Source organism: Neodiprion fabricii, chromosome 6, assembly GCF_021155785.1.
Source record: "Neodiprion fabricii isolate iyNeoFabr1 chromosome 6, iyNeoFabr1.1, whole genome shotgun sequence".
Lineage (NCBI taxonomy): Eukaryota > Metazoa > Arthropoda > Insecta > Hymenoptera > Diprionidae > Neodiprion > Neodiprion fabricii.
In genome coordinates, this window is record NC_060244.1 from 15,028,127 (window position 1) to 15,100,215 (window position 72,089).

Consider the following 72,089-nt stretch of genomic DNA (forward strand, 5'->3'; position numbering starts at 1 on the left):
CTTTCTCAAGTAATCTATTCAAGGTTCGCTTCGAAGGTAGTGAGCCAACTGAACTCCGCAAATGCTTGTAACCAAAATTACCATGTTTTGCCAACGAAAGTGCAAATATTTTTTGATCCATCGAATAACGATTACCTTGTGGCTTACTGTGGTTATTATTTTGTTCCATTTGTAACATATGTCTCAATGCTGGAGACTTTGTATTGTTTACTACAGAAGATGCGGCACTATTGCTGCTGCACTGCAAACGGTTGATAACTTCCTGTTGTTGAATAATAATTTTCTCCAGCTTACTAACACTTCTTTTTTCTTTCTGAATCTCTCTTAAGGGAGCTTTCCAGTGTGAAATTTTCAAAAAATCGATTTTTTTTTTTTTGGCTTTATCGAATAGTATACACTCTTCCGAATATTCCCTGAAATTTTCATGCCGAAATTCAGATTATTTCGGTTACTGTACAGCACTTTTTGGAAGAAGGCAACGGAGCGCTACAGCTGCCGCGTCGGCCGTCTGCCCGTGCGACTGTTATTTTTATTGTCTCGTTCCTACCTGCACGTACATGAACTTGGCTCGCCAATTGTCGAAAATGTGAATTCGGAATATTGCATAATTTGCTGTTAATTAGCCGTAAATTAGTCGCGCGACTTATTTCTTTGTCGCACTCAATTTTCAAAAAAAAAAAGCGGATGGCGTGCTAAATTCTTGAAAATCAATCAATCACTGTGTGTGGCAACTAGCCCCAAAGCACGTATTCTGCGGCAAGCAGATAGTAGAAATCGCTACGCAGTGTGCTGTGTGCACCTTCAATGAAGGGTACGACCCAATTTCAAAAATTTTGGAGACGATGGGATGCACGATAGGGCCGAGCGCCGCACATTTCGCCGCTAAGTACAAGAATGCGCGCATCATCCAAGCAAACCGCCGGGCGTCCCTGGATAGCAAAGAGGCGAGGACAGCTCGTCGGACTGAACAATCCATTGAGCACGATCTTTTCGAAGAAGCAGAAGGGATATTGTATGGACCTGGCATCGCTGATTGACCGTAAGTAAACGATTTACCTAAAATTTCCTCACTTGAAACTTTGAACGCGTTTTTCTCGAAACAGCATTTTTCAAAACGGTGTCCAACTTGGAGGGCAGAGTTTTAAAGCTATCAAGTTGAATTTTTTACACAATATTCTTAACGTCATTGTTTATCGTGCTATAGAAGCTTTTTTTTTGACATCTTCCTATTTTTTTGTAAAAAAAACTGCCAAAAAAAATGCTAAAATCGATACTTTTTGTTCAAACCGGCGCCATTTTTGCAAAAAAAAAAAAAAGAAAAAAGCCTCCATAGCACGAAAGCCAATTATATACCGATCAATAATCTTTTTGTGTTTTTTGTTTCAGATCAAAATTGTGACCCCCAACGTGGACACCACATCCAAGTGCATTTTCTGCAACAATTGTTTCATCATTTTTATAGATATTAATTGATAAATAAATCGATATTTAAAAAATTGTTTTGTATCCTTCAATACCCAATTAATATACAAAAAAAACCAGACCGATTAGATTATTTTTTCTTTAAAAAAAAAAATCGCGAAAAACTGCGATTTTTCGGGCTGTCACACTGGAAAGCTCCCTTAACTATACTTCCTTTTTGGGACTTATTGTTTCTCCTTTCAGACCGACTTGATTCATAATAAGTTTTTTTGTATTACGCTCAACAGCACCTACGTATAAAAGATTATTAAAAAAAGAAAATGATATATTTAAGTTATAAGCGTGACTCTTATAACTTAAAAAGGGTTGCGGAAATAATAATTCCTGAGTCTCAACGACTTGGGTTGATGTAGAAACGATACTAAAACATTATATTAACACCAATTACAAATAATTACATAAATAATAAATAAAATAATTATAACACTTATAGTCACCTAAATCAACAACAATGTCGGTTTTGACGATCGGGATTATAGGCTTAGTTGACAATGAAAAGAATAAGTTTACAATATAATTTACAATATATTTTACTGAGTATCCACTATAACACTAGTGGATGTCTCGAGCGCCTGTCAATCACTCCCCTCTCTCCCGAGGCGATGATTCCGCGATGGTCACTCTTGGTTATCCTTTCCGTAACCCGTTCAGCGTGTTTGTTGTTTTTCAGAGATAAGTTTGGGTAAACAGGCCGCAAACTTACATATGCATATATATATATATATATATATATATATTAATAATTTAAACAATAATTAAAGTAACTTATAAATGAAAGTGAGTTAGTTTATAGCATTTTATTGTTATATAATCAGGACGTTAATAAGTCATTGTATATGTGTATGTCAACGTTGGTATAATTTATTTACAATTCATTTATGCCAGTTTCCTGACATCTTATTAATACTACTTATGAAATCATTTGTAAAATATATACGATAGAAAAAAAAAAAAAAATTGAAGTTTCAGCTACGCGTAGTTCATTATGTAGCTTGGTTTTTTAATGTATATCAATCTATAAGATTATTTAACTTTAAAAAAACTTCTTTCACTACAGACCATTGTACCTTAGAAATGCATTCTTTCAACTTCATATTGAATAGAACGTTGTAACCAATATTTTCATATATTTGAGGGTAAAACGATATAACGATAATTGGTTACCCTACGGCGCAGTCGCTAACCTAAATAATTAGATAGAGAGAGATACTAAGGGAGAAAGATACGATTGTTGGGCGCCAGACGCACATGCGTCAAAAATAGATAATTAGAGAAAAAGACAAAGGTAAAGGTAAAGGTAATAGATAAAGGTAAGGTCAGGTTCTACGACGGTTTTGCACAGTTCGCTCAGAGAGACAAGATAATGGTAGAGGGGCGGAGTCGAATCCAATAGATAAAATAAGAAACAGGTGAAGCAGGAATAATATCAAATATATTAAACAAGAAGCGATAAGTTTACTGACAAGCAAGTAGCTGAAGAGTTGGCGATACAAGTACGATAAATGCGATAATTAACAATAGTTACAGCCAGAGAAAGGTTAAGCGAGAGAGTTAACAATTAACGGAACGTTTTCCGAATAAGCGGGAAATATGCGCAAGCTCGCGGTATTAAAGGTAATGAGTAACACGGTTTTAAGATAGATAGGCAGAACAGAAAAGATATACTGTACTTAAATTAAGCGGTAAGCAAATAAATCATAAAATCAGAGAAGCGATTATAAACACATGCGAAATACAACAATTGTAATAGTTATCACATTACCAGAATAATCAGAAATAGGCAGACAGGGAATTATGAATTACAAGGTAGATTCAAGCGACAGGTCAAATAGAAAATTATTATAAAATATAGAGAATAAAAGATAATACGTAGTCTATAGTTTGCGGTAAGTGCGAGAGAAAGATAGATAATATTCGGTACGATAAAAGGCAATTCAAGATAAGACAAACAATATTTAAGATAATTAATAGGCAACGTACGGCAAACCAAATAGACTACGGACAACTACGATCAGCGATATTAGCGAAGAAAATAGTGAAAAAGATGTTATGCGATACGGCACAATACTCCAATGTCAAATGAACGACGAACGGGACCGCGCAGCGATATAAGATCGCTCCCGCGGTACTCTCACCAAGATACGATAATCAACGATAATAGGTAAAGAGACAGATAGAAACTAATCAGAGAAAATATAACAAAATAGAAATGCTCAATAGCTAAGATAAAAATTGATCCTTCAACGGAACGCGCTGCTAGACAGCGATATTAGACATTCAAATATTCTAAAAGAGAAAGATAATAAGATAAACAATAGTCACTACAATGCGTAAGTAATAGTCAACTAGTCGCGAAGTTACTTGCAATAAGACAGAGAGAGGGACAAGATAAGAGATAAGAGAGAATAAGGTACGAGCCCAGGTGGCTCAAGCAGACCAACTGCAAGATAAAGAGAAAAGATACGAGCCCAATTGGCTCAAGCAGACCAACTGCAAGGTAAAGAATGAATGAATGAATGAATGAATAAGTTTTATTATGCCCTGGAGAAAAAACTCCGTGGGCAATGGGTACATGAAAACAGATTGAATATAAAGTAATAAGACTCAACCTAGGCTTAAAACTGAGAAAACTAAGAAAACTAAGAAGAAGCATACAGAGTATAGAGTCAAGACGCGGAGTAACCGCGAGCGAATATAAACACAAATAAAGCATATATAGCACAAATAAAGCATACAAAGAGTGCAAAGAAAAAGAAATAATAATAAAAAGAAAGAAAAGAAAAGAAAAGGAGAGTGGCAAGCAGGCCGATTAACCACATGCAATGAAAGAAACCAAATATATTAAAGCTGGGAAGCCAGCAAATGCGTCCGCAGATCTCTTTTAAAGGTGGGGAGACACTGCAGAGTTGTGATGCTAGGAGGAAGGGAATGCCAGAAATAGGAAGCAGAGAGAACGAAAGAATTGCGTAGTGTGGAGGTACGATGTAGGGGGATAGAAAATGTTGGTGTAGAGCGGAGACGAGTTGGACGAGTTGATGTGGGAGCAAGAGAGAAGAGGTCATGGATGTAGGAAGGGACATCTAATTTGAGGAGCTTGAAAATAAGGATGCCCATAAAATAATTTCTGCGATTTGAAACCGTAAGCCAAGATAAGCTATTGCGATATGGGGAGATATGGATGTCCCGACGTATGTTAAAAATGAAGCGAATGCAGTTATTGATTAATCGTTCCAATATCAGGTTCTGTTCACCGGTTAAATCGATATAGGCAAGGCAACAATAATCGATAAGTGGAAAAACAAGTGCAGTTATAAGCATGATGCGCAATTTCTTCGATAGAAGGTTCTTATTATATTTTAGGCGAAAAAGAGTAAAGTTCACCTTGGACGAAATGTGCATAATGTGCTTGTGCCACGAAAGATTTGACTGCATAATGATGCCCAGGTTACGAGCGTGCGAGACATAAGGAAGCTCATTTTCCCTGACTCGAATGCGAGGGAGAGTCGAAAAATCAATTTGATTTATGTAAGCACCACTGCCCAAAATCATAACCTTTGACTTCGCAAGGTTTAACCTGAGTCCATTCACCACAGCATAATCAAAGATATAATTCACGTCGAGAGTCAGATCCGATAGAGCACGAGCCAGGTCACTGGGGTAGCAGGTGAGATAAATCTGTGTATCATCCGCATAAGTGAGGTATTGGGTATAGTTCAGACCAATGCCAATATCACGGATGAAGATTGAAAAAAGAAGAGGACTAAGAACTGATCCCTGTGGAACACCCATATTAGTGGGGCACCAGGAGGAAACAGTTCCCCTGTCATCAACAACTGCTTGCGATCGTTTAGATAAATATGAGAAAAACCATGCAAGCACCCCATCCGAGCAACCCAAGAGACGAAGTTTTCGTAGAAGTAGGTGATGTGGAACCATGTCAAACGCTTTGCTAAAGTCAAAGAGAACAAGCACCGTTATTTTTCTGTCATCAACTGCCTGTCTGATGTCTTGAATAAGCTTAAGCAGAGTAGTTAACGTGCTATAACCCTTCCTGAAGCCAGATTGAAAGGGATCAGCAAGATCATTGGCATGGAGAAAGTCTGTAATCTGACCGAAAACAATTCGCTCCAGGGCCTTAGAGAGCTCACAGAGGTTTGCGACTGGTCTTGTGTCAGATGGAGACGACGGAGGAACAGTTTTAAGTATTGGGCGAATGAAGGCACGTTTGCATGAGGACGGGAAATGTGACAGACGGAGGCTTGCATTGAACAAATCCAGAAGGCTGTTAAACAGAAGCGGGACAGCATTACTAATCGCATAGTTAGAGAGTAAGTCGGGGCCCTGGGATAATGAGGAAGAGTGGGGAACACTCAAAACTGATGACAACGAATCAGCGGTTATCTCAGCAAACTCGAACACAGGTTGAGAGGGAGACAGTGGGGGTAGACATAGGGAAGATAGAGAGTCTGGATAGGGAATATCAGAGGTTGAGACAGCGGAATAAAACTGAATTAGGCTATCAGGAGAAAAAAAGGAAAAAGGAGAAGATCCCCTAGCTTTAGTAAGACCGAGAGACGACAACTCCCTCCAAATTCCAGACGGATCAGAGATCGACGAGATGCGGGAGCAGTAGAAATTATCTCTAGCGATGCGTAATTCACTACAAAGGGCATTGCGATATTGACGGTAGACGGCCATGGACAGTAAATCATCCGTACGCCTAGCTCGGTTATAAAGCGAGTTTCTATACTTAATTTTCAATCGTAGTGAATCAGTTAGCCATGGCGCCATCCTTCTGGTTGTGGTCCATTGCTTCAGCGGAGCATAGGTATCAAAAGCCTGAGCGATGGCAGACGAAACACCACGAACCATATTATCAAAGTGATTAGGTGAGGAAAGAGTGGAGAAGGACGGAGCATTTAGTCGGGACAGAGAAGATGACAGCGATGCCAGATAATCTGTCACAACAAAGTGTTTTAGGTCTCTGCGGGCAATCATATGTGCTGGGCGAGGATCGGGTTGAAAATTGTAAGTGAGCTCAAGCAAATCGTGACCAGCGATGAAAGGAGCCGAGGATTTATTAAAAGAAAGGACCTTAGAGGAAGAATCAACTAGGAAAAGATCAAGTAGAGAGTGAGAGGTACTTGTATGAAAGGTCGCTCCAGCCTCAACAATATGAAGAGCTTGTGTGCTGGCAAATTCACGAAGTGAGCTTGATTCGAAATTATTCTGTAGTAGATTACAGTTAAAGTCGCCAGTTAAGATAATGTTTTGGTAGTTTATGGCAATAGAAGAGAATATGTGCTCAAAATTGTGAAATAAAAAGCCTTTTGGGCGTCGATATATAGTGGCAAACAGAACTGAGCGGTCCTGGGTATTGCGAGTCTCGAAGATCAGATATTCTAGAGCATTAGAGAAATCAGGGGTTGAGAGCGCCAGTAATTTAAAGCGTAACGATTTGTGAATGTAGCAGGCAACCCCACCACCCCTCTTGCCAACTCGATCATTGCGTAAGAGAAAATAATTTGGCAGTTGTACGAGATCGTCTGAAATATTGTCATGAAGCCACGTTTCCGAAATAGAGATGATGTGATGAAAGTTAAGAGCAACATGCGCAATAAAGAACGGAAAATGGCCAAGGAGCGAATTAGCATTAAAGGACGCAACCTTGAGAGGTGACATAGATGGTTGCATTATCATATTCGGCAAAGTCGGCTTAGTACATCGCGGTAGTCAGGTTAGTCGATTGAGATCCGACTCGGACTGGAGAATTATAATATCAGGACAGCCTTCTTTTCGAACCTTGACAACACCCCGATTAGCCCACACATGGCTTTGGTGAAGTTCACGAGCTTTGGATTTGGCTAACAGTAGAAGCTTATGGATATTTGTTGGAAGCAATTCACTAATGTAGATGCGGTCATCACGGTTCATAGAGAAGATATCACGGACGGTAAGGACCCTTTTAGCTGACACTTTTTCTAGGACGAAGTCGCGAGTTACCGATGATTTCAGGCGAACCACCAGCGATCTCTTGGACACAGCGCTCGAAGTGGAGTTACGAACGTGAGGATCATTAGGCTGGCCCGTTTTGGGTTTCATGACGCGTGAATCAAGAACGTCACCTAAGAGCTGAGAGACACCCAGAGTGGAGAAGATGGCACTCACAATCTCAGAGTCGGATAGGGAGAGCTCCAATGGTAGATCACGAACAACAAATTCGGTTGTCGTAGATGAAGCTGGTGCAACAGATGCCCGTGACAAAGATGCATTCGAGGCAATAAAGGAGGCCAAATCTTGCTTAATTGCAGATGTTTCTTCGACTTGTCGTTGTTTTATTGAGGAGATCTCCTCAGCCGACACGAGAGCTTGGCATTCAACACCCGCAACTCTCGACAAGATGGTGCTCTGACCAGCAGATAGGCCAGCAACATCCTCACGAATGGTGGAAATCGTTTGGATAACTCCGGCCACTGTGCCTTGAATATCGTCATACCGCTGCATCATGTCATGTTTCAAGGTTTCAATTTTTTGGTCGAGTTTGGCATCAAAGGCAGTAGTGAGGTCCATTTTGAGCTTATCGATTTTTTTATCGAGTTTAGTGTCTAGGGCCGCCGCGTTAGCCTGTAGCTGGAACATCACATCGTCAATAGTGAAGCGAGGTGCAGCAGTAGACGCTGCAGTCGCAGTGGTGGCCATTTCGGTTGCAGTAGTTGGCGTTGCAGCTGTTTGCATCGAGATGGGAAGCTCCAAGTTCAGATGATCAGGTGATGATGTGGGCGAATGTTCGAGTAATGTTGACCGACGTCGCATGCATTGTTCACATTTAAATGATGAAGAGCCAAATTCCGTGGGGTCGAAATTATGTGCAGATTTAATGCATGAGAGGTGAAAGTCGCGTGAACAAACACCCGTACAGGAGGCAAAAGGCTCTTTGCGTTTGACAGGGACATCACAGATCGCACAGGTTGGAGCCATGGTGATGCAAAGGAGAAGTACTTAATCGATCGATCAGCGTGTTCGCAGGTAGATAATTTGAGTCTTTGAAATCCCAGATGATAAGTGAATGATCCGATTATCGACAGAGCTCGTATCGATAATTGCTCATGAAATGAAATGAAAAATGAATCCCGACAGATGGCGCCACCAGTACACAACGGAGAAAAGGCGGGATTGATAGGTGAGCAGAAAGCGTGCCAATGAGTAACCCGAATATTGAGGTTAGGAAAATGAAGATTGATGCCAGTTACAGTGTATTGTTTCCGAGAGATTCCCTAGCGTTCGTCCAATGGGAAGAGGGAAGATAGCGTAGGTATTGTAAACAGCAAATCGTCCGTCCGTCAACTGCCAAGTCGTTCCAGTCGAGAATGTTAGGTTATAGGATACCAGTCTTCAGTTTATTGCCTCAACCCGTAGCTCAAAAGAGAGAGCAACGACGATTTTTAGCTCAAATTTTGCGTGAGCGACGGGGGAGGAAAAAAACCTGGAAGCAGAGCCCGAAAAACGGGCAGGGAAGAGCAGAAAATGGGCAGAACAGGAGAGCGACAGAAAGTTAAACTGACAGGTACTTACCAATCCAAGAGAGAGAGAAAGAGGTAAAGGTGAAGGTACGATATATTGCAAGTAATCTCGTGGCTTCACAAAATAGAAAAGGAGCCTCACTTACGTAAAAGAAGGTATAACAGGTGCGAGAGAATGCGATAAGGTACAATAGCGGTACGACGAACTTTGGTAGCGATAACAAGAACACGTCTGTGAATATCAGTAACTGAACGTAGAGTGACGAGATGAGCGATGATCCTGATTTTCATCGAGCTGCTGTCACGTGATTCTTCCCAAAATTTGCGGTATCTTAATTGGACCAGCAGGTCGCGTGGCCTGGTCCACGGATAGGCGGCGATAATCCCTCGCCGCTTGATGTTCTTTTCCCTCGACGACAGGTATCGAGGTATCAGGACGTCGGAAGGTGGTTAGAGATGTTTTCCTGCAGCTATGCGGTATCGTTGGTGAGAAGGGGGTGGGGTCGTACTGCTCAGGTATTGCGATATTGAGGTGTGCGGCAATGTTACGTCACCGGTCCCCTGGACTTGCGACAGACTGTAACTCACTCCTTGCTTTACTGGTACTCCCCGTTGTAGCTATTTCGTCGGCGCTGCATCCCGGCCCTCGCTCATCGAAGCCCTCATGCCGGAACGATCTGGTGGTGATGGCCCTCAACCCGGATCCCCACACTAGATCCACCAGATCCACGTGGTCAGCATATCATTAGCCTATTCCATGCCGCAGTCCTTCGATAAGACGGTTCGTGAAGAGAAAACCGTCTTCTATTGGATAGTCAACGACTTAGTAGATGTTAGGGTCGGTTCAGCTCCAGGCTGATAAGTATCGTCGACGGGAGGCTTTGTTGTGTTTTTGACGCACAGCCCTGTACACCGCCTGACGATGCATCCGAGCGGTAGAAGCATTCGTTCGTGGTTCGGCTCCTGGCCGATAAGTCTCAAATAGTTGGAGGTGCTGTTGTGCATCACGCACGACCCTTTTCGACAACTAGATAGGCATCCATCGGGAGTGGTTTCAGCGGTATTCGTTCGTCTGTAATCGGTGGTGTTGATGTTGAGCTGGTACGTGACCCCTGTCAGGCAGTGTCCTGGTATCTTGACGTGAAGGTCTCGCGGATGGTTCTCGAAGAGCATTACAGAATTAGAAAATAGCATACAATTAGCTTAGTAAAGAGAAATCAACTTAAAGATAATTAGTCGTTCATTTTTGGAGTATTGGCCTCAGACGTGCTTTCGTTATTTTTAGCGATATCTGTACCTAGGGGAATGCGATAATTAAACAAAGTGACGGGGTACGAAATACCACGTCACAACGTGCATTCTGTTAAGATCTCTCCAGTCATTATTCCCAGTTTCAGTGGGTATATTATAATTGTTTATTAGCCATTTATCATCACGAACTTGGGTAAACAGGTCTAAAAAAATTTTAACTTAGGTTTTTATTTGTGTATTTTCTAATATGAGCAATATTAAATGCTTCAAAAATTTTAATGTCATCCAAAGTATTTCATTACTTTATGAATTTTGTGATATGAAGCTTCCGAATAAAGTCTCTAAACTTTGAACTTGGGTAAGCTTAACATTAATAGATTCACCAACTTATTCCAGCTGCTATTTGAGATATAAAATTTCGGAAAATACAGATAATATTGCTCAACTTTAAAGGTCATATTAATAGATTAAAAAAAAAGTAGATTTCTTTTATAAGGAAGCCATTCGACGTGCTTTTTTAAAACTTCCATCTCAACAAATAAAAAAAATAATTAAAAGTATTCTTTTCTATGGTATCTTTTAAAGAATTTATAGTAAAAAAAAAAGAATACAAGCAAAGACAGCTAAAGATATCAAAATTATTTGATTCCAGAAACAATGAATATCACCTGAACTTTGGACTATTCGTTTTTTTTTTAGCTGATGGCGAACTCGAGATGATTAATGAGTCATTAAAATTTTCAATATCCTGAAAATAAAAAAAAAAATTTTATTAATTTTTCCATTCAATTTCACAAATACTTTTCTGTTGAATATGACATTTTCCTAAATTTATGTTCTTTGCTACTACTGAAAGAAGTCAAAGATGAAGCCTGGTTGTCTGTGATACAACATAATTCGTTAGTAGGTGTTGTCATTAAAACGGGCAAGTTATTTCGACTGTTTGATTCCTATTAATAATAAAATGTGTTTATAAATTTTTTGGATATTTCTTTAGTGTTCATTGAAAATATTGTGGAAAATTACCTTTGATTCTCTGATCGTAACATCGAGGTGTCCCTGTTGACATACGACTGCATCTTCTAGAACGACTTCATTCCTTTCATGGATATAACTATTTATTGATTTTGAAAATCTTACAGGATTTGTAGTTTTGGGTCCGTTAAACGCATTATGGAAAGCATACTGGTTAGAATCTTTAATGGTGTCCACTTTTACCTGCAAAGCTATAAATATAACAGGATATTAGTCAAATCAAACTAATACAAACATATTTTTTTTCAAGGTTTAAATGTATTAACAACTTATAGAAATGTCGGACAATACATTTGGCTCAAACTCATCAAGGTCTTCTTCTGTTAATGGTATTGTACTTTCACTGAAAATTGATGGGATTGCATTTTCATGCAATCGTTGCCCATTTTTTATCGATTTATAGTCGTCTGCTTTGAAATGACAACTACAGATGAATCTGATAGTGGAAAGTTTACTTATTGGTAGACCAACAAAGTCCTTCACTCCAACAACTTTTAACCACTTTTTACACCTGTAGATTAAAAAAATATATAATTAAGAGGTGACATTTTTAATCGCTAAGTAATTATTAACAGTTTTTTTTCATATTTGTATTACCTGTCCACATTTCTTGGGAAGGCTGATAAAACACAGTGGTTTTTATCTTTCCGATGTCCGCAATCTTTTGCCCAGCACTTTTTTTGGCCGAATATTTTTGTCTTGACACTACTTTCACTCATTTTTCTTTTACTATTTTCCGTCTACTTTTAATTATGTCATTTTACAATAATGTCAGTCACAATCAATTACAATCTAAAAATGCCTCACATCTCACATGCACGGTACAGATTTTTGTTATGATTTTTTTAAGGTTATATAAAAATCACTAGTGTTTTGGTTTATTATTGTTATTATTTGAAGTGTTACCAGCCTTACCACTCGATTAAAATTAAAAATTTTTCGTTATTATTTTGGTATTGCTATCTTTCGGATGCTCAAATAAGAAAGTGGAGGGGGCAAAAAGTGGCAACCCGCTGGTCGTACTGCTTGCTGGCGCTCGGCTCCGCCGAGCGTCGGTGGGCTTCGGTTACCTTCGGGTGTTTCCCGACGGGACGGGACTCACCCGTTCGGCTCTTCCCCGCGGGTTTGAGGTTTGTTGTGACTTGCACTCTTGGTGCAGAGATGAGTAGGGAGATCTCCATCGCTCGGCTTTTCGTGATACCAGCTAGATTGGAGCGTCGACGTGACACCTAGGCGGCCACGCACCGAAGGTGGCCCATTTCCGACCTGACACCTAGGCGGCAATGCACCGAAGGTGGCCCACAATCGTGTATATATAGATTAGGGTGGTCGTTAAAAATTAAAATCTTTGCGGCGCCCGAAAAAATCCTTCCTTCTGATGAGAAACTACGGGGAAAATTTTGCTTTTGCGATTTAAACAAAAATAACATGTGCCGACGGCCAATTGAAGTCAATTTTTCGATAAAATTATGGTTTTTTTTTTTAATTTGTCTCAGTAGTTAAGTTTGGGTAAAAATCATCAAAAACAAATTGTAGAAAATTAAATTCTCTACAAAAATTTTTTTTTATCACCATATTTAGAGCTAAAAATTCTGTTTTTCCTAAAATATGAACAATTTTCTAACTTCTATTCGCAAATATTGATTTAAATAGATTTAGTTAATGATTACAAAGTTATATTTGATATCATTTATTTATTTAAAGAACGAAAAAGTACAATATCATTTTCTATGGATTAATTTATCAATCCCAAGGTTTAATTTAAGCTTTCTGTTGTATTTTTTGTGTTTCGAGCTCTGTAATCATCCAAAATTTGAATTATAAACTGCTTCTGATCTTCATCTTTTGTAAATAAATCGTTATATTCTTGCATTAACTTTACACCACGTTCAGCAACATCGTTTACAACTGATAAATTGTTTACAACTTTCAAACAGCTCTGGTAATTTTCATTTTCTTGCCATTTTTCGCAATCTTCTTTTAACCAACTTGTGTTCAAACCCAGCTTAAGAAAGAAATTAATTGAAGAAGGGTTAATAAACTGTTCCAATCCTTGTACGAAGAATGTTGGTACATCTTTTTCAGCAATAACTAATTTCTTCGGATTGTAGATTTGACTTTCATCTAAAGAATCATGTGTTTTATTTGAACTATCGAACAAATCTTGAACCATTTTTTTTTTCGTTCCTTTGTCAACGTTGTCATCAAACAATGCCATTAAACAGTTTTCTGGAGCTAGGTACCATAAATGATTTAAAATTTTTTTCAAAGCAGCAGAGGACGTTTTTTTGTCAATTAATTGGAAATTGTGAATCGATTGTATCAATTTAAAATCAGTATTGGGAGCTTTGACCGATGATGATGCGATAAACCATATTTTTATATAAATTTTTACAATGAAAACGCAAATTATACCCAGGCTTTTTTTTTCATTTGAATTCAGCTTAAACGTAGATCTTAAAAGATAAATTTTCAGAGAGTAAATAGCCTTTGCCATCCATCTTGCTTGATGCATAGCTCCAGGAACATGAAACGTAAAATTATCGGGTACTACTCCTATGAATATCAATGTCAACTTTAGAAATTCTAAATAATCGTCTCTATCATGATTCAAAGTTAATTGAATCTCTACAAACTCACGAATGCCGAGAATATCATTTTGCAACATATCAAAAATCATTGGATCATTTATTCCAAATTCAAATTTTGTAAGGTCTAATTTATCCCATTCTTTCTTGAATCTTACAAATAAAGGTACGTTCGGCCCAGATGAATTGAAACTTTGACAATCGAATACAGCTTTCAGTATTACTTCAAATATATGGTGTCGACATGGTAATAGAATGAGATTTCGTTCCAATGATTGTTCAATCAACACTGCTGCACCGTTGAATTGTCCCGTGTTTGAAGCTGTCGTATCACAACACAAACCAACTACGAATTCACTAATTCCGTATTCTTGCAAAGCATCGAAAACTGCATCGGCCATTGCACGACCGGTGGAATTGTCAAGTTTGGGTATCGATAATATTTTAGTTTCTTTTTCTGCTGAAATTATAATAGGAAGACGCTCTACGAAATTTCTACCAGTAATGTCAGGTAAATGTTTGCCGTCCCAATGAATAATTAATCTGCTGAGTTCTGAATTTTTAAATCTCTGCTGAATTTCTGCAGCTCTTCTTTCCCGAAACTTTTCACGCTTCTGTTTTATTGAAGTTCTATTAACAACGTATTGGCTAGCATCGAGATCAACAGCTTGAAGAAAACTTATCATTAAACCAGTCGCATTACGATCGCTGATTTTACATTTATCCAACATTGTGCATAATTTTGGAGTGAAAATATCGATTGTTCCTCGGGATTTCTTCAATGGTGGTGATTCATCCAATTCTATTACAAAACTTGGATCTCTCTGAAGACTTCGTTGACTGAAAGAACTTGTTTCTGATGACACGATTTGTGAACCAGGTTCAGAACTCTCTAAAGTGAAAATAAAAAAAATTGTAATTTCTAAATATAATCCATAGAATACATCAATTATTTCAATATTTATCAGTAATTGAATCTTCGACCTCTTCGATAAACCCAACACGACAAGGCTTACGTTGATTTAATAAAAAAATTTTAGTCTTATCATCAACCATCGTCAAAGCATCATTATGAGCAATGTCAAATAAGTTGTTAAGGTGTGATGAAAAAGGTTCCTCGTTTCTTTTTTGGGCAATTCCTTTCAATGAAGAGCTTTTTTGCAAATTGCGCCACTCATTATATAATTTGTCAATTTTTGTAATGCATCGAGATTTTTGCTGTGTTGGTATTTTCACTTTTTGCCAAAAGTTAATCACTTGTTCATAAATTAAATTCTTACTATCAATTAAAGTATGCTTTAATACTCGAAGGTTATGAAATAAAAATTGTAAAACTTGTAAATTAGATGGTAATTGATTTCCGTCAATCTGAGAAAGTGTGTCCCCAATTAAAAATATATTTTCTTTTACGTCTTGCAACGCCATGATGGTTTTAAAGAGAAACAAATATTTATCTTATCGATTATATTAAAATATATAAATGATCAAATTAATGAAAAAAATTTTAATGTTTGATGTGCAACTTTTATAACAGATGATCAGCAGATTTTAATCGAATTGTTGAACTTTAGTTCAGTTTATAACCTCACGAATGCAAATGACGTTACACTGCAGCAATCACATTTTACAATGTATTCATTATGATAGATACAATTCGATAATTCAATACCTCGATTAAGGGCTTAAATTTGAAATACAGAAATAAATTACACGTCACCACATTAAAGTCAATGATGTGATGAGTACAGTCACAATAAATGAATCACGCAACGTCTACTGTGAACAGTTTTTTAGAAGTGTCGATAACATAGAAAAATATCGATATCGACGTCATTACAGATTAATCATAGATAACTTACCGATAGAGGTTCCTTTTGAAAATCATTTACACATAACGAAATATCTAAAATTCAAGATAGTTTTAGAACATTATTTATATTTTAGCAAAAACAAAATCTTCAGCAGTAATTTTGATAATAAGTTAGAATTTATAAATTTGATATTGAGATTATTGCGATGGATATGAACGTTATCAGAAACTTAAAGGAACATTTTTATAGAGAATTTAATTTTCTATTAGCCGTATTTAATGATTTTTACCCAAACTTGAATACTGTGACGAATTTAAAAAAAACTATAATTTGATCGAAAAATTAACTTCAACTGGAGGTCGGCACGTGTTATTTTTGTTTAAATCGCAAAAGCAAAATTTTTCCCGTGGTTTCTCATCAGAAGGAAGGATTTTTTCGGGCGCCGCAAAGATTTTAATTTTTAACGACCACCCTAATATAGATATACTCGGTCGCTCGAGCAAGTGGTTGCCAATCGCATCCTTGTCCCCGCTCGCACAGGTGTTTCCTGGAATGCAAGAATTGGGATTTTTCTTGTTTCAATTATGATTGTCAGTGAATAAAAGTATCTCCAGATTTGATAAATTTTGGATTCAATTAGCGGACGCTGAACCAAAATAATTAACCATTCCCAGCCCGAATACTTATTTTTTTTTTTTAATAAATATTATTTTTTTATTGATATGAAAATATGTGACGCCTGGTGTTCTCCAATATTTGTACACGCAGTCTATGTAAAACTATACGAAGCCAGCTCGATAACATTTATGCAAAATGTGCAATGGGCAAGTGGTTGGGCGAAATTATTTTTTTCTCGAAATGAATCTTCCAAAGAATCATCAGCGAATTCCGAGCAAGCTCCGTAAACATATCAAGCAAACACACGTACACGGACGTAGCTGTAGCGCAGCTGAGTGGATACCACATGAGGGTGGGGTATTGCGGGACACGGGTTCGATCCTGGGTCGCTTTTTATTTTTTTCTTTTGTTTTTTATTCACTTATTTTTTTCTTTTAGAAGAGAACAAATAATTGAAACAATAAAATACCGAGAGTGAATCGATTTGTTCCCCGTTTTTGGCGCCTCTTTTTTTTACTTAATCCCCGCCCCTTTTTCATTACGGGTAACTCAGAAGAGAGAAAATAAATGGAAGTGAGAGTGGACCGATTTTCTTTTTCCTTACATTTTTTCTTATTTCATATTCTTGCTTAATCCCGCTTTCTTTTTTGTGTTTTTGATAACCGAGAAGAGAAAAAAAGAATGAAAAAAAAAACAATTCCGAGAGTGTGTAGATTTTTTTCCATTTTTTTTTCCGTTTCGTTATTTGGTAACCCGGATCAGAAAAATTTCAGCTATCTTTCTCGCAATCATGTGTCGGCTGATCAATCCTCGCGTGCTCTTAGAAGAGAATATATATGTCGGGGTGAAGCCACGGAAAGGCGGAGAGGATGTAGGATTTCCAATTTGTGGATTGTTCATTATAGAAAGCGCGATGATCTCAACACGTCCGGTCAATTCGCTTGCTTTTCCGTGACTGTCGATTTCATCCAAGCGTTGTTATAAACAATTCATTTGTTTGTTCTATATTCAAAGCATGTTGAATAACGCTTGACGCTTGATACGGCGGACTCATTCAAAGTTCAAGTTTCCAATTCACTTGATGATGCGTCCTCTTTATTCTTCTCCGACATATATATATATATTGTGACGTGGATTTTTCTGCACCTCGATCACTCGGAGAAAATGACCGAGAACTTACCTCGTACACAATAAATCGGCGTCCACGATGTACCCTGGACCTAAAACAATACCGCGAGATTTGTTGGGCGCCTGGCGTGATTAACACGCCTCGAAATCGGTAATGCGAAATATCGCGACCATATACTCGATAGCTCAGTACCGCGGAGAGGGGAGGGGTAAATTTTGGACAGAGAGAGATGTAACACAAGTAAGCCAATGCGTGGTCTGGCCAAATCACTATAAAATTCAAATAATATATTTACCGTCAGCAATGTTACAAAAAAAATTAAAAATAAAAATAATCATACGACTGCGCAAGTCGTCCTTCGCGATTCCAAATACAACGGGTTAAATTTAATCCAAAAGAAATAAGAAAGGGAGAAACAAACAAAATAAAAAAAAAATGAACAAATCTAGGAGACCTCTACGGCCTTCTTGCGCTAGTCGCCGTCTTAACAATACCTTAACTCGCAAAAACCAAAAACAAAATCGGACTCGACGCGCTGCCCGCGATCGGCCTCAACTACGACGCTAATCGTCACTTAATTATAAACTGCTAAACAAAAACGTAATCTAGATCGTACTCGACGCACTAATCGCAGTTCTGATCAAATCTAGCTGGTATCTTATTTCTACGGGCGCTAGTCGCCACTTTGCTGATGCACAATAATTCATAAACTAAATCGAAAAGGACGTGCCTCGACGCGCTAATCGCGACCAAATTAATCGCTCTAGAAAGCTTTTCTAATCGCGCGAGTGTATAGCGTATTATGACGCATCCGAGCTCAAGTCGAAGTCTCTATTCCCTCTAAGTTCACCACCCTTTTTACGTACGCAGACTCGACGAGACCCTGTGCAGCGGAATTTGGCCACACTCAATTTCACTCCGAAATTGTTCCCCACGCGAAACCGTGACTCTACGCGTTATCGCGAAAACTCAGGCTACGGTCATCCTCAAGGAGATCGGCAAACAGATTTCGAGCGCTACTCTAACTCTTAGATTGCGTGGGCCGACCGTTTATCGGTGTGCCAATTTAACTTGCGCTCGAAATATGCCCGCAAAGAATTATAAGCGCTTACCGCTCCTCAGCCACACCAGAAACTCCCCTACGCCTGTCTCAGCCATCCCAAACACAATAACTTTACTTTTTCTACACTTTCTCGCCACGCCATTAACGCTATCGGTCGCCAGGACTCAAGTGCCGGGTCCTGCAAATCGGAGCCGGAATTCGAACATGCCCCGAACATAGGCGTCATCCCTAGTCAAAATTTTTCCGCTCGCATTGGGGTTCTCGTTACGCAATTCTTACAATCTAGCGTATCGCTATCGTTGGATTCCGCTGTCGCGGGGTGTTGATTGGCTGACCAGTCTCGTGTACCCCGTAGCTTGGCAGTGGCGTGGTGATGACTTCGCGAGGGCACCTGTCGTCAGTTGGGCGACGGAGGGGGGGGGGGGGGGGGGGGCTACGGCTCGCCGGCCACCAACGGGAATCTCGTCCGCCTTGGATTCCCTCGCGGCAGAGCTCTCCGTTGACGCTCTCTCCGTAGCCTCGTGCGAGGCCCTCCTTTCGTCGCGATCCGCCGCGATTGCCATCCAGTAACATCGTTCGAATTTGCTGCCGATCCCCTGTCCGAAGCCGCATTTACTCGCCACCCAAAAAAAAATAAACAAAAATCCTCAAAAGTCTTATTCGCTAAACCGGCGATGGTCCCCTCTTAGAGTCTCGGATGCGTGACTATTGTCCTGGCGCTCTTTTTCGAAATGAGCCGCGGTCTACTTCGCGTGCTCCCTAAGTCGGTGGTCCGTCCAGAGTTCGGGGAGCCGTGTGGAACGCGCAGTAAAACTGCCACGTTACAACTCCCCCCCCCCCCCCCCCTAGACGGATCGCGGGGTGACAGAGCGCCAGCGCCAATTCCCGCGAACCGAACTCCTCGAGTGACCGGAACCTAGGGCCCTTGACGTCAATGGGTCAGGGTGCTCTCTCTCTATCGACGGCATTCACAACCCCAACCCCCACAAAAAAAAATGCAATATAATCTGTCCTTATTCATTTATTATTAGTTATTACGTACACCCCTTCCACAATTATACACACCGAAAACCAAAAAAAAAAAGAGAGAAAGAAAAAAAGAACAGGAAATCAAAACAAGAAAAACAAAAAAAAAAACAAACGAGAGTGGAGGGAAAAGAAACAGAATAGAGAAAAAAAAAAAAAAAAAAAACTAGGTCCATCGGCGGACCGGTAATTATTCCCAGCGGCGGGCTCGCTGGGTCGCCCCGTTGCGCGGTACTCCGCGTCCTCTCCCGCGGTCTTCCAGCGCGATCACCAGTGGCTGGATCGCCGGCCATTGGGCCCGCAGCCTCTCATCATCCAGCGTCGGCTCTAACGCGGCGCGGGCTCGCGGGGGTAAGTCCCGGATGCGGGGGACAGGTTCCTGGACTAGCCGCGGTCGCGGCTCGCCCCTCTCATACGCGGCTATGGCAGCGGGGGTGTTATTTACCCACGGCCCGCTGGGCCGCCTCCAGCACTCTGGGCACGTGAATGTAGTCATTCCTGGCCAGCCACACTGGCGGCAGAAGAACCCCAGCGGGGCATAACATCGGGGGTACCCATGCCCCCTCTCCCAACGGTTAAAGCAGCCGCCGGGCGGCAGCCACCTCCTCCATGTCGCCTGTGGGGCCCCCTGTGGCCACGGTCCCCGTGCGGGCGGAAGGGGGGGAGTGACGGCCCCCGGCCCGGGCAGTAACGCGAGCCGCGGTACATCGCGAAATGCGCGGAGTACCTCCGGGTCCTCCGCGGCGGTGTGGTCCACTGTTGGGAAAGCAATAGCGGAGGTAAAGTATACCGCACCTCCCACCTCTGGGTAACACGCCTCCCGTCTCATTCCCTAATCTCTTTAGACTCTACGTACGGCTTCAGATCCTTAATGTGCTGTTTTCCAAAACACTTTCCCTCGCTATCTTCCAACTCATACACGACGGGCGAGATTACATTTACGACACGAAACGGACCGGTGAATTTTGGCGCCAATTTTGCGGCGACCTGTTGGGCCGCTGACGACAGGACTCGGTTTCGCTTCCAAACCCAATCCCCTACCTCGAAGCGGACATCCCGGTGCCCTCGATTATAGTAGTGCGCCTGTCGCTCGTGGGCCTCCTCGAGATGCTTCGTCACTAAGTCACGTAATTCACATAACTTCGCCATTCGGTCTTCCCAGACCTCGGGACGGGGAACGGGGATTTCCGCGGGACCTTCTACTAGCCGTCGCAATTGCAGCCGTGGTTTGGGATCGCGACCCAGGTTTAAAAACGCGGGACTGACTCTTAGTGAACTATGCACAGCGGTATTATACGCAAATCGAAATTCGTGAAGGTGCACATCTCAGTCCCGGTGATCTGCCTCGATGTAGGCCACGATCATTGTCTTTAATACGCGATTCTCCCTTTCCACGGGGTTAGCTTGCGCGTGGTACGGCGGTACTTTTGCGTGGGTAATATGATACGCAGCGCACAGTTCGTCGACGGCCTTATTCGCGAATTCCGTGCCGTTATCCGTCAGGAGCACCTCGGGGGTACCCCATCGGGACAGCACGAGGTCTTCCAGCGCGGCAAGAATGTTTTTCGCGTTGGATTTCCGCAACGGCGCTACCTCCACCCACCGGGTAAATAGATCTTCAAAAACCAACAAGTACTCGAACCCGGCGCGACTTCGGGGAAATGGACCCATAACGTCCGCCGCAACCACCGTCCAGGGCGTGTCGACGACCCGTCGACCCATAAGGCCCGCTGGTGGCACCTGCTGTACCTTGCACTCCTGGCAACGCTCGCACGCTCGGACCATTAAAACTATATCGCGATACATTCCGGGCCAGTAATAGTCGGCCCTCGCTCGCGCGTAGGTCTTTTTGACGCCAAGATGCCCTGCCTGGGGGTCCTCGTGGACTTCCGCAAAAATCCGCGATCGCTGCTCCCTCGGGAGCACCAATTTCCACGGCGCCAAGTCCGCTAGTATTGGCTCGACTAAAGGTCGAAGCACATAAAATTACAGAGGCCATGGGCAGAATGCAGAAGCCGTAGCGCATGCGCAATTGCGAAAGTCCAGTAGAGCCATATGGCTTCTGCATTCTGCCCATGGCTTATGGATTTTTAATCTACATAAAAATCCATAAGCCATATTCCATGGCATAACAAACACAGAAGCGTGCGTGATTGTACCACTGTTGATTACCTGCAACTCAAAAGAATAGGATATACATTTTAACAGACAGGTAGGCTCTTTTATTGTTCAATAATTAATGTAGGTAAAATTACATACTGGACATGGGTGTCAATATTTCGTCTTTTGTAGATACAACTTTGAATCCTGGGCAGTGTAACATTTTAAGGTTAGGCGGATTTACGCACATGATTTCTCCAACTCATTTTTTGGTCAATTATTAAGAACAATATCTTCGTTAATGTTTTGTTCGATATATTAATCTCAGTATTTTATCTTGGACATTCTACAGTTTAAGTGATTTTTACAATTCAAATTTTTAATATAATTATATTTTTTATTTAGATTGAATTTCGAATCATAATGAATTTTTATTATAGGAATGGATGACTCTGATTTATTGTTAATTTCCTCGGTTTATCTGGGAGCAATTTTGGTAAATCGCCGAAGAGAGAGAATACGTCGGCGGCGCAGACGTTTGTGGGTCCGACCAATTAACATGCGCAGACGGCAGCAGGGTGCTTTCCACAATCTCTTTCAAGAGTTGAAAACTGATCCGCAGATGTTCTGGAAATATGCTCGTATGACACTTCCATCATTCCAGAACTTATTGGATATTGCAAATCCAAGTTTGTTAAAAAGAAGTCCACGTGCTATTAATCCTGAACAACGACTCGCTTTGACGCTACGGTATTAATTTGTATAAGTCAAGATGTAATTCTACGTAGATAAATAAGTATAATACAATACGTATCCATTCAATATCGTCATATGTATTTTTACCTTTCAGATTTTTAAGTGGAGACAAAGTTCCTGCCATAGCGTTTGCTTATCGTGTTGGTCTGTCAACAGTGCATAAGATAATCAAAGAGACCAGCGACGCATTGGGGAGAGTTCTTGGCCACAGATATCTTCAAGCGCCTTCGAAAGAAGAATATTTACAAATTGCTGAAGGCTTTTGGCAACTATGGAATTTTCCACATTGCTTGGGGGCGATCGATGGTAAACATGTCGATGTACAATGTCCGCCCAACTCTGGCACTCTGTACTTCAATTATCACAAGAGATACAGCGTAGTACTGATGGCTGTATGTGATCATAATTACAAATTCACACTAGTTGATATCGGCTCCGCTGGTAAGAACAGTGATGGTGGAATTTTCGCAATTAGCGACTTGAATCCTGAAAACCGGCAGCTAAATATCCCTGAAGGAGCCAGCAAATTGAGCGGAAGCGACATTCAAATGCCTTATTTTTTCATCGGAGACGAAGCATTTCCTATCGGTAAACATTTGATGAGGCCTTTCACAGGAAATTATCTTGGCGAACGTAAAAATATCTTCAATTATCGACTGTCTCGAGCACGGTGTATAATAGAAAATTCGTTTGGGATCTTAGCTAAAAAATGGGCAATTTACAATCGACCCATTGTTGCGATTCCAGAAAATATAAATAAATATATTTTAACAACTGTGTGTTTACACAATTACATCCGCCACCAAGAAGGTGACAATATTCAGTTTCAAAACAACGATGAAGTTATCGAGAATATCGAAAATGGGATTGCATATGCAGTAAACGTAAGAGAAACTTTGAGCAATTATTTCTTAACACCACCGGGAATGGTAAATTGGCAGTACGATTATGTGACTAAGGGGCAAAATCTAGACTAAAAAAATTAATCGACGTACGACTCACTTGTATATTATATTGTAATATTTATTGCTGGTCCCGTTTCACTAATAATATATACCATCAACAATAACATATTATGCGATACTTAATCTTATTAAAAGGATTATTCTTACATCAGTTTGTAAGTTATTTCCACTATTCATAAAATCACTGTTTTTTTTTAAGTTTGAACACTGCAGGTAAGTTTGGTGGTTAACTGACTTAAATAAAAATATAAAATTAAGAATAGAATCTCTTATACATATGTAGAAATTATCGTAATGAGAAATTTTCAACAGGTCTCGCCTTTATATGATAATGAATTAATGAAGAAAAATATTATATTTATATGATATGACTTAACATGATAATGCCTTTGACTAGACATGATAATTTTCAGTTTTTAATGTTTTTATAATCTAATAGTCACTCACACAGCCAATTAAACAACGTTTAATCCCACCTGACCACTTTGTAGACAAACTCATCCAAAAGTTCTTTCTCCATAGCAAAAAAATATATTGGAGAAAAACTATCTAATCTTTTTTGGGGCTACTATTCTGCCATAAAATTTTCAGGATTTCTCGTTTTTTATTGATTTTTTCATCCTCCTTCATTCTATTCAATTCTGTCACAATTAAATTGCCGAAAGAATGGTCGTGATGGTTACATGTTTGTTCAGGTTTTTTCTTATTTACCAAATGCGCTGTAACTACCTTATTAAAATTAATGAAAGATGCTTCAAATTCATCATTCTCTGCTTCTTTTTTTTTAAAGTCTTTTTTTATCGTTATATATGGATTAAATCTGCCCTTCGTATATGATGGTGGTTTCTTGAAAGTGTTGGGAGTTTCATGTATTGTGGGTGACGCTAGTGGAGACTGATATGATGATTCATTCGACGTGGACGCTGATCGATTTTCAAACTCGTTCACAGTGAAATCTGTTGAAAAAGACGATGATGATGACGCTTCCTCAAAATTCATCACTTCGGGTGTCGTGCATGGAGTCGGTCGATTTGTTGATTCCGATACATTGATGATATCTTGTTGCGATGAACTGCTGTGGATTTCCGAAGTGAAATCGCCTTGCTGCTGCACCCATTTTGAGATTGCCTGATTTCGACTCTCGCTTTGCTGATGAGTTGAACTGAATGGTTGTGTCATCTTGACATTGCTGACCGATCTGAGGAGATATTTAATTCAATTTGTAGATCCACAAGAGTACAATTTTTTACTAATATGATGTAAGAGTCTGCAAAATATAAAGTTGAGAAATCTCACGATCGAGTTTTTACGAATTTATCTATAAATCGCATGGCTTCGAAGTGTACGAATCCTCGCCGTTGAGCCGCTCCACTTCCGCTCTTATTCTCAGTATTTTTTTTTTTTTTCTTTCGAGTAAGATTCCCTTAATCGAGTCCAACGAGTGGAGCAAATTTGAGCTGTAATTGAATTTATGAGAAATTTGTTTAAAAACATTTATTGCACAATAGCATAGCAGTTTTTCAGTATTTGATCTATTTTTTACACATCGAGTTATTTTTGATAAAGGATCAACTTAAAAATGATGAATTGTGTGCTTTTGTGGAAGTTCATGAAGTGATGTGAGTGTAGTACGCATTGATAAGAATTATATATTACAAAGAAAGTGATAGAGATGCAAATCACATTGCAAATGTCTGCAAGAGAAATCTGTCATTCGAATTCAATCATCGACCTTAATTTAGAGTGAGCAAGGTTGCTCATATAAGAATACTTCATTGGCAAACAAAAATAATACTGACGAGTCGCATTCAAAACTCCGGCTATCTCCACCCAGGAGTTCTCTTTTTTAATGGCATCGCGGTAGTCTTTGCAGCTTGTATCGTACAGATGCGGATAGCTTTTAACCGCATCTATCAAGATTTCATCAAAACCTCGCTCTTCTTGATTTTGCAGTACCACTTGAGGATCCAAATTTTCTTGCATTCCACAGTCTTCGAAATTCCTTGAATTATTGCTTCGTCGACAGTAATCCGTATGATCGTTGTCCATGTCTATAACGGCAAGATCTGAATATTCATATGGAATATAAAGAAAATCATCATACAACCGATGTATTGTAATAATTAAATAATAAATTATTCATGTGGTAAATTTGAGTTGGAGAAATCATGCACGTAAATCCGCCTAACCTCAAAATGTTACACTGCCCAGGATTCAAAGTTGTATTTACAAAAGACGAAATATTGACACCCATGTCCAGTATGTGATTTTACCTACATTAATTATTGAACAATAAAAGTGCCTACCTGTCTGTTAAAATGTATATCCTATTCTTTTAAGTTGCAGGTAATCAACAGTGGTACAATCACGCACGCTTCTGTGTTTGTTATGCCATGGAATATGGCTTATGGATTTTTATGTAGATTGAAAATCCATAAGCCATGGGCAGAATGCAGAAGCCATATGGCTCTACTGGACTTTCGCAATTGCGCATGCGCTACGGCTTCTGCATTCTGCCCATGGCCTCTGTAATTTTATGTGCTTCGACCTTAAGGGGTCCGCCCGGAAATGGTATAGACGCCCCTCGACCACCGACCAAGTTCGGAACTTGTGTGGGTAGTCCAGGACGTCCTTCACGCGATGCTGGTACCAGGGGTCGACGACGACATCCCAGACGGCCTTACGCTCCGTCCCTGGTCTGCCGTCCCCCGCCACGTCGAGGGCGGCTAGCTGCTCCGTCCCCTCGTTTTCGCCCTCGTACATCCGCGATAGGGCATCGGACACATGGTGCATCGCCCCTTTTCGGTGTCTAATTTCGCAATCATACTCGAGTAAGTCGAGCGCCCACCTAGCTAACCGACCCGTCGGATTTCGCAATTCCCGCAACCACTTTAAACTCGCGTGGTCGGTTATCACCGTGAAGTGATATCCTTCTAGGTATGCTCTAAACTTTTTAACGGCCCAAATCACCGCGAGACATTCCTGTTCGGTTGTAGAATACTTCCGTTCCGCATCCGACATTGTCCGGCTCGCGTACGCGATCACACGCTCAATACCGCCAACAGTCTGTGTCAAGACTGCGCCAATGCCAAAGCTACTCGCATCGGTCTGTACTACGAACTCGTGCTCAAAATCGGGACACGTTAGAACCGGAGCCGACGTTAACGCGGCTTTTATGCGTTTGAACGCCGCTTCCTGTTCGCTACCCCAGTCCCATCTCTTATCCTTACGCAATAGCCGGGTAAGGGGTTCCGCCACACTCGCGAATTCAGGGATGAATTTTCGATACCACGACGCCATACCCAAAAATCGCCGCAATTGCCGTAGGTTTTTCGGTGCTGGATACGCTAGAATAGGTTCCACCTTGTCAGCATCGACTTGTAGGCCATCCTGGTTTACCTTGAACCCGAGATACCGAACTTCGCTACGACAAAACTCACACTTTTCCGGGTTGATGGTAAGCCCGGCCAACATTATCCGCTCGATCACGCGAGATAGCCATTTCAAGTGCGAACGAAAATCGGTGGTCACTGCAATAATGTCGTCGAGATACGCGAAGGCATGCGGCTCCATCTCGGGAGTAATTAATTTGTCTATTAACCGCTGAAAGGTGGCCGGGGCTCCGGTAAGCCCGTATGGCATCCGCACAAACTGAAATAATCCGCGACCTGGGACCGTCAACGCCGTTATTTCGCGACTCTCGCGTGTCAAGGGAATCTGGTGGTAAGCTTGACTCAAGTCTATATAGAGATGTACTTGGCCGACCGCAATTTATTCAATATACCGTTCATAAACGGGATCGGGTACGCATCCTTTTTCGAAACGCTATTTACTTTTCTAAAATCCAAACAGAACCGATATTTCCCGTTTGGCTTCTTGACCATCACGATTGGCGTCGACCACGAACTTTGGGAGGGTTCGATCACTCCGTCCGCGAGCATACGGTCTACCTCCTCGTTAATAGCTTCCTGCACTTTCGGGGATACGAGATAGTACCGCTGCTTGATCGGGGCGCTTCCCTGCACGTCTATTTTGTGCTCCGCGAGATGAGTGAGACACAAGTCTCCCGAGACTTTCGGTAATTCCTTCGCTAAGAATTCCTGTAATTCGCGATTCTCGGTATCCCCTAGCTCTACGATACCGCTACAACTTGACACCTCGGTAACGGGGATCGGGCGACCCTCCTCAAATTTTCTCTCGTATTCCGGAATATTCGCGATTCTCCATGATTCGCGCGCGCCGTCAATCGAAAAGCCAAATTTTCGCACGAAATCCATGCCCAGAACGCAATCTCCAACTAAGGTGGGGATAATCCGCAACGAAAACTTATGCGCGACACCCAGCAACGTTATCGGCAGCTCTACTTTTCCGGTTATTGACTCTACCGATCCATTCGCCAATACGACACTCGAACAGCTGGGTGATTTTACTGGTCGCCCGTACTCTAACGCAATTTGGTGTCCGATCGTACCGAGAAATGTTCGCGATGAGCCGGTGTCTAACAACGCACTGACCCATGTGCCCCCGATACACACCCGCAAAAACCAGCGTTGACCGAACTCCATGGTCTGCATCGGAAAACACGTCGCGATTTCCTCCTCGACGCCACGCAATGCCGTGGTGTCTTCCACTCGGGGCGCCGCGCCGACACTTAGCGAGGCTGCCCTCCCTGGTTTCCCGAACACCGCGGACAATTCGTCGAATAGACGGTCCGGGCAGCGGCTGAATCGGTGACCGGGACGATGACAATTCATACATAACTTTTCGTCCCACACCTTGTCGCCACGAAATTGGTCGGCCCGGGACACGCCAGGGGCCGGCTGGTTAACCGAGGGGGCCGCTCCCCTCCTTGGTCCTCGCGCGGGTCGCTTCGGCGAGGTCGGCCTCGTTGGAGCCGGGCTTCCGCCACTTGGCTGTGCGCCGCTAGATTTGCCCCTCTGGGTCGCCACCGCCATCGCCTTCAACAATTTCTCCTCGAGCCCTTTCACCTGGGCCGCGAGTAGCTTCTCGATCGTCTGCGCTACGGTTGACTCGACCCCTGCTTCGGTAATCGCGGCTAATCCAGGTTCGCCTCGAGCCGCCGCGGTTTTGGTCCGGCACGCTAACTCGCTAATAAAGGACTCTTTCGGCGTGGGCGGGGGGCGGTATTCGCGAGATAACGCGAGGTTTCTTTCCCGCTCCGTGGCGAGATAGATCAATTCGCTCCACGTACGAATTTCCCTTCGACGGAGGACTTCGCGAATTTCGGGATGCAGGTTCTTAAAAGCCAGGTCTAGTTGCTGTTCCATAGTGTACGGACGCGGCATCCGTCTCAACAACCCTCGAGCACAGGAAAGATATTCCGTAACTGACTCTACTGGTCCCTGAGTTCGTGACCTAGCCTGGTCCTCCACGCGACTTCCGACTGTCCCGTCCCCGAACCACAAACGTAAGGCCGCGCGAAACTCGTCGTACGTGACCCAGCTATCTCGTTCGCAACGCAACCATTCCAGGGCCACGCCCGAGAAGATCATCGTGAGCGAACTCAACACTTCGTTCTCGCTCAACTCCGACAAACTACGCCACTCCTCTAATCGCGTCAAGAAATCCTCGACACTCGGCTCGCCAATCCCAGAGAACTTGAGGTTCCACCCTCGTAGGGCCCTCGGGATGTCACGGATTGTTTCCCGGGTACGCGATTCGATGTTTGAATCCCGGGCCCAGGTCGGCCGGGCAGCGGTCGCCATATCGCGAGGGATTGTGGCGGGATCGACCGGTAGCGACCGGAACTCGACCCGCGGAGCTGGTGCCCCCGCCACTAACCGGGTGGAATCCACGATGGGTTCCTCGAGCCCATGTCGGTGTCCCTGGAGTGGGGAGGCCTCTCCCCAGTGCCCCTGGGCTCCGCTAGCCATTGAAAACGGAATCGCGTGGAAGGGTATTTGCGTCGGAACCTGATACGCGGTCGGTCGCGAGGTGCTACCATACACCGCCGAGGTGGTGATAGCCGCCGAGGCGACGGCTACGCTCACCACCGTACTCGTCGTTGCTACCGTGGTTAGTCGAGTCGCGATGGTAATATTCACGGGTTCTAACAGCCGCGAATCGCTAGCCCTTCGGGGCTGTTCCCGCACCGGTTCCGTAACGGTCGCTAATTCGGCCAACCCCGCGAAGACATCCTCGTCCTCTGGTTCCCAGGTGACCGTCAAATCCCCGCGCTCACGCAAGAGGTGTCGTACGTACCGGTCACGACGCACCAGTAGGCTACCGGTGGAATTTACCCTCGCGGTCACTAACGCCAACTCGAGCTCATCGCTCGTCATGTCATACAACCACGCGCCAATGGGTACTTCCGCCATGTTGACTTTACCCGCGAAAATGAAGAGCAGAAATGAAGGTAAAAGCACGCACAAAAAAAAAGAACGGGACAGTTATGAAAGTACAAGCACGCCAAATCAAACTGTTCGATTCAAAAGACAAAAGCCGTAGGTAGAGTCTGAACGCAAGCCAGGGTCTCCAATATGGACCCCTCGTATTAGTGAAATCACCGCTAATATTTTAATGATAGCATTACTTGCGAAACAAAAGCGCCAGCAAAGGAAATATTGCACACGAAATGAAAAAAAACCACAAAAGAAAACAACAAACCAAAAACAAAAGACGAGCTGAAAGAAAAAAAACAAAAAAAAGAAAAGAAAAGAAAAGAGAGAAAGAAGAGAAAAAAAAAATATTGTCGCGCAAGCAACAAACAAAAAAAAATTTTTAATCCTTGACCGCAATGCTAAAAGCCGTCGTTGAACACACAACAAAAAAAAACAACAAAAAAAAATAATTCCGGAACCGCAGAAGACAGTGAAAAACAAAAAGAAATTCGAAATCGAAAATAATAACAAAAGAAAATAAAATATGACACAATCAAGAGATAGGCGATAATGGCAGGCGATTTTATTCCTATTATTAGAGAGGGGAGGTACGAATATACGTGGTATACTTTCTAGTCACCCGGTATATTCGTCAACTCGTAGCCTGAGTCGTAAATCGCAAATTTTCGATGTTATTCGCCACCCTTTGTATACAATTTTATTTCCTCGCTACGTATTCACACCTGTCCCGCTGTGCTCCAAACGTCAACACGCTTGACCGAAGTGTCTCGCGACCTCTCTCCCCCGAATTCTCCGAACGCTGTTGTTTGGTTCCGCGCGCGCTAGCCGTTGCTAAGTCGAAATTTCCGAAACGCGCAACGCTACTATCTTTCTCGGAAATTTACAGCGGAAATTTCGCGAAGGCCCCACGTTGGGCGCCAATTTGTGACGTGGATTTTTCTGCACCTCGATCACTCGGAGAAAATGACCGAGAACTTACCTCGTACACAATAAATCGGCGTCCACGATGTACCCTGGACCTAAAACAATACCGCGAGATTTGTTGGGCGCCTGGCGTGATTAACACGCCTCGAAATCGGTAATGCGAAATATCGCGACCATATACTCGATAGCTCAGTACCGCGGAGAGGGGAGGGGTAAATTTTGGATAGAGAGAGATGTAACACAAGTAAGCCAATGCGTGGTCTGGCCAAATCACTATAAAATTCCAATAATATATTTCTCGTCAGCAATGTTACAAAAAAAATTGAAAATAAAAATAATCATACGACTGCGCAAGTCGTCCTTCGCGATTCCAAATACAACGGGTTAAATTTAATCCAAAAGAAATAAGAAAGGGAGAAACAAAAAAAATAAAAAAAAAATGAATAAATCTAGGAGACCTCTACGGCCTTCTTGCGCTAGTCGCCGTCTTAACAATACCTTAACTCGCAAAAACCAAAAACAAAATCGGACTCGACGCGCTGCCCGCGATCGGCCTCAACTACGACGCTAATCGTCACTTAATTATAAACTGCTAAACAAAAACGTAATCTAGATCGTACTCGACGCACTAATCGCAGTTCTGATCAAATCTAGCTGGTATCTTATTTCTACGGGCGCTAGTCGCCACTTTGCTGATGCACAATAATTCATAAACTAAATCGAAAAGGACGTGCCTCGACGCGCTAATCGCGACCAAATTAATCGCTCTAGAAAGCTTTTCTAATCGCGCGAGTGTATAGCGTATTATGACGCATCCGAGCTCAAGTCGAAGTCTCTATTCCCGCTAAGTTCACCACCCTTTTTACGTACGCAGACTCGACGAGACCCTGTGCAGCGGAATTTGGCCACACTCAATTTCACTCCGAAATTGTTCCCCACGCGAAACCGTGACTCTACGCGTTATCGCGAAAACTCAGGCTACGGTCATCCTCAAGGAGATCGGCAAACAGATTTCGAGCGCTACTCTAACTCTTAGATTGCGTGGGCCGACCGTTTATCGGTGTGCCAATTTAACTTGCGCTCGAAATATGCCCGCAAAGAATTATAAGCGCTTACCGCTCCTCAGCCACACCAGAAACTCCCCTACGCCTGTCTCAGCCATCCCAAACACAATAACTTTACTTTTTCTACACTTTCTCGCCACGCCATTAACGCTATCGGTCGCCAGGACTCAAGTGCCGGGTCCTGCAAATCGGAGCCGGAATTCGAACATGCCCCGAACATAGGCGTCATCCCTAGTCAAAATTTTCCCGCTCGCATTGGGGTTCTCGTTACGCAATTCTTACAATCTAGCGTATCGCTATCGTTGGATTCCGCTGTCGCGGGGTGTTGATTGGCTGACCAGTCTCGTGTACCCCGTAGCTTGGCAGTGGCGTGGTGATGACTTCGCGAGGGCACCTGTCGTCAGTTGGGCGACGGAGGGGGGGGGGGGGGGGGGGGGGCTACGGCTCGCCGGCCACCAACGGGAATCTCGTCCGCCTTGGATTCCCTCGCGGCAGAGCTCTCCGTTGACGCTCTCTCCGTAGCCTCGTGCGAGGCCCTCCTTTCGTCGCGATCCGCCGCGATTGCCATCCAGTAACATCGTTCGAATTTGCTGCCGATCCCCTGTCCGAAGCCGCATTTACTCGCCACCCAAAAAAAAATAAACAAAAATCCTCAAAAGTCTTATTCGCTAAACCGGCGATGGTCCCCTCTTAGAGTCTCGGATGCGTGACTATTGTCCTGGCGCTCTTTTTCGAAATGAGCCGCGGTCTACTTCGCGTGCTCCCTAAGTCGGTGGTCCGTCCAGAGTTCGGGGAGCCGTGTGGAACGCGCAGTAAAACTGCCACGTTACAATATATATATATATATATATATTCCCGGTTTATTGTTTTTTGCAGTATACTTCGACTTCGCCGGTCGACTCTCGATTCAAATATTTATGAGAAATTGTGCATGTATATCTCGAAATATATCCCGAAATGATGAAGTTTACAATGTATTACCATAAAAGTTTGAATCAAATATCGAGGACCCTGACTTGTGTCTGGAATCAGTAGAATCACCGACGTATCATTAATTGTCATTTCAGTTGATTTCTACTTTTCCTAAATATCATTGAATACCCTGAAAATGTTCTGAAAATATCCTTGAATTTTTTATGGATTCTTTAGTAGGCACCACGAATAAAATGCGTATGATCTATTCGAAAGGGTGACCAATGTAAAGAATGTCGCACGAAAGCTGGTTGTGTTGGGATAATGGTCAACATGGAGTCGAATGCACCATGTCCACTCCTTGTACTGTCATTTCAAACAGAACAATCTCTAGGAAGACGTGCACTTGGCCAAACAATCAACGAACGTACGTCAGAAAATAGGATAAATGTTGTCATTACCCAATATTATTATTATTCTCATTACTATCAGGAATATCATCATTATTATTATTAGTCTTTTTTGTATGGTTTTTATTTTTACTGCATAAATTTTACATGTTACATGCGATTGAGTATAGTGTTCACCACTACTGCTAACGCTCGTTCCTCCGTCGTCCGCGGGTCCGAAGACGTCTGCTTTGACGGACCGTCAGTCTGCTATCGGAACCGCGGATTCCGAGACACTCGCTTGTCCCGCTTGTTCGAGGTGGATCTGGCCACCTTATACAGTTGTGGAGTATCTGACGCAGATGCGGACGTTTTTTCCTTTTGTTTTCTGGCCTTTTTTTTGTCCCACCATCGCCAATTTTTTTTTTTTTTTCTTATTTTCGTTCGGGGTAGCTGTAAAAGCAGAACAACACAACTGAGAGTAACCTATTGCAGTCCACTACAATCATCTACGCTGGTCCGCGTGGAAAATTAAAAAAAAAACCATATAAGGTCGTATACGACTTCACCCGATTTATTTTTAACTTTCTTTGAAGTATTTGTAAAAAAAAAAATTGAAAGTAAAAGTTGTAGTTTTCGATCTTCTTTTTAATAACATTGGCATCATAATTTTGACGGCCCTGTAAACTCTATTTTCCATGAAACAATTTTTTTTAAATAGTTTTCTCCAGACAGACCACTTTTCCGTAAGATTCCCTAAAAAAATCACCAGATCGGGCCCGCCTAGAGTTCTGGACTTAAAAAGTAAAATCTAAATCAAATCATGCGACTGTACAATGTTTTTTTTAGAGTCTACAACCCTACACGACTGCATTCTGACGATTCTTTTACTGAATCTACACATTTGGCCGAAGATTTACTAAAGTTGGTAAGAATATAAGTGTATTCTTTTTATTAAAAAAACAATCTAAATATGCAAATTGCATAAAGTATCCATCCGCGAGCAGGGCTTGCTATACCTCTTACTCTTTCACAATACCGAATGGAAAACTTACAACCTTCTCCAGCATTGTCTGTGTAAGCTATGTGTAAGGCTCCACTGTATGTTTGGAATGCCGATATTGAAATGGTGAGTAAAAAAGCGCACCGCATGCATCACACAAGTACTTACGATTCGGAGTTTTTGGGACCTCCGCGCTGTCCGAGGCAACACCAGGTTGAGGCGTTGTACTTTCATCCATCCTGCAATGAATAAAATATTCTTTGTACAGATGGGGTGTAGGGAATAAGACCGGAATAAGTCGGGATGCGAACATGTCGGGTCAATTGTTATTGAGGAAGGGGGACTCTGCATAGAGGCCTTAACATTTTTTTATTTATGGAAACAAAAGTCGTATCTACAATCCGAAACGATAGATTGTTCGAAATGCTTCAATCGGCGTGTTAGAAAAATTGAAATTGGTATGTAACAAATTGTCGGAAGCGTTGTTTAGGAAATATTTTTTTTTGTTTTAAAAAAAAATGCATCTCCTATAATTTATTAGATTCCGATGTGAATATTTGATGACATGATTGTTGAACGGTTACCAACAAACGCTGATTCGGGATTTCCAAAGCGATTTGTGCGCGTACTCACATTTCGTCCTGGTTGACGATCCGGTTTAACGCCTCCATCTCCGTCGCCAAATTGTCAACAGGATTCGTCTGTACATAAGACAAGGAATATGCGATAATTCTGTTTGCAGCATTCAGTTTATTACGACTGCCATTGTTTCGTCCTATTAACGATTAAAATGCTAATCGACAACGCATACTGAAATGTTGATACAGGATATTCTTTCTCAACTCTTACGATTTTGCGTACGCGGGTTAGCGATTTTACCGTTCGTCTGAAAATTACTTTCGTTTTACTATGTACACAAGGGTGGTCGTTAGATGGCTTTTTTTGGAATTTCAATGTTGGATGGTCGTAGATCAGCTTGAAAAATATTTTTTTTAAATCTCTAATTTTTAAAATTTTTTATTCTGAGCCCTTAGTGACCCTGCTGGCCCGTAATTTTCTTCGCTCAAAATAAAAATCTGAAAGAGATTAAAAATTTTTTTTTATATAGTTAAAGCCGATCTACCACAATCTAACATTGAAATTGCAAAAAAGCAATTTAACGACCAATCTAATATCTATGGGGCATTCCACATCAAATTGCAACCAATGTACCTCACCTCCTCTCATTTTGATAATTTGTTAGCAGGATCTTGCAACCGACCCACAAGAGTCTCGGAATTTTTTTCAGATTTTTTTAGCCACTGGTGAAATTTAAAAAAAAAACGGAAAACCAATTTCGAGAACGACATTTTTAAAAATCTGAACAAATTCACACTGATTATCGTATCGTGCTTACAAATCATATTTTTAATTATAAAATCAGTGTGAATTTTTTCAGAATTTTAAAAGAAGCGTTTTCGGAATTGGTTTTTCAGTTTTTTTCTATTTCAGTGGTGGCTAAAGAAATCTGCAAAAAATTCCGACACTGTTTTAAGTCGGTTGAAATCGTGGCTGCAACATCATACAATGATCAAAATCGAAGAGGGTGAGGTGCATGGGTTGTAAATTTGACGTGGAATGCCCCATATACAATATATATCTATTAGGATGGTCGTTAAATGGATTTTTTACGTTAATGGCTTCGAATATAAAAAACCATCTCTAATTTTTTCAGATTTTCATTTCGAGCTTTTAGTGGCCTTATAGGTCAGTGATTTTCTTTTTAATCAGAAAAAAAGGGAATTTTATGATTTCCGGAATCTTGCCTATTGACAGTGGTCTCAGATAGGAAATATCTTCGGGATTACGGAAAAAATTATTTAAAAAATCCCACCTGTGCGCAAAATTGTTAAGAATCGATTTGAATATCAAAAAATTAAGGATATTTGGAAATTGAGGAAAATGTTTTCCCAAAAGAAAAAAAAGAAAAAATAATCGAAAATGTGTACTATATTCTTGGGCATGAGAAGGGAATTCCCCACACATCTTCCTATACAATCAAAAATAAAAACGTTTGCCAATTCAAGGAAAATTAAATAAAGTATAAAATACAACTACAGGTCCTTCCCTTTATTTCTCTTCTTAATCTAAGTAAATAGACGAGCGTCAAACCTGCCGGTTTTTCCATACATGTAAAATAATTATGTTATTTACTTACCATCTTGATACCTCGAGAGCTGGCACTAAACTGAACACTGTGAAGCCTCTTAACTGGCTGCCTATATCAGAAAAGGGGAGGGGTCCATACATTGTTGCTACTGAAATAATTTTGTCGTTCCGATCTCGCATCTCTCAAAATTCTTAAGAAATACTCGTCAAGACTGATATAAAATGGGCGTATGTTTTTTTAATGAGGAAAAGTTCTGACAGTAATGGAAAATAGAGATTACTAAAAACACATGTATTGTTTTTTAATAATAATTTTCTGTATCTCTTGTCGTTTACGATATAAATGCGAAAAAACGCGAATTTCATGGAAAAATCAGGTTTAGTGGCCCGTACTACCACGCCGGTGTGAGTTACGACTTTTACGCAATGGGCACTTTTGTAGAGCGTTTAATTCTGAAAAATACTTGTCTATGGTCAAAGCAATGCCATTAAATGCCGCTGAGCTACAGAAATTTAAAGATAAAAAATCCGAGTTTCCGTGTATTTTCAATGGGAAATCTTTACACGCCCTGGTCTAGGACTTAATATTAATATGAACGGCTCAAACTTTCAGGGAATTTTTTTGTTTGTCTTTCCAAAAAAATTTCCTGATGGGACCGAAGAAAAAAATAGTCGAAAAAAAGCACCCTAATATACCCCCCTTTGGTCGTTTACCCACCGAAAATGTTGGATCCAAAAATTGAAAGCTCATTGATTTTTTTTTTATCACAATCGACTCGGCTTATTGTTTTTTGCATCATACTTCGACTTCGCCGGTCGACTCTCGATTCAATTATTTATGAGAAAATTTGCATATATATCTCGAAATATATCCCGAAACGACGAAGTTTACAATGTATTACATTGTATGCGATCACGGCTTCCCCCAAATCTAGCTAGCAATTTTTCGATCGTCAGTCGCAACTCGTGTTACGAATGCTCCACATCGTAATCTCGTAATAAGGGAGTGACTTCTGTATGTGCTTTGCTGCGTCGAAAAACATACAAAAATGGATAAAAACAAACCGCAACGTGCGCGCGATCTCTGCGCTTACCGTGGTTGTAAGAATTCTAAATTTACGGGAACAAAACTATACAGATTTCCTGTGGCAGGAGATTGCCGCCTTGATGCGTGGGTAAAAAATACCGGTAAGTGTTGCATTGTAATTATTCGCATTTTTTCTCGAAATGGAAAAGTGCAAGAATCTCGGAGAACAGTGAAATCCAAAATAACTAACGCTATGCGAAAAAGGATGTACTGAAGAATGCTTGGCATATTTATTTCTTAATTATTTAAAAAAAATTTTTTTTATTTTTTTTCGATTCTATCAAGCATACAAATTTTTTTTTTTTAAATTTCATTTCCTAAATGAAAAATGAGTGCTTTCATGCATCATGAGAAACGTCTGCCCTGTGGCAGACGTCTGCCGAGAAACGTATGCCGTGTTTCTTGATGATGCAAAAAACTTGTAAAAAAATTGTGGTGGGAAAAAATTGTTGAACAAATTTCCGTTCGTGTTCCTTTCTTATATTATAGAATGAATTTGTTCTTTTCTCTGAATATGTATGAAATTGTTCAGAATTTTCACTCCATTTTAAATTCAATTTTTATAATTTTGGTAAAATCGTGAAGGGTGAATTTTTGATATATGTTAGGAGAAATATTCCGTGTTGCATCTAAGAAGTATGCGGGGTATTAAACGATCAGAAATTAAACCTATATGAATTCTCGAAAACAGAAATTTTCGCAAAGAGACAATTAAAAAAAAAATCGTTGCACTTGCTTGCAAATATATTTACATTAATTTCATAGTAGAAGAAATAAAGTTTTCTGAAGGTTTTCTGAACAACATTTTTTTAAACGATTGATTTTAAACTTTTTCACTTTACGATGACAACAAAAAATGTTCTTCGCATCTGCAAAATGTCTTTTTTTTTACTGATTTTTACCTTGTCGCAAAGTACTCAAAATTATCACCAAAACTCACTTTTGGTAGGAAAAAAAAATTCTTCTATCGAGTTTCAAAGTCAATATATTCACACGGCGCGGTTTGGTGCAGATGAGTCATTTGTTAATGCAGGTACATTTTTTCGGAAATCACAGGCAATAAGTACTTGCTGACTTTATCACCGGAAACATTACGGACGTGGGGATTATGCCGGGAGCATTTCAGCCCGATGTACTTCATTGGCAACAGACTTTCGCAACAGGCGATTCCTCTTATGTTTCTCGAGAGTGTTGACGATTCGAGGGCCAACCCGGAAGTCCGAACTTCATCCACATATGTGGAAGGTTCAGTGGATGATTGCGCAGTCCGTACAATGGTAAGTGATGCAATTTCTCTTGCAATGCCGCACCCGGTCGAGTTCGAGTCGTTGATTCTCAACGATTCTGCCGATGAACCGGTGTCGTTCATTTCCGCGTTTGCGGCGAACCACTCTGTCGTACCGGCGGGTACCGTTTCCTCGGGTTTGACGGAAACGGTGCTTGTTATGCCTTGTGACTCTGTAGAGGTACAAAGCACAGGTGAGTCCGCCTTTGATACGGTTCACTCGTCGGCATCGGCGTGTGTGCCTACGGGCGTAGGTGAAGAAGATTTGCACGTTTCGGAGCATGCGCGTAAGTATAGGAAGACGGTGGTGAGCTTTGCTGATTCGGATGACGAAAATTGCACGTGGATGAGCGTAGAACCGCAACCCGATGATAGTAACCCTGCATGTCAGACGCCTGAGGGACACATGTCATGTGTGGGTGATCTGTCACTTCATGCAAAAGTGTTGCGTCATCTGCGTAAACAAAATGCCGCTTTGATACGGGAAAATGCATCGAAGACGAAAACGATTCGACAACTCCGTCAGAAGCTGAAACGAGCTTTGAGGACAGGTGCACGCGTGGAGAGAAAAAAATTGTCCCTCGATAGTTTTCTTGATCAGCAAAAGAGTTTGCGGCCGGCAGCAAGAACGATGATGAAGCTCCAATTGCACCGGAAAAATACTCCTTACTCGGAGGAAGAAAAAGATCTTGCAAAGCAGCTTTTTTATTACTCAGCGTCTGCGTATACGCGTTTGAGAGATGCAGGATGCATGTTTCCGGCGGAAAGTACCGTGCGCAATTGGATCTCGGAGGTTGACATAAAACCCGGCTTCTGCGATTTCATATTCCAGAAGTTGAAAGTCAAAATTGAAGAGTTGCCTATCGAAAATAGGGTATGCGCTCTAAAATGGGACGAGATGACAATCAAACAATTTGAAGAATATTCGGAGAAATTCGATTGCATCGAAGGTCTGGTTGATCTCGGCCCACTCGGTCGAAGGGATGAACGCGCGCGCTACGTCTTCGTTTTTTGCGTCGAGAGTTTGAACGCAAATCAATCATGGCGTCAACAACTCGCGTATTTTCTTCCCGGGACTGGCATGAAGGCCGAGGAGATTCATACCTTGGTCGATGAATGCCTCCGTCGATTGCATGAAGCTGGAGCCGTAATTCACCTCGTGACATGTGATCAGGGTCCCTCGAACCAAAAATTGTTCAATTCTTGTTTAAAAGTGTAAGAGGAGAGTCCGTGCTTTATGAGCGGTGGCCGAAATTACTTTGCGTCATTCGACTTTCCTCATTTGATAAAACGTCTTTTGAGCACGTTGCGAACACACAAAATACTGTACTGGAGGGGTCAGATTATCGCTTCGTACGAAGATTTTGTAAAAACTTGGAGATACGATAACTGCAGTACTACCTCGAATCTACTCTCTCACATCTCCGAGGCGCACTTGTTTCCATCGTCCTTTCAGGCGACGAACGTTAAGCGTGCTTTTCAAATTTTGAGCCGCCGTTTTGCAGCGGCAATAACAACTGCAGGCAAGGATCCGCACGGGCTCAACACGGAAACGTGGCAGGCTAGCGCAGCTTTTGCTGAGCGTATGAATAAAGTCATCGATTCATGCAATGCCTATGAGCTTTTGTGCCGAAATCCTGATAAGCGTCCGCTTGCCGACAAGAATCCCGACATCGAGGAAACGCTGACAGAGTTCGTAAAGTTTTCTTCGGAATGGACGATTGCTGACCCAAGGAGAAAGGGGACGGCTGAAAATACTTCGCAACCACCGGTAATGAAAAAGGTGCCTTGTCTGAGAGGTCTGCCTCTGACAGTAAGAGCTTTTCTACTTACGTATACGACGATAAAAGAGAAGTATCCCGGATTCGAGTTGGCAGCCGGACTGTGCAACCAAAATTCCGTCGAGCACCTCTTCTCGAAATTTCGCCAGCGAGGTGGTCACAACCCAAATCCCACGGCTCGGATGGTTCGCTTGTCTCTGAGACACATCCTTTCTACCGGATACATCGGCAGCGGCAGCAGAGGAAATGTACAATGTCCTGACGCCGTTGCTTTGATAGAACCCTGCACGATGGTAGCTCGGGCTTTCGATACGCCAGAGAGTATGCCTGCGGATCCCACCGAACACGAATTCGACGAGGATACGGCAGAAGTTGAAAATGCTGTGGAAGCTCTGAGGCAAGAGCAGGAAACAGAAATGGCGAATGCGGAGACGTCGAAAGAAACGAAGTTACCGAGATACGAACTTTGTGCAATCAATTATTTTGCTGGTTACGTAGCTCAGCGCAACCTGCGCAAATTTCCGTGCGATCGATGTCGTTTTGAAACCCTTAAAACTCCGATGGAAGTGTCATCGCCGAATGAGGTGTATACTGAACTTCGGGAATATGAACATGCTGACGCTGATGCGCCATCGGTGTCATATCTGAGCCGGCCCACAGACAAGTTCGAAAGCATCGTGAGATCGCAACTCGAAGCTTTTTATAGATTGTGGAAGACGCACTGGGCTTGCGAAGGTCTTTTGATCAATCTTATAGATGATATTATTACAGGTACTGCCAGATTGTATCCTGACTGGTTTCACGAAGGTGATGAATGCCTTCAGCATCGCATAGAGCTTCTACGCTTTATGGTCAAAGTGAAGGTTTTTGCTCAGACTACATTCAACAATCGGGCAGTACGACAGTCCGGATCATCTCGTACTATACACAAGCTGAACAGTAAGTTACAAAAAATTAAAGGTGTTTAAATTGAATCGAAAGCTCTCAATGCGAAGATGTACCCTGACGTCAACCGGAGGCTCCATAGCTACGCTTCATGACACTTTCTGTTGTGAAGACGTACCCGGGGAGGCTCAGTGAGTTGCGCTCAAGTATTCTCTTATTGAAGTCGTACCTGGCGATCGCTAGAGGCTCTATGAGCTGCGCTTCATGTATTTCCTTTTTTTTTGGTTTGAAGTCGTACCTGGCGATTGCCAGAGGCTCGATGAGCTGCACTTCATGTATTTCATTTTTTTGAAGTCGTATCTGGCGATTGCCAGAGGCTCTATGAGCTGCGCTTCATGTATTTCCTTTTTTTTTTGGTTTGAAGTCGTACCTGCCGATTGCCAGAGGCTCTATGAGCTGCGCTTCATGTATTTCCTTTTTTTTGGTTTGAAGTCGTACCTGGCAATTGACAGAGGCTCTGCGAGCTGCGCTTCAACCCGTATATAAATTTTTTGGTTGAATATCGGAAAATGGCATATAGCCCTAATGGCTAGCTAGTTTACATGCTATAATAATTTAACTGGCGAATCACTGGCTCTATACGTAATGTTTCTATATTTAACCCAAAAATTTAAATACGGGAACGGGGGGTGGTGTTGATTGCCTTCTCGTGGTGCCCCCCGAAAACGAGTGCATTAATTTTCCTTGCTGAATACCAAGTTAAATGTTCATGCTTATTATCCTATTCCAAGAATAGTTTGGAATATTATTAATTTCATTCCAATTGTAGTGCACTCGACTAAACAATCAACAAAAGTATGATTCACAGAATTCTTTCAACACTTTTCTTATTGACGTTCTGTGAAATCCAGACGTTATTCAGTCACAAAAATTTGAATAGTATATGTTCATGAGTGCTTCAATATTTGGAAAAAACAAACTTACGGACATTCATCTGACAATTCTACATGCCTTTACCTTCACTTTGTTTCCTCCCCAAATCCCATTACGCCTTCATTAATGAGATCATGCTGACCACGCGTGTATTAAACAACTGTAGTATATTTTTATCATTGCGGATTGATGTGATAATCCCCTTAAAATGTGTAGATTAAAAAATTAATGTAAATGATGAATGAGTTTATTGTAATTAGTTGTTGAATGAAAAAAAATATGGTTATTAGTATAAATTTGACTAGTTTACTTGTTAATTTGGCAACGTCAATTTGCCAGCTATCAAGTGCATAACCTCACCTCGAGACCGGAAGTCATGAGTCGTAACGGTAATTAATTCATGATTTTGTCCCCGAAGTTGCGGCTAGCTAACATTTTTATAAGACTCATAACAAGAATAATGTTCATCGGATGCGTAGGTGATTTCACTTTTTTCCCAGCACTAGGGGCTTCGCCCCTTCGCGCTTCGCGCGCCAACCCCATCTCGACGCTACGCGCCTCGGGCACTCGGCGCTGCGCGCCTCACTATTTCCTTACGCATTGTCTAATAGACAGGCGAATTCCTTCATGTTGATTTAATGACAGGTCCTGCACTTGCTGTCCACTTCAATTCTTTCTGTGCTTACTTTTCTTTTTTTCATCAATCTAAGCTTCCATTCGTTGGTTGAAAATTGGTGTTCCTTCTCTATTGATATCTATCTATCTCCTTGACTTGCTGAATTATTTTTGCTAGTGCTCTGCCCGTTATTCTCCAAAATCACCTTCTTTATATTATTTTTTTGTCTATATTTATGTTGCTGTTCACTCCGTAAAACACCTCTTTCTCTTGTGGTCAACATCGATCATGGTCGTCCTCTTGCCTGGTTATAGGAATATTTGTTTATTATTATTCTCTGGCTTATTTGGTTCTTCGCACTTAAAATTTTATTTTCCTTTTTCCTTTGTGATACTTCCGACCATCCACCATCTTCATCGCCTTGTCTGCTGGTTGAAACTCCTCCTTTCTGTTCGTTGGTTGAAAAGCCAGTATGATATTTTTTGTTCGCTTCCCTATATTTTCGCTGCTGTTCCCGTCGTCTAATTTTTCGCTCTTCTATGTCCATCACATTGGTTGGTCGTCCTCTCGATTTATTTTCCGTTTCAATCATCGCAATCGATTCTTCTAATTCTTCGACACCCTTCGTTGAATTATTTTTACTGCCGCTCTGCCGGTTATTCTCCAAAATCACCTTGTTTATATTATTATTTTCTCTATATTTGCGTTGATGTTCATTCCGCAAAACACCTCTTTCTCTTGTGGTCAACATCGATCCTGGTCGTCCTCTTTCCTGGTTATACGAATATTTGATGGATATTATTCTATGGTTTATTTGGTTCTTCGCACTTACAATTTTATTTTCCTCTTTCTTTTGTGATACTTCCGACCATCCACCATCTTCATCGCCTTGTCTGCTGCTTGAAACTCCTCCTTTCTCCATTGTCACCGTAAATCCTGGCTGTCCTTTTGACTGTTTGGTGATATATTTAGATTTACTATTATTTGATTGTTACTTCTCATACTTATTACTCACTATCTGAATTTTATTTTAATTCTGCAGGAAATCAAAGTGTCCACTGTCTCCGTCGCCGGTGAAGAGTAGCGAGAATTGTGTTCCATTTTGTGATCCGATCCAGTGTGGATGAATTTGTTCTTCGCGATACACGATTAAACATATCTTAAAAATATCCGCAGCTGCATATATTGCATTTTTATTCATATGTGATTTGTAATCACCAGGTCACCTAATCACAGCACCGTTTGACTCATTACCTGTAATAAAACCCGCAAATGTAGACCAATTATCCACTATATTTGAAACGATACTCAGTCTCACCTCTGCGTGTCGATCTTGAGTGCCGTATACAGGATACGCCAAAGCGCGAATAAGACAATTCCTGTCGCGAATCATCTTGATAATTTTCGTTTGCATGTTCATTTTTTGCGCGTCAGAAACAGATACCTATAAAGATATTTGTCAAAGACTGTCTGTCATGAACAGCCGATGACAGCTGTCAAAGGGTTTGCTAGATGCTTTTTGTTTTGTTTTCGGGATCTCACCCCACCGCCAACTTCATGCGTATACTATTGTTATGATAATCTTTTTTTACTATTGTTATTATAATCATTTTATACTATTGTTATTATAATCTTTTTCTACGTTCATTTGTTTGAAACTTTTTTATTAGATAGAGAGATTTACGACCTCTTCAATTGTTTTCGAAAGTCATGGTCCATTTGCTGTCATGAAAAAGTCTAATTTTGAATAATTATTTTCTTGTTCAAATGTTCGGGAACCCGCCTGATCTTTCTGTACAGTTGTAAAATCAATTTATACTAGTTTTATTTTTATTGAACATATGAGGCCCTATTTTCACACACAGTCACCTACAGTTACACACCGTCACATACAGATACATACACACACTCATCCCAATTTATACATCATTCTCGGATTTATCTTGGAGTTCGATGAGACTTTTAAATAAACAATCCTTCAAATTTTAACTTATCTAGGATGCTCGTTTTTCTCCCACGTTGGCTCCTGCCCTGGGACTGGAATCCGGGATCGAAGTCGATGAGTTCAATAGATTCTCCACGTTAAATCTAGTTTGAAGTATTGGCCAGTTTCCGTTGAGTCGCCTACCGGGAGATGAGCGGATGACCGGTCCCTTCGACGTCCCACAGCAAAGAGACCGAGCTCGCGAAAGCGAACTCGGTAGTGTGATTCGAGGGGAGGAAATGAGAGATCGAGGATCGGTGGATTCTTCGATTATAGGATTCGATTTTGACCGCGGACAAATTCAAAATTTTGGATTTATCACCTTACAATTCCCCTCCTGTAATGCGACGCATCTCGGAGGAGGTGTGCTGCATGACACCCGGATGAATGGCTTAACCTGTCCGTTGAAAGCGATGTTGATTCTCGATCGGAAATTCATTGGTCGAACAACGACCTTAGATCGATCCGACACCCTTTGTAGTAGTGCGATGACAATTTATGATGTGACGACTCGAGGGACCGATGATTCTTGACCATAAAGCGCGAACCGCTCCAGTGCTTCAAAGATCGTTGATGCCTTTTAATTCTGGACATGAGATTCGTCCAAGGTCATGTAGCCCAGTGGAGGAGTTCGGTCTAGGAACACGATATCCTCGGTCGTCCGACGACACACAACCTATCGCAGAGCTTTCTTTCGTCATGTACAACAATATTCAATTACTCATAACATGTCTTAGCAAAGCATACAGCCCGAGGAAGGAAAAAAAAATACAAATAAATATTTTCGACCTCTGATACAAATCGCACACATTCCGCAGTACGGCATACCACACATTAAAAATATACAAGCAGATATTTCATCTCGAATCAGGACACGGTCACCACTCACACACATTCTAATTCAAAAACGATCTTGTCATACAACCTCAATGACCGCGTTAAGTTTTAAAAGGGTCAAGGAGACCTATCTCCTCTTGTCATTCCAGAATCTGTTTGATCATATAGATTTCCGTCGTCACATTCATAGCAATGATATTTCTACCACGATATTTACAATACTGTTACAAAGGGTGAAATCACCCCTTTGCCACTCTTTGATGATCTAGTAGTCAGCATAGATAAAAGACGTTTATAAACCTCTTATGTCTTAAAAAAGAATAAGGTTGCTGCGCCAACCGATATTATTGTAAAAACAGTCTTGTTTCAGACTTTAAACAAGAAACACGTATATTGCATTAAAAGCATTTATCACGATATTTTTGTTCACGCCTTTGATTTGATAATAAGTAAACTCGCGGATCCATATTTTATTAACGTAACGCCTAAAACGTTACAATTGGTGTCAGAAGTGGGATCTTGAGTTCTTATTAATCAAGTTGATTCAGTGCGTGAAATAGTGAAATGAACTATGAGTAGCGGTCGTTTAACACGCTCTCGTCGTCGGGAAAGTGGCGGTGAAGAACATTCTATCACCGAAAATCCGCGGCTTCCCGAGTCTATTTGTGCACCTTCAGTGGACTCTTTACCTGTCCCTACGATGGTCTCAGTTTCACAAATCGACCTACTAAAAATTATGAGCCAACAACAAGAAGCCGACGAACGTTATCAACGGCAGCTTCTGGATTCGGCAAGACAACAACAACAACAACTTGACCAGTTGCTTCAAGAGCAACGAGAACAGCGAGAAAGGGAGCTTGCCTCTCAGTTGAAGCAGCGAGAAAGGGAGCTTACCTCACAGTTGGAGCAGCGAGAAAGGGAGCTTACCTCACAGTTGGAGCAGCGGAGGCTAGACAGAGAAGCTCAAGAGCGTTCCGAGACTAGTCTACACGAATTGCTCCGGACAACTGTGGCGGCTCTTCAGTCCGTTCATCAGATGAGCGGCACTGAGGGACCAGCTGTTACACCGCAGGGTTCCAGAGTTGTTACTCCGCTTCCCTCTCCTGTTCCCTCTCCTGTTCCAGTTCCTACTGTTCAGGAGGTCCAACATCCAGGTCGAACCCAGGATGTTCCTGAATCAAGGTCTGTGCCTTTTATTAGGAGAGTAGATGAATCTCCAATTAGTAGAATGAGAGTAAATAATGAGGCTGGTTTTTCCGAGTCTTTGACTCAAGTTCGGCCTCAATGTTCTCATTTTAATCAATTGAATAATTCGAGATTTCCTGAGGTTGTTTCTCAGATTAATGAGAAACCCTTTTATCCTTTAAAACCGCCAATTTTTGACGGAAAAATTCCATGGGCGGATTATGAACGCCAGTTTAATACAATTGCAAAACATAATCAGTGGGACTCCGCCATGAGGGCCCACAGTCTTGCCTCCTGTCTTCGAACGCCGGCTTTGAATGTTTTAACGGCGTTGTCTGAGGAAGAAATCTCTGATTATGAAAAACTTAGTTCTGCATTAAAGTTGAGGTATGGAAATGACCACTTAACGAAACTGTACACGGCACAGTTACAGACAAGAAGACAAGGACGAGACGAAGACCTCGCGTCTCTTAGTCAGGACATTGAACGGCTTTCTCGTATAGCTTTGCCGGATCACGAACCGTCTCGAAATTTATTAGCAACGCAAGCTTTTTTGAATGCGATTAATGATCCAGAGATTAAAATGGCCGTTGGAACGTCAGGCCTCACTTCTCTGCGGGAGGCAACAGCCAAAGCCCTCGAGGTGGAGGCAATGAGAAAGCAATATTTTGGGCTAAACAAGCTTCGTCGGATTGAGGTGTCTAAAAACGCCTCAAGAAGGCGAAGTTTTGAACACTCGGAGGAGTCAAAACCTCAAAATTATAAAAATAGAAATAACAGTAACAATTTTAAATCAAGAAATCGAGGTTCTTTTCAAAACCAACAAAACCAGCGTATAAATAAAAACGTGGTCGTGACAAGTCAAACTAGCTTGACTTGTATATTTTGTAAAAAAACAGGCCACGACGCCAATCATTGTTTTCTAATTAAGAAAATTAGTGGAAAACCGATGCAAGGTTCGAATCCAAATTCTTATAATTGGCGTAAGAAAAACATATGAATAGGGGAAGCAAATCCTCAATTGAGTTCTTCAACAGGAACTCACCCAAAAAACTAATTCTAGATGATTTGTCAGGGCGAAAATCATCGCAGATTGTTAGTAGTGAAAGCCCTCTTAGAGAACAGTTTTTAATTAGAAGTCTACGACAGTCTGGTCTTTACGCGCGCGGTACAGTAAATGGCGTCGATTGTCTATGGGTAATAGACACGGGCGCGGAAGTAACCGTAGTTCGATCGGATCTCTTTAAATCCGATGACCAGATTGTTCCCTCTTTTTCTCTGCGAACAGCCACTGGAGAGACGACCCCGGTTTTGAGACAGGCTACTGTCCACATTAACCTTTTTGGGTGTATCGACTCTCCACATAAGGTTTTTATAGCAGATATAGAGGATGAAGGTATTTTGGGAATAGACTTTCTTACAGCTCATAACTGTGTTATCTCGACTAAGAGAAATTCACTAGCTTCAAACAATCGCGAAATAACTCTTTGTACGAATAGGAATGGAATTTATTGGACCCCTCCTAGAATTCGAGAAATAGAACTTTCAGAGGATGATTTGCAACAACATTTTCCTCTTCATTTACGGAGCCTTGTTGAGAAATCTTCGATTTCGTTAAATTCAGCTCAGGTCGAATCGTTTAAATCTCTTTTGCTAGAATTTATAGATTCTTTCGCCAAAGATAGTGGTGATAAGGGCCGATGTACTTCTGTCAAGCACAAGATCGACGTCGGAGAGAATTCGCCAATTAAACAAGCTCCTCGAAGACTCGCTCTCAACGCCCGAGAAGAGGTGAAGAAGCTTGTAGAAGACATGCTAAAGAACGATGTGATTGAACCATCGTCTAGTCCCTGGGCCTCACCAATCGTCCTTGTTGACAAAAAGGACGGATCCAAACGATTTTGTATCGATTACAGGAAGCTGAACGATATAACGAAGAAAGATTCTTACCCTCTACCCAGAATCGACGAGACACTCGACCTGATAGCTGGTGCAACTTGGTTCAGCACCATAGATCTTCAGAGCGGATACTGGCAGGTCGAAATGGATCCTCTAGATAAAGAAAAAACAGCTTTTGTCACGGGCTTAGGAGGATTATGGCAGTTTAAGGTTATGCCGTTTGGTTTGAGTAATGCCCCGGCTACCTTTGAACGAATGATGGAGGCTGTTCTCCATGGGCTCACTGGCAAAATATGCCTCGTTTATTTAGACGATATAATCGTTTTTGGCAAGAACTTTGAAGAAGAAGTTCAAAATTTCAGACAAGTTTTCGCTAGGTTGAAGCAAGCAGGTCTGAAAATGAGCCCGAAAAAATGTCATCTGTTCCAGAAAGAAGTAGGCTTCCTCGGACATATCGTTTCAGCACAAGGTGTGAAGACCGACCCATCTAGTATAGAGAAGGTTTCTTCTTGGCCGACACCTAAGAATAAAGAACAAATTCAAAGCGTTTTAGGCCTTTGTACGTATTACAGAAGATTTGTAAAAGGTTTCGCTAGTATAGCTAAACCTCTCCATCATTTGACCGGAATCAAGATTCCTTTTGACTGGACCCCGGAATGCGAAGAGGCTTTCAAGAAATTAAAAGAAAATCTTATTTCTTCGCCGATTTTAGCTTAACCAGAGGTCGAAATTCTTTTTATTTTAGATACGGATGCATCTCTTTCAGGAATAGGCGGGGTTCTGTCACAAATTCAGGGAGGTCAGGAGAGAGTGATAAGCTATTTCAGCAGAGTTTTGAGTAAAACTGAAAGGAATTATTGTGTCACTCGTAAAGAGCTTTTAGCTGTTGTTAAGACCGTAGTACATTTTCACCATTATCTGTACGGTAGGAAATTTTTGATACGTACAGATCATGCTTCTCTCAGGTGGCTACTTTCGTTCAAATCTCCCGAAGGTCAGGTAGCTAGATGGTTAGAAAGGCTCGGTCAGTACGATTTTGATATTCGTCATCGAGCAGGAATTCATCATGGACACGCCGATGCTCTCTCTCGAAGACCCTGCGAGGAAATGCCAGAGTGTAAACAGTGTGCACGATTAGAGAAAAATCGTGACCCCTCTCTTATAATACGGAAGATTTCTTTCGGAAATAACCAGGAGGAATGGAGAAAATCGCAACAAGAAGACGACACTTTGAATCAAGTGAAGTCTTGAAAAGAAGCAGAAATTTGCCCAGACTGGCAGGATATATCTTTAGCCGAGCCAGATTTGAAAATTTATTGGGCTCAATGGGACTCTATTCTTTTAATTGATGGAATTTTATACCGAAAATGGGAATCTGCAGACTTGAAAGAAATCAGGTGGCAACTTTTGGTTCCCAGGTCACGAGTTCCAGAGATTCTTGCTCTTTATCATGATTCTCCTGCAGGCGGACATTTCGCTTCAAATAAAACTCTAGGCAGAATTCGCAACTTCTAGTTTTGGCCCCGTTGCCGGATGGACGTTGAAGATTGGTGTCGAAGATGTCGAATCTGCACGGCAAAGAAAGGACCTCGAGCGAAGGGACAAAGCTCTCTTCAAATTTACAACGTGGGAGCTCCATTTGAAAGGATAGCAATGGATATTCTTGGACCTCTCCCGATAACCCATTCTGGAAATAAATATGCTTTGGTTATTGCTGATTATTTTACTAAGTGGCCAGAAGTGGTTCCTCTCGCTGATCAAGAAGCCTCTACTGTAGCACAGGCATTCGTTAAAGAATTTATTTGTAGACACGGAGTTCCTCTAGAACTTCATACTGATCAAGGCCGAAATTTTGAGTCAACTACAATGAAAGAGGTTACTCAGATTTTAGGGGTTAGAAAAACTCATACAACTCCTTTGCATCCGCAATCTGACGGCATGATAGAGCGTCTGAATCGGACTTTGCTACAATATTTGTCGTCCTTCGTAGAACAGAATCAGAGAGACTGGGACTCCTGGATCCCTTTCTTCCTCTTATCTTACAGATCTGCGATTCATGAGACGACGAAGCAGACGCCAGCCCTCATGCTTACTGGAAGAAATCTTCGACTTCCGTCAGATTTAGAGAAAGGCCCTGTTCCTGTGCAAAGACAGCATCAAACAGATTATGCCTTTTTATTACAACAACGTTTAGAAGAAATTCATCACTTTGCTAGGAATAGAATTTCTATGGCTTCAGATAAATTGAAAACTCGTTATGATATTCGAGCCAGAGATTTAAAATTTAATCCTGGAGATTCTGTCTGGCTCTTTCAACCTCGAAGACAGAAAGGACGATGTCCAAAGCTACAAAGAAATTGGGAAGGCCCTTACTTAGTGGTTAACCGGATAAATGATGTTGTTTATAGAATCCGAAGATCTCATTCGCATCAGAAAGTGGTTCACTTGGATCGTCTTGCTCCTTTCGAAGAGGATCAACCTCGAACAGTCTCTCCAAGACCAGGGACATCCTTTGAGGTTAGATCTTCAAACGAACACCCTTGACGACTGTGATCGATTTGGCTTTCTTTACAGTCGGTTATCGATTGGGAGAAGAATTTACCTTTCGGAATTCATTTGAGTAAAACTCGACCGCTTACGATTAATATAGAAGGAAATATCGGATGCGGAAAAACAACTTTCACCAAGAGGTTTTTAGCAGATCGCCAGGTCTGTTCACTTTTAGAACCTCTTGAAGAATATCGAAATGTAGCCGGAATTAATCTTTTAGATTTGATGTATCAGAACCCAGATCGTTATTGCTATTATTTTCAACATTTCGCTCAAATGGTTATGTTAGGTAGACATCTGCAGACGACTTCATTGCCTGTAAAGGTGATGGAAAGATCGATATTCAGTAGCAATTGTTTTGTAGAAGCTCGTCGAAGGTTAGGTAATTTTCGCGACTTCGAATCTCGTTTATTGACAAAAAATTTTGATCTTCTCATTCGCTCGTCTGAGCTCAGAGTAGATTTGATTGTTTATTTGCGAGTTTCCCCAGAAACTTCTTTTGCTCGTGTTAGTTCCCGTTCTCGTGAGGAAGAATCGAGTATTTTTTTAGAGCTTCTCAGAACTATCCATGAGGTTCATGAAGTTTGGTTAGTAAAACAAACCTTTTCTTCTTTATCGGCTCCTGTTTTGGTTATCAATGCAGAATCCACAGCCGACCAAGTTTATTCTAATTTTTGTCTTGCAATGATACACGGACAAAGTTAAACCTTTGAATTTAATATTGAAAGAATTTTATTCTTAGAAAAAATTTGGTTAAAAAAAAAAAAAAAAAAAAAAAAAACTACATTATCGCATCCCTCGCACCCTTCCGTTTTCTTTACTATATCAAAAAGACTCTGTTTGCAAGAGCGACAAAGCACTTTTTCTTTGAAAAAGGTCAGATGAAGAGAGACTTCTTGAAGAAGAAATTCGGGTTTAGAACTAAAAAGAAATGATTAAAACAAAAAATTATTTTCTTATAATTTATTTGTGTTATTCGATATGATGTACTCACTGTGACTCAAAGCAGCTTTGGCATAGCAAGCCGCTTCTTCCTTTTTCGGAAACGGCGTTCAGCTGGCCGCAAGACATCTCTTTCCAAAGAGAGTTAAAATAGTTAGAGCTCTCTATTTCGCTAAGTTCGTCTGAATTTTCGAGAGGGAATACTTTTATCAACATAGCTGCATTCATGGAAGTATGCTCTTTTGTATGCATGTCTTGTCTGTCTTTAACGACTACTTTTCTCATAATGATTTGTTATTTCTGCGTTGCTAATCAATTTGAAATTTGTTTTCTTCGGTTGTTTCTTTCTAGAAACTTCTTCTCTGGAATTGAGTTTTGTGTCGGATAGGCTTTGGTTTAAGGAATAACGTGAAATGAGCCACGATTATTTTTCGAGGTCGATGAGCGATTGCTTGATTTTCACATTTTATTAACCTTAAGTGTCAGTTTTTGTGAGCACTTTTTCAGGTGATTTGACACAGCCTTCTCCTTCCAATCTTCCCCGATTCCTGAGGATGACTGGTGGACTTATTTTGAAGAGATACAAAGAAATGATTCAGATAAGATCGTTTCTTTTCTTTTGAATACGTATTCAATTTACTTTATTCAAGTATTCTCCCAAATTCACTTAGTGAATTTGAATTGTTATACCATCACTCACATTTGTCCTTCCAAAACTCTAGGGTGAACTATTCCTAAAGAAGTCACCCCACGATTTCCTTATTTTATATAAAGAGAAGTCTGTTTTCGTTTTATTTGGACCTGGAATTGTCGGTTCCCGTTTCGGTGTTTTCATCCGAACCTGTTTCGGAGGGATCCTTCATGAAGAAAATCGAATTTCTTCCCGACGTCAATCTGGGCCGTTGCGGAAACCTTTGTATTCATGAAGCCACATAACACTTAATAACACTAACCTTTATAAAACATGGCACATAAATTTTTGAGATTATTTAACGCTCAACTATCTGCTCAAGGTTTTCTGTGGCTTACCTTGAGACTGTGGGCAAATGCCAGATAGTAAAAAAGGGAGTTCTTAAATTTTTAGAGCCACAGCTCCAACTCACCCTTGAGCACTGACTACTAGAATACTTTTATAATTGTTTTATCTTTCCCGAGTCGGGACGACTCTTTTCCTCGGGGGGGAGTAGTGTTACAAAGGGTGAAATCACCCCTTTGCCCCTCTTTAATGATCTAGTAGTCAGCATAGATAAAAGACGTTTATAAACCTCTTATGTCTTTAAAAAGAATAAGGTTGCTGCGCCAACCGATATTATTGTAAAAACAGTCTTGTTTCAGACTTTAAACGAGAAACACGTATATTGCATTAAAAGCATTTATCACGATATTTTTGTTCACGCCTTTGATTTGATAATAAGTAAACTCGCGGATCCATATTTTATTAACATAACGCCTAAAACGTTACAATACTTTAAATTAAATTATTTTTAAATTAACTAGAGTTGTATTTACTTTCAACGCAATATTTTCGGAGATTACGTCGATTATATGTGCCTATTTCTTTCTGTTCATTATTTGGATCGACGAGTACAAAAGCATTTTCGCCAATACGACGTCCAATTTTGTACGGACCCTCGAATAGATGGAAAAACTTTTTTATTACTTTATCAAACGCATTCGACAAATGTCTGACTCTAAGTAAAACCAAATCTCCCACCGATAATTGAACCTTCGTTATGTTATGTTGCCCGTTTTTGCGATATTCAAAACTTTTCTTCAAATTTTCTCGTGCCAGCGTTATCAAATATTCATGAGACGGATCGTGACTTTGTGGAAATTGAATGATTTTATGAATTTCATCTTTTATCGGCTTGCCAAAATGCAATTCTTGAGGTGTCATACCGGTACTTTGGTGCACAGTAACGTTCCAAAATTCTTGAATTTGTGGAACCATTTCGGCCCATTTCGTATGTTTCTTAGCACATAAAGTTCTAAACAAACGGCCTAGCTCTCTCATACCCCGTTCCGTTGGATTCGACTGAGGATGCCTGATCGAGCTGAAAAGAGTTTTAATTCCCAGTTTTTGGAGTTCCGTTTTCCACACCTCAGACATGAATCGACTACCGTGATCGGATAATATTCGCTCAGGCTTTCCGATTTTTGGAATATAATACTCCGTTATTTTTTTCAAACACGTGCGCGTAGTTGCTTTTTTCATTGGAAACAGACTGACTAATTTTGAAAATGCATCTAACATAACAAAAATATATTGCACTCCTCCTCGTCCTGTTGGCAAAGGACCATAGAAATCCACCGTAACGAGTTCGTTTGGCTTTGTTGTTGCAACCCAATTATATTCCCCTTCCATTGATATTGTTAAATATTTGACGCGCTGGCACAAATCGCAGCACATAATGAATTTTTTAACCTGTGACGCCATTCCACGCCAATAATAAAATTGTTTCAGATATCCGATCGTTTTATACACCCCAGGATGCGCTAATTTCGTATGAATAGCGTCAATTAAAAGTCGTTGCATATTTTCCGGAATAACTATTCTCCAATTTTTTCTGTTCTTATTTCTGTGGAACAAAATGCCAGAGTGTATGATAAATCCTGATTCTTCCCCTCCTATCTCGTCCATTGCATCAATTTTGCCCTTAATGTATGGATCTTTAAGCTGCCATTCGCCCAACGTTTTGAAACTCCGTTTCAAATTCGCATCATATTTCAACATAGCAATTGAAATCAATGATGTCTCCTCTGTATCTCTTATAGGCAAAAAGTATTGGTCCATTGACGAGATTACGATTTTTTCTTGCATTTGTTCCACGAATTTACCCTCGGGGTTTCTACTAAAGAAATCTGCTACCTTATTGTCGCTGCCACGACAGTAAGACACTGTAAACGAGTATTGCTGCAGGAGAAGGTTCCATCGTATAATACGAGCATTTTGAAATGTTGACGATCTTAAAAATGTCAAACTCTTATGATCCGTAACGATCTCAAAATTTACTCCAATAAGATAAACCCTAAATTTTTCAACCGCATAAACTATGGCTAAAAGCTCTTTTTCAGTGGTTGTATAATTAATTTCACACCGCGATAAACATCGACTCACCACAGCAATAATGTTATGTTGTTCGTTTTCATCTATCTGGTACAGTATTCCAGCTATTCCTCGATCACTCGCATCCGTTTGAACTTTAAATGGTGTTAATGGGATCACATGTTTGAGCGTAATGCATTCGCTAAAATCTTTTTTCATTTTTTTGGAACGCATCTGAGTGTTTATGCGACCATTCCCACGCTTTGTCTTTGGTTAATAATTCTCTAAGAGGGTCTACCGATTTACTGTGTTTTATGTTGAATTGCCTATAATAATTACACCCGCCTAAAAACTGTTGTAATTGTTTTTTATTTTTAGGTTCGTCAAATTTCAAAATTGATTCTAATTTCTGAGGATCAGGCTCAATACCTTTCGAAGAAACCATAAACGCAAGAAAGGGGACGCTCTCTTGGAAAAATAGACACTTCGATAATCGAAGTGTAAAATTATAATCAAGTAAACGCTTACATATCCCCTCCATTACTCGGATGTGTTCTTCGAAGGTTTTCGTCCCAATCAGAATATCATCTATATAACATGACACATACTTGTCAAAATCATTTTTCAACGCAAAACTCAGGGCACGGATAAACCCGCTTCCGGCTGTTTTTAATCCAAAAGGGATTCGACAAAATTGGTATGTGTGAGAATCAAATAAAAAGGCAGTATAAGGTCTCGAATCTTTGTGTAATGGAACTTGCCAATATCCGTGTGTGAGATCCATCTTAGAGAACCATTGACAACCATGGTATTTCTGTAACAATTCGTTAATTAACGGCGGCGATTCGTGATCATCCTCCATAGCTTTGTTAAGAAATCTTTCATCCAAACATACTCTGACTGTCCCATCCACCTTCTTAACTATTCGGAGAGGATTGCAAAACTGGCTAATTCCACGTTCAATAATTCCTTCCGAGATCATTTCTTTTATCGCACGAGCTGTTGGTTCTCGGACTTGCAATGGTATTGGATACGAGTGTCGGATACTCGGATTATACTTCCAGTCTCGCCCTCCTGATTACATGTATACAATTTGTAGTGCCATCTCTTCTAGCTATTCTAACCACGTCTTTTAGAGTTTAAAGATTTAAAATTGACCGCGTATGGTGCCTCCAGTGGAGGTGGCGGCGCCACACGGTCACTTTCGTCATAACATTTTTTCGTGCTAACAAGTAAACACGTAAGAGTTTTTTAATCAAAACATTTTAATTTATTTAACGGACAATTCAAGTTTTTATTACTTAAAAATGGGTGGACATAAGAGGAAATCTTCTGATCGAGACAAAGATTATGAAAAATTAAAAAAGCGACTGCGTGAAATGGAAAAGAAGCTGGAAAAACGCGAACAGAGGATAAACAACGACAAGGAGAATGACAATGGCGGTGCTCAGAATGGAAAGTTAGGTGAGCCGGAACAAACAAATGTCCAAGCAGCTCCCTTAAACCTGTCAAAAAATCGAAGCAAGTATTATTTAGGCAATTATTGTAAAATATATATATATATACATACATATCCGTCAGGGTTATGCGAGACATAACATAAGTACGGAAATTAAAAACAGCTGAGCTTATACGTGAGATAAGACAAAGCTGAAAATATTATGGTTGAACTTACACGAGAGGTAAGACATAACCAAATAAACTATTTTCTCTCTCTCTCTTTTACAGAGACTCCAGGGAGCACTGTGAACGCCACACCGAAAAATCCGGAGGAGAGAGAAACTCCAGTTATAGATTTATCAAATGAAAATGAAACTGGGGAAACATCACAAGAAACACAATCAGCCAATGGGGTTACAGAAACTTTAGACCTGGACCCAGAGATCCTAAAAATCATCGGAGAAACTCCAGCGTCTGAGCCAGAAGGCTTAAAACTATCAAGTCATATTTCTAATCGCTGGAAAAGGTGGCTCAAAACGGGACAAACTAAAGAAACTAAAGAGCTTCTACTCAAAAAATACCCCAGAAAAGGTGAATGTTCTTTAGAGGCCCCGAAGTTAAACCCTGAAATTGCTGCATCACTAAATGATGGGTCTCTTAAGAGAGATAAATACTTCTCAAACACCCAAAACTTAGCTGGCTCTGCATTATCAGCATTAAGTTTGGTCATCGATCCCTTACTCACAAAGAAACGAGAAGAAATTGACATAAAAAAGATGTTAGAAAATTTATGGGAATCTTCACAAATTTTAATTGAGTTGTACCGAGGACAGACTATAGCCAGAAAAGCTTGTATTCTGCCTAGTCTAAACAGACAAACGGCTGCACTATTGGGGAAGACTGAGACTGGTGAGCTGTTATTTGGAGACAAGTTGGGGGAAAAGATTAAGGAATCTAAGGTTATTGATAAAATAGGGACAGATATAAAATCCCAACAGTCTTCTAAGAAACCTGGAGCTCCAACGAGCCATTTAAATGTGAAGAGCCCGTCTGTTCCACGATACCAAGCTCAGGCGGGCACAAAACCAAAACCATCCAAGCCGAGTTACAATCAGAAATATTCCAGCCAATCGAAAGGTCCACAGAGTCACCACCGGGGTCAGAACAGCAAGAATCGGAGCCGATATTAATCAACGAATCTCAGGTAAATATTGCAGGAAGGCTAAGCGCATTTTTAAGCAAGTGGCGTACAATTACATCAGATCCCTTCATACTGCAAGCTATTAAGGGGTATAAAATACCCTTTAAGTCAAAACCATACCAACCGAAACCAGCACTCGAGCGCAATTGGACAGATCTTGAAATTTCCGCTATAAAAGTAGAAATTCAGAGATTATTAAAATTAGGAGCAGTAGAGAAAGTTTCACCGACGGAAGATCAGTTTATATCCTCGTTCTTCTTGGTCCTAAAGCCAGATGGATCTAACAGATTTATAATTAATTTGAAAGATCTAAACGAGTTCATCGAGGTGGATCATTTTAAAATGGAAGACATGAGAACAGTTTGTAGATTACTCGCACCAGGAGTTTTTATGGGTACTATTGATCTTAAAGATGCCTATTTCTTAATGCAAGTGAATAAGTCAGATAGAAAATATCTTAGATTTGTTTTCCAAGGGGAAATCTACGAGTTCACATGTGTTCCATTCGGTCTTTGCTCAGCCCCGTTCGTATTTACGAAGGTATTAAAACCTGTTATCAATATCCTTCGAGAGGAAGGATTTTTATCCGTTGTATACCTTGATGATTTTCTCTGTATGGGGCTAGATATCAAATCTTGCTTGGCAAACTTAAGAGCGACGAAAGAAGTTCTAATTTCTCTCGGTTTTATTGTAAACGAAGAAAAAAGTAATTTTAAGCCAAGCAGACGATGCAAATATTTGGGGCTGATTATTGATTCAGAGAAGTTCTGTCTACAGTTGACTGACCAGAAAAGAGAATCCATTTTAAATCAAGTAAATATTTTAATGAAGAAGCAGACATGCAAAATAAGATTTTTAGCCCAAATAATTGGGACACTCATAGCTGCTTGCCCAGCTGTTGAATATGGTATGCTACATTGTAAGCTACTTGAAAAAGCCAAAACAGAAGCTCTAACAGCAAATTATAATAATTACGAAAAAACCATGTTGTTACCAAAATATATTTCTGAAGATCTCAGATGGTGGGGGGAAAAAATCCCCATAGCTTCACGTAAAATAAGGATAGCGGATTATAAAAGAGAAATTTTCTCAGACGCTTCACTTACAGGCTGGGGAGCGTATTGTGACGGAAAGCATGCTCGAGGTTTCTGGAAACCAGAGGAAAAAAGCTTACACATTAATGATCTTGAACTACGAGCAGCTTTTTTGGCATTAAAGTGCTTTGCAACAGACTTGAGTGATTGCGAGATTTTAATCAGAGTTGATAATTCAACAGCAAAGGCTTATATAAATAAAATGGGTGGTTCGCAATTCCTGCACTTACATCTACTGGCCAAAGAAATTTGGGACTGGTGTGAAGAACGGAGGATCTGGCTTTATGCTTCTTACATTCCATCAAGAGAAAATAAAGAAGCAAATAATCAATCTCGCGTAAAAAATATAGATACTGAATGGAGTTTAGCGGACTATGCGTTCAAACGCATCATAAAACGGTTTGGTGAACCGGCAATTGATCTATTTGCTTCACGAAATAATTCTAAATGTAGAAAATATTGCGCTTGGGAACGTGATCCGGACGCTATGGTGATAGATGCTTTTACAATTAATTGGAAAAAATATAAATTTTACGCATTTCCACCTTTCGCTTTAATAGCGCGAGTATTACAAAAAATTATTAATGATGGAGCATCTGGTGTCATTGTAATACCACTGTGGTCAACACAACCGTGGTTCCCACTGCTTGAAAACCTTATGACTTCTGATATGTTAATATTTAAACCTAATAATAATCTTCTAATTTCTCCGCTTAGCGACCAACGGTCCCATCCCATGGCGGCGACACTTACCCTGGCGGCCGTCAGATTATCAGGGAAGCGTTCTCAAGAAAAAATCTACCAGAATCATCATTAGAAATTCTGACAGCGTCTCTAGCAGAGTCTACTATTAAACAATACAATAGTGCGTTAAAGGACTGGTGGATGTTTTCAGTAGCAAAAGAACGGGACCCATTTGTCGTTGACGCAAGTTCAGTACTAGATTTTTTATCACACAAATTCAAGGATGGCGCAGCTTACGGGACCCTCAACACTACAAGATCGGCTATATCTCTAATATCAGCAGTGGACATTACTACTGATCCTAATATTGCTCGGTTTTTCAAAGGAATTTTCAAATTGAGACCTATCAAGCCCAAATATGACTCAACATGGGATACTGAGCCAGTATTAACAAGAGCTGCAAACTTATTCCCATTAAATAAACTGTCGTTACGCCAACTAACAGAGAAACTAGTTATTTTATTGGCTCTGGGAACTGCACATAGAGTTCAAACCCTGTCATTGATTGCAATCGAAAATATTTCTCGCTATAAAAACAACGTGCAAATTAAGATCCCGGATATTATCAAGACATCACGGCCTGGAGCTTCACAACCCCTGTTAGTTTTACCTTTATTCACTGATAAGCCAGAGCTTTGTGTTGCAAATACTTTACTGGAGTATATAAAAAAGACAGAGGAGTTACGAGTAAATGAAAAACGTTTGTTGATTTCTTTTCGCAAACCACACAAAGCGGTTTCATCGCAAACGCTTAGTCGATGGATCAAAAAGTTTCTCAGCGAGTGTGGAGTAGACGAAAAATTTACTGCCCATAGCACTCGACATGCATCGACTTCAAAAGCAGCAGAGGCAGGAGTAAGCCTAGATCTGATAAGAAAGACAGCTGGTTGGTCAGAGAAATCACAAGTCTTTGCAAAATTTTATAATAGACCAATAAACAGTCAAAATAATAATAATTTTGCTGAGGTGGTTCTGCTTAATCGCACTAAAGATAAGTAAACAACTATATGTATGAATAAGTGTTTCCTGTCTCTTGGTTTTTCTTGAAAACTTAGTAAACAAAAAAAAAAAAAATTTTTGTCTCTAAACATCTACAAATTGTATACATGTAATCAGGAGGGCGAGACTGGAAGTATAATTAAACGATCAAACGAACTTACCTGTACGTGAAGTTCGATCGTTATTATACGATAGTCTCGCCCGAACTGATTACAGTCCCACCCGAGTTCCAATGCACCCTAGGATATTTAAAGAATATCCTTCTCCCATGTAAGAATCAAAAATTTTCTTTTTTGCTTTCAACGATATGACGAAAGTGACCGTGTGGCGCCGCCACCTCCACTGGAGGCACCATACGCGGTCAATTTTAAATCTTTAAACTCTAAAAGACGTGGTTAGAATAGCTAGAAGAGATGGCACTACAAATTGTATACATGTAATCAGTTCGGGCGAGACTATCGTATAATAACGATCGAACTTCACGTACAGGTAAGTTCGTTTGATCGTTTAATTATTCGTTGTCAATTTTAGTTGATGTTCGTAACCCCTAGCGCATCCTGCTTTATCCGAGAATAGCGTTTGCGATTTTATTAATACGTTATAAAAATTATTCTTTTGTTCATCACTAAGGGATTTGGCATTTTCCACGATATTCGCGAATTCATTTAAATTACTTGTCTGTTTCACAGCTGTACTTCGATTATGATTTTCTTCACTTTTCATCGTTTCTAAAACACATATATTTGCCGATAAATTTTCTTCGAGTGTATTTTCACGGTTTTTAATTTGTACTCTAATATCGCACAACTTCGAGCTTTTATCCGCGTTGGTTTTACTCGCGCCAACGTTTTCGTTATTTAGATCGCTTTCATCAATGATCTCGTCATTTTTGTCAACTACAACTTGATTGTAGTTCAGTCCATTCTCAACCGAAATCTCGTGAGATTTTATCACATAAACATAGATCGTATCGTCTTTCTGGGAACAAACAAGTTTTTCAGGCGCACAAGCGTCAAATATAATCGATGACTTTGATAAACGACGGTCGCGGACTTCTATAAACCCTTGTTTATAATTTAATATCACTTGATTTTTCAAAAGCCAATCATTGCCTAATATTACATCCGACGTTAAATACGGAACGATCAGAAACGTACCCGATATGGTCATATCTTCAACGCGTATTTCCAAAAAAATTTGACGCCTTATCGTCGTGGCTTTTTTCCAATCGCGGTAGAAACAACTAAATTGGTCACAGGTAATTCTTTTAAAGCAAATTTTCCTTTCAAAACATTATAAAACAGCTCGGAAATAACAGTCACTTGGCTACCCGTATCAAGAAGCGCTACTTGACTTTGACCACCTATCGTTATTTTCAAATGAGGGCATTGAGATAACGTCAATTCTTCCTCCTTGATATCTAGGCCCTCGTTTCCTTCGATTCCTACCCGTAATTCTTCCAAAAAATCGAAGCCCCGTCGATGCGATGGAGGACCCGAAGGCATCGCATCACCTGTTAGTTTAAATGGTTGTTTGAATTTCGCATTGCCGTTTCTCCATTAGACGACGGCCTTGGAGGTGGGAAACGAGTGTCCGGCATATTAAGATTCCCAAATGAATTCGGAATATTATTTTCGTGTCTCGGGTGTTTATTTTGATATGGCCCCGGGTCATTTCCGCGACGATTATTTCTATAAGACCTGTCGTAATTTCTTCCTCGTATTTCCATCCATCTAATTTTCGTGTTCGAATATTTGTTTTGATTTTTTTCTGGGTCGTTTCGATCGTATTTATTTTCCCGTTCGCGTCGTATACTATCTAAATTCGCTAACGTTTGTCCTATTATTTTCGAATCGTGATAATTTACCGTTGCCAGCGTTTCCCTTACCCAATTCGGATATTGTTGGATAATTTGATAATTTATTTCGTACTCTGTTAACTGGGGAATAAAATATTTGGATTCTTTTAATTGACGGTAAAAGTACGTTTGTAACGACTCTGTTCGTGAATCATAACGTCTATCCATCCAATTTTTCTTAAATCGCACTCTCACCGGCACCGAATAAAACTCCTCAAGAAAACGCTCTTTAAATATCTCATAATTTTCCACACCGCCTTGTAAATCCTTCCATAAGCTTGCTCTTCCCTCTAACGAATGTTCAACTATCAATAACTTCTGACCTGGCTTTACATTTTTTGCGGTAAAAAACCTTTCCAACATTTCTAAAAATTCTATCGGATTCGATTCATACTCGTCTTTAAATTTAGGTAATTTCAAGTCCAAATTAAGGTTTTGTACATTACTTATGATCGACGAAATCTCCTCGGTATTGACGTTACGCTGGCCTTGATTGTTGATCAGGTGTTGACTATGTTGTCGTTGAGAGATCGTCGCTCTTCTTCTATCTCTTGCCGAAGACGATTCAAGGACTCTCTTTCTAGCTCCAAATCGCGCGTTCGCGACGATTGCGGATCGGGTACAATTTCGTCGCGTGTTATTGCTGGCATTTTCTTTTGATTTGTACGCCTCGATTCTGTAAACGTGTAATTTTAAAATTTTTGTTTCGAATTTCGCCCTGATCTTGTCACGTAAATCTGTTCATTCTCATTTGCCATGCATTTGTAATAAATATTATTAAAGTATATGTAGATTTAAACAAGGTACCAAATTTTATAATCTCAATAAAGTATGCGAAAATAATCTCACAATCTAATTTTTTTTTTTTTTTTTTTCAATTTAGTGAGTTCACGATATCACTTCTTAGACAACTACAATATAAAATTTTAAATTTATTTTATTCCTTGATATCGTGCCACTTAGTTGGGCGCCATTTTGTAAAATCAATTTATACTAGTTTTATTTTTATTGAACATATGAGGCCCTATTTTCACACACAGTCACCTACAGTTACACACCGTCACATACAGATACATACACACACTCATCCCAATTTATACATCATTCTCGGATTTATCTTGGAGTTCGATGAGACTTTTAAATAAACAATCCTTCAAATTTTAACTTATCTAGGACGCTCGTTTTTCTCCCACGTTGGCTCCTGCCCTGGGACTGGAATCCGGGATCGAAGTCGATGAGTTCAATAGATTCTCCACGTTAACACGTTGAGCGCCATGTCAGCCATCGGTGGCTGACACTAGACTTTCCGTTTAGACCGCGTCACCCATCGGTGGCTGACAGCGTGTAACATGAGAACTATAAAATTTTACACTATTTTACGGAGTTACAGAAAATTTATTTAAAATTTACATAATTTGGTATCATTACAGGAAATGGGATTCATTGTAACATGGCAAACATAAAAATGGTTTTCCTTCACAAGTATCACAAAATGTTACAACACGCTTGGTCTTTCTCCTTGCCATCACTCTACCATCTTTTCTTACATTTTTGTCATAACATAATTTACAGTACTTTCGACCTTCAGAGACTTTTCCCGATTTTCTTTCGAGTTTGTGTTTTTTTCCGGATCTTCTTGCAATTCTGCTCGGTGGAATGTTTTCTTTGTCACCACTTGTAAAATGGACTGCCAATTTTTTCCGAAATTCGGTAATGCTAATTTTCTGCTTCGTAATATTTTTATATAGAATGTAACTATTTACAACCGTAGTATTTAATAACAATTCGAAAGCTAGTTTTCTATACCATTTTAGAGACCTGCGTAATGGATTGTTGTAGGCGTTCATTTGGTCGGATAAGTCGACAGCTGACTTTTGTCTGTTGCAGTCTACTATAATTTGTGGCTTGATCTGGCTTCCGAATCGGCATTCAACATTCACCATTTCTGTCGAGTGCTTTGTCGATAGAACTAGGATGTCTTTCTTATCTTTCCACTTCAAAATAGTTATCCCCTGGTTATTTTCCTTTGCTATCATTTCTCCTCGTTTTAATTTTGTTGAAAGCACTTGGTGCGAATTTCCTCTTCGATTTGTACGTAATGTTCCCACTAAATAGGTGTTTTTACTAATTAATTTTTCGGCTAATTCTAAACTTCTTTACCAGTTGTCCGTATAGAGCGTGTGCCCCTTATCAAACAAATTTTCGCAAAGAGACATTACAATATCAGTGGGCGTAGTTTTTTCTTTTTCTAAAGTTTTCCCTGTGTATACGCGGAGAGCATAGGTGTATCCCGATCCACAGCACAACTTAAATATTTTAATTCCATATTTATGGCGCTTTTGTTTTAAATACTGCCTAAATACAATGCGGCCACGAAATGGAATCAAGGATTCGTCAATACATATGTCCTCGGTCGGATTGTAATATTTTTTGTAATTGGTCTCCAAAATGTCTATAATTGGTTGTATTTTATTTAAACGATTGGAACCATTATCTTTTTCGCTGTCTACAAAATGTAGCATTCTTAGTAATAATTCAAATCGGTTCCTTGACATGACCGCTTTAGCAAACATTTGCAAATAGGCAGGATCATTAGACCAATAATGATGTATGGCCGGCAATTTTACTAATCCCATCCATAGGATGAGTCCAAAAAATCTCTTTATTTCAGACGTACTTGTTTCTGTCCACTTTGCCAAGCGCTGCGTGTATCCAGCTTCTATTTTCTGTGCTGCATATAAATTTGTTTGTTCGGCAATTTGCTCGATCAGTTCATCCGGCACAAATAATTGATAGCTGGTTTCTACGGCTATATCTGATCCTATATGCTCCCTTACAAACCCCGAAGGATGTGTAAATGGTACAATCTTTGGCTGATTGCCTCTCGGGTCATGCCATTCTTCAACAATCTCCTCCTCTTCGTCAGAGGATAAAAATACATCCATTCTAGGCCGTTTTCTAGCAAAAATAATTTCACTGCTGCTGTCGCTTTCGCACTCTCGGACTGACATTTTGACGCTCAGGGCTAAAGAAAATTTTTGTCTGCACGGAGCCAAGAACTGTAATGAACTGATTTGTCGCAAAGGGAACACCGGCCACGCATCCATTTCAAAGAAATTTTATATGGGCGCGCCAAGCGGTAAAGAAAACAAAACAGACTTGCCGCGTAACATGTTGAATCAATGACTATAGGTATCACGCTACAATGTGCTACTGCGATCGGAAACACCGGTCTTTCAATACCAGCTCTTCAATCGAAGCGGCGCGCGTGGCCTGAACGGGATTGTCTTAGAAATACGCGTGGCGCTCAACGTGTTAAATCTAGTTTGAAGTATTGGCCAGTTTCCGTTGAGTCGCCTACCGGGAGATGAGCGGATGACCGATCCCTTCGACGTCCCAGAGCAAAGAGACCGAGCTCACGAAAGCGAACTCGGTAGTGTGATTCGAGGGGAGGAAATGAGAGATCGAGGATCGGTGGATTCTTCGATTATAGGATTCGATTTTGACCGCGGACAAATTCAAAATTTTGGATTTATCACCTTACACAGTCATTTTTGAATATTTCTCCAAAAATCAGATTTTTCTACAGGTTTTGAAATACTGTGCATGATCTCGTTAACCAATGATTGGATTCAAGATTTTCGGCGGGGAAACGGCAGAATGGGGGTAATATTATTAAACAGCTGAAAGAGAGTTTTTATACAATCGACCCGGTCTCCATTTTTTTTCTTCAGATTTTTTCTCATCCGGGTTACCAAATAACGAAACGGAAAAAAAAAAATGGAAAAAAATCTACACACTCTCGGAATTGTTTTTTTTTCATTCTTTTTTTCTCTTCTCGGTTATCAAAAACACAAAAAAGAAAGCGGGATTAAACAAGAACATGAAATAAGAAAAAATGTAAGGAAAAAGAAAGTCGGTCCACTCTCACTTTCATTTATTTTCTCTCTTCTGAGTTACCCGTAATGAAAAAGGGGCGGGGATTAAGTAAAAAAAAGAGGCGCCAAAAACGGGGAACAAATCGATTCACTCTCGGTATTTTATTGTTTCAATTATTTGTTCTCTTCTAAAAGAAAAAAATAAGTGAATAAAAAACAAAAGAAAAAAATAAAAAGCGACCCAGGATCGAACCCGTGTCCCGCAATACCCCACCCTCATGTGGTATCCACTCAGCTGCGCTACAGCTACGTCCGTGTACGTGTGTTTGCTTGATATGTTTACGGAGCTTGCTCGGAATTCGCTGATGATTCTTTGGAAGATTCATTTCGAGAAAAAAATAATTTCGCCCAACCACTTGCCCATTGCACATTTTGCATAAATGTTATCGAGCTGGCTTCGTATAGTTTTACATAGACTGCGTGTACAAATATTGGAGAACACCAGGCGTCACATATTTTCATATCAATAAAAAAATAATATTTATTAAAAAAAAAAAATAAGTATTCGGGCTGGGAATGGTTAATTATTTTGGTTCAGCGTCCGCTAATTGAATCCAAAATTTATCAAATCTGGAGATACTTTTATTCACTGACAATCATAATTGAAACAAGAAAAATCCCAATTCTTGCATTCCAGGAAACACCTGTGCGAGCGGGGACAAGGATGCGATTGGCAACCACTTGCTCGAGCGACCGAGTATATCTATATATACACGATTGTGGGCCACCTTCGGTGCATGGCCGCCTAGGTGTCAGGTCGGAAATGGGCCACCTTCGGTGCGTGGCCGCCCAGGTGTCACGTCGACGCTCGAATCTAGCTGGTATCACGAAAAGCCGAGCGTTGGAGATCTCCCTACTCATCTCTGCTAGGTGCAACGTCACAACTCCCCCCTCCCCACGCGGGGCAAGGCCTATAGGGTGAGCCGGCTTCGGTGACGGGTTTTGTGGTCATTTCGTCTGTGTTTTCTGTGGTCGTCTGTGGTCATTTTGTCTGTGCTTTTCCTTTGGGGTTGGTTTTCTCCTTCTGGTATTTTCCGTCGTTTCTGTGATGTCTGCTCCGATCTGTCGGGGTTAAGGGATGTGGGTCGGGATGTATTTGCGGGGTGTGCGTTGGGTGTGGGGTTGTTGGTTGTCTTATGTCTACTTATTCTACTTGGTCTCTTGTGTATTTATCAAAATTATGCTTTTTCTCTTATACTAACTTATCCTATTCTTATATTATTTTGTACTAACTCGGGTGTTTTTCTTAATCTATTTGTACTTAAATTTTTGGTTTTGGTTCGGTGGCTCTCGTCTGTGTGAGTCTTGGTGAGTTTTTGCGCTGTTCCTTGTTCCTTGTGGCTCGTGGTTGCTTCTCCGTGGTTCTGCGTTGGAGTTTTTGGGTTGTGTTCTGTTTCTTTGGCCTCCGTCTGTCGTTGTTCGTCCGTCGGTTTGGTGTTGTCAGTGTATTGAGTGTTTTCTGTTTTGTCCTTTTTTTTGTATCGTCTTGCGTCCCGTGTTGTGTGTGCGTCGTTGTTCGTCCGTCCGTTTGGTGTTGTCAGTTTGTCTAGTGTTTTCTGTTTTGTTCTTTTTCCTGTTTACGTATTGTTTTTCGTTTTTTGTATCGTCTTGAGTCCCGTGTGGTGTGTGTGGTTGGTTGGGGTGTTTGTGTATGTTCGTCTGTGTCGGTGAGTGAGGTGGTGTCGGTGTTATTGTCTGTGTCGTCGTTCGTCGTTTGTGTCTGTTGCGTGGTTGTGTGTGTTGTTTCGATGTGTATAACTGTCTTTGCGGTGGAGGTGCCGGAGTCTGTGTCGGTGTCGGTGTCTGGTGTGTTTGAGGGGTGTGTTTTATGTGGTGCTGTCTGATGTGTGCTGTGTGGTTGGTGTGTGGACGTGCTGGCTTCTGTCTCGTCTGTGTTTGTACGTTGGTGTGCCCGTCTGGTCATGTATCTGTCTCTTTCTGCCCCTAGTTCGTCGTCCAGGGTGCTTGTCGCTTGTAGGTTTGCAATTACTGCTATTATTTCTGGGGGTGGTCCTATGTGTTTTTTGTATGTCTGTCTTGTCTGCGTCGGTTCTGTGCGTGTGTCCATGTTGGCGAATGTTTGTAGGATCCTGTCTTCTGTTGTCTGTGGTCTCGTGAGTCTGGTGCGTGTCCACAGAGGGGGTGATGTGGGGGGTAGTGTGTGTCGTGGTGTTGGTGTCGATGTGGGGTGTGTGGTTGTGTGGGGTATTTGTTTGTTGGTGGGTGGATGTGTCGTCGTGTGCGTGGTTGTGGTTCGTGTGGTTTGGGTGACTGTTGGTGGGTGTGTGACAATTTGTGATGGGTGTCGTGTGTCTGTGTTAGTTTGTGTGCAGGTTTGTATGTGTTGTGGGTATTTTGTGCCCCGGACCAGCCCGTTGCATTTTGGGCATTGCCTTTGTCCGGAGAGTGTAACTGTGTGTGTGGTCATTGGTGTGTGTGTTTGTGAGTGTCTCTGGGTAGCTGTGGGTGCAATGGTTGTTATGTGTGTTGTTGTCGTGGCGGTCTTTGTTACCTGTATGTGTGTAGTGGGTGTCGGTAGTGGAGTTCGTCGGGTCTCTGTCTGGTGTGTGCCGTCGCATCCGTATCTGTGTGGGTGTCCTGGTGTTTGTAGTAGTGGTGTTCTCTCTGTGTTTGTCGTTGTTGTCGTCGGTCTCGTCAGTCGCAGTGTCATCAGGGCCGGTATTCTCGGTTGTTTTTTTCCATGTTGTCTTCTGTGGGGTGAATACACATGTTAGTTTATTTTCGAGATGTGTTATCGGGCGTGGTTCGTTTATTGTTTATTTGATCATGTATATGTATAATTTTAGGTCTTCTATGTGACATTTTCCTATATTTTTACCGCTTTATGTTGCCAATTCGTATATTGTGGGTGAGATTTTCTTTGTTATTATGTATAGGCCTATGAATTTTTTACTTAGCTTTGCTGCCGTTCTTTCTGGTCCGGATGAGAGTGTATGGTTCTTTTTCAGTACTCTGTCTCCTTCCTTGAATTGAATGTCTCGTCTTCGTACGTTGTAGTAGTGTGCTTGTTTTTCATTTGCTTCTATTAAGTGCCTCTGTACTTCGTCTCTAAATGTTTGTAGTCGTCTCAGGTGATCTGTCCATCTGTCTGTGTCTTGTAATTCTATTTCGTCGTCGTTCTCTAATTGATTTCTTAGGCATTGTGTAGGATTTAATTCCCTTCCTAGGTTCAAAAAGGCTGGTGTGTGTTTAGTTGATGTGTGTGTACATGTATTGATTGCGAATTGTAAGTCCTGTGAGTGTATGTCCCATTCTGTGTGGTCGTTGTTTACGTACAGGCTTGGATCATTGTTTTAGCGGTTCTGTTGACTCGTTTTACGGGGTTGGCTTGTGCGTGGTATGGGGGGATTGTTGCGTGTCTTATATTGAATTTTTGTGTTAGTTCGCGTATGAGTTTGTTTATGTATGGTGTGCCGTTATCTGTTAGTAGTATGCGTGGTGTACCCCATCGTGATATTACGTGTGAGTGGAATGTCTGTTCTACTGTTTTTGCGTTTGCTTCGCGTATCGGTATAATTTCCACCCATTTGGTGTATAGGTCTTCGAAAACTATGATGTATTGGTTTTTTTGTTTTGATGGTGGGATTGGGCCCATGATGTCTGAGGCTACTACTGTCCACGGTTCTTCTATTATTCTGGTACCCATTAGCCCTGCCGGTCGCGTTTGCATTGTTTTTATTCTTTGGCATGTGTCACATTTTTTTATGTAATTTACTGTGTCTCTGTACATACCTGGCCAATAATATTCTTTGGCTACTCTTTGATATGTCTTTTCGATCCCTAAGTGGCCTGCTTGCGTTACGTCGTGATTTTCGTGTAGTATGTGTTATTTTGTCTTTGGGTATTACTAGTTTCCATGGGTTTGTGTCTGGTCGGAGGTCTGAGTGTAAGGGGTTGGGGCGGTGAAAGTATAGTTGTTTGTTTCTGATTCGCCATGATTCGTTTTTCTCTGGGCGTGTTTGTACTTGTGTTTTCTTGTATATGTACCATTTGTCTGTCGTGTCTTCTATTGATTCTATGTGTTCTTCGTCTTCGTGTTGTCTTGAAAGTGCGTCTGGTACGTCGTGCATTTTACCTTTTCGGTGTGTAATGTCAAAGTCGTATTCTAATAGTTCTAGTGCCCATCGTGCAAGTCGGCCTGTGGGGTTTTTTAATCCTCTTAGCCACTTCAGTGCGTGGTGATCTGTAATTACTTTAAAGTGGTATCCTTCCACATAGGGTCTGAATTTTTTTATGGACCAGAGTACCGCCATATTCTCTCTCAGTGGTGGAGGATTTACGTTCTGCCTCGCTTAGCGCACGGCTAGCGTATGCTATGACATGCTCTTCGTCATCGAGAGATTGTGTTAGTACGGCACCTATCCCTGTTCCGCTAGCGTCTGTTTGTAGTGTGAATGTTTGTGTGTAGTCTGGGCATGCAAGTGTGGGTGGTGATGTGAGTGCGTGTTTGATTGTGTTCAAAGTTTCAATTGTGACAAATCACTTTCTTCCATTCGCTTAGTGCTTGAAATGGCTTGTCCAACTGCGCTTTGAGCCAATAGTTTCTCTAATTGCTAGAACAAAATATAAAGAATATCTGTGAGAGGATGGGTTTGGAAGATAGTGAAACTACTATGCAAAGTAATGCGCATAAAATAAATACATGTGGTAATGAATTGAAGAATATCAATGCGATAAAGTCAAGTTTGGATCAGTATTGAACATCGTATTTTATGTTACACACAATCAATGAAATAATCAGGCAATTTTTCTACGTTGTTTATCGATCGCGCTATGAAACTGTACGTAGATAGAGTATAATTACGTTGCCAGGCTTTTGTGTTTTTGTAGATTTCTCCGAGGCCACTGATAAACCTTGCTCTGCTGTGTTGGTCAAAGTAATAGTATTTGAGGTATACAGGCTCGGTGAATTGGGTCTATCCAAATCGTCAGTATTGCTGTCAATAGACGATGACGATGCAAGATTCTAGAAATTATCAAAGTTTTGTTATTGAATGAACTGACGACAGTTTAATGTTTGGCTCACGAATTCAATTATGATGAAGATGACAATTTTTCATAGTTCAAGCCTCATAGAATAGACGAGCAATTACATATCATTAATTTTGATTGTGTATAATCGAAAAAAATCTCACAACAGCAATATTATCCTTTCGAAGAAGTTCGTTTCGATTCCCTAGAAATTTACATCTCGGTTCCACTTTTGAAATTAAATCTTTCACCACGTCAAGCGGCATTATCAGTAGAGTTTCTTTGTCAATGCCTTCATCTATAATTTATGAACACAAATTGGCCAACTAATAACATTTACAGAACATAAACCTATCTGCACGCACACTATGGGCACTGTATTTCATAAATGTATTTGAGACACGATTCAAAATAAATCACTAGGCGAACTATTTGTTTCTTCGTAAAATTTTTTTTATACCATTCGCTTTTATTATACTTGAAAACTCTATTTGATGTATAATTGAATAGAAGTTTTTTGTAAACTGTCCGATACTTTATAGTGGGATTTTTCTGATCGCGTTTGGACGTAAATATAATAGACTTTTAACCTGAAAATTTTTCGGAACTTTTATAAATTTATTTGGTAAAGTGATGAACGAATTCGG

The 72,089-nt window shown here is 40.9% G+C and overlaps 2 protein-coding genes and 3 long non-coding RNA genes across 9 annotated transcripts; 2 read left to right on the plus strand and 3 right to left on the minus strand.

Moving 5' to 3' along the window:
* Positions 1-16,064: 16,064 nt before the first annotated feature.
* LOC124184305 lies at positions 16,065-17,536 on the minus strand. The gene is made up of 3 exons (XR_006871161.1): positions 17,526-17,536; positions 16,891-16,897; positions 16,065-16,173 (listed from the first exon to the last, which is right to left on the minus strand). It is a non-coding gene; the product is annotated as an uncharacterized LOC124184305 (long non-coding RNA).
* Positions 17,537-21,512: 3,976 nt separating this feature from the next.
* Positions 21,513-23,490, plus strand: LOC124184301 (protein ANTAGONIST OF LIKE HETEROCHROMATIN PROTEIN 1-like). Of its 4 annotated transcripts, none has more exons than XM_046573850.1 (4): positions 21,513-21,735; positions 21,816-21,852; positions 22,029-22,373; positions 22,474-23,490. In XM_046573850.1, the coding sequence occupies exons 3-4, from the start codon at positions 22,066-22,068 to the stop codon at positions 23,354-23,356; spliced, it is 1,191 nt and encodes a 396-aa protein (XP_046429806.1). In that variant the 5' UTR covers positions 21,513-21,735; positions 21,816-21,852; positions 22,029-22,065; the 3' UTR covers positions 23,357-23,490. The 4 variants fall into 4 exon arrangements, with proteins under 4 accessions (XP_046429806.1, XP_046429804.1, XP_046429807.1 ...); XM_046573848.1 differs by having other exon boundaries at positions 22,064-22,373; XM_046573851.1 differs by lacking the exon at positions 21,816-21,852.
* A 530-nt stretch (positions 23,491-24,020) lies between these two features.
* LOC124184304 lies at positions 24,021-25,891 on the minus strand. 2 transcript variants are annotated; one of them, XR_006871159.1, is made up of 4 exons: positions 25,651-25,891; positions 25,144-25,395; positions 24,641-24,801; positions 24,021-24,542 (listed from the first exon to the last, which is right to left on the minus strand). It is a non-coding gene; the product is annotated as an uncharacterized LOC124184304 (long non-coding RNA). The 2 variants fall into 2 exon arrangements; XR_006871160.1 differs by having other exon boundaries at positions 25,144-25,410; positions 25,651-25,677.
* Positions 25,892-33,338: 7,447 nt separating this feature from the next.
* Positions 33,339-34,718, minus strand: LOC124184306. The gene is made up of 3 exons (XR_006871162.1): positions 34,632-34,718; positions 34,167-34,237; positions 33,339-33,448 (listed from the first exon to the last, which is right to left on the minus strand). It is a non-coding gene; the product is annotated as an uncharacterized LOC124184306 (long non-coding RNA).
* Positions 34,719-56,424: 21,706 nt separating this feature from the next.
* LOC124185532 lies at positions 56,425-57,286 on the plus strand. Its single transcript, XM_046576404.1, has 3 exons — positions 56,425-56,640; positions 56,905-57,207; positions 57,279-57,286. The coding sequence occupies exons 1-3, from the start codon at positions 56,484-56,486 to the stop codon at positions 57,284-57,286; spliced, it is 468 nt and encodes a 155-aa protein (XP_046432360.1). The 5' UTR covers positions 56,425-56,483.
* The last annotated feature ends 14,803 nt before the right edge of the window (positions 57,287-72,089 follow it).

Coding starts and splice junctions, on each gene's coding strand:
- LOC124184301 (XM_046573850.1), top strand. CDS start 22,066: ATGGATGACTCTGATTTATTGTTAATTTCCTCGGTTTATCTGGGAGCA. Junction 22,374..22,473: donor CGACTCGCTTTGACGCTACG/GTATTAATTTGT, acceptor TTTACCTTTCAG/ATTTTTAAGTGGAGACAAAG.
- LOC124185532 (XM_046576404.1), top strand. CDS start 56,484: ATGGGTGGACATAAGAGGAAATCTTCTGATCGAGACAAAGATTATGAA. Junction 56,641..56,904: donor TGCTCAGAATGGAAAGTTAG/GTGAGCCGGAAC, acceptor TCTCTTTTACAG/AGACTCCAGGGAGCACTGTG.